This window comes from Candoia aspera, chromosome 1 (genome assembly GCF_035149785.1).
Source record: "Candoia aspera isolate rCanAsp1 chromosome 1, rCanAsp1.hap2, whole genome shotgun sequence".
Classification (NCBI taxonomy): domain Eukaryota; kingdom Metazoa; phylum Chordata; class Lepidosauria; order Squamata; family Boidae; genus Candoia; species Candoia aspera.
This window is the reverse complement of record NC_086153.1, coordinates 261,514,138-261,586,226: the sequence shown is the minus strand read 5'-3', so window position 1 is coordinate 261,586,226 and position 72,089 is coordinate 261,514,138. Positions and strand designations below refer to the sequence as shown.

The following is a 72,089-nucleotide window of genomic DNA, read 5'->3' as shown; positions in this document are numbered from 1 at the left end:
TCCTTAGCCTCCATTAGCAGGAGGAAGATGAGGAAAAGGAGGAACACATTTGGTTTCCATAATTTTTAAAAAAAATATCCAAAAAATTGATAGAAATTCTACAGACATAGCCACAGGTGGTGGTAATAATAATCACCACCACCACCACCACCTAGGTCCTTGGGAAGGACTTGATAGGTGGACAAAAATGCCAAATCCAGTCTAAACATCTGGCTGACTGTGCAATCAACCATAATAATTTAAACTTGCATGCCACCCAACTTTCATCAATTCATTCCACATAGATAGGAAAATAAGGAATTTGAAAAACTGGATAAAACCATGGGCTAATGGAATATGAAGGGATCATTTAGGCCAATGAGTCTACCCCTTTTCTCCAAATTAAAGCATTCCCAGTAACTGGCTAGCTTGAACACATCTGGGGAAGGGGAACACATCAACTCCCTTGGTAATCGATTCCCCTATCAAACTCCTGTTATTGTTCCAATGTTTTCCTAACATAGAATTGGAATCTGCTTCCCTGTAGCTTAAGATCATTTATTGCATCTCCAGAACTCATGGATGGACTGGCCTGTCAGCTGGCTTGGCCATTTATTGTTTTCCCTCTCAGTCCTTGATGTTTTTCTGTGAAGTTGAACTTTGGAAATCTTTATTGTATTACAGTCCATAAATAATATAATATACTGTAATGTTCACTAGCCCAGAATTCATGACGATACTGTGACTTCCTTTGAGAAAACATGGGATATAATCTTAGCAACAACAACAAACTCACAAAATCCAAAAGCAGTAGCACACAGAATCATCAACCCTGGGTGATAAAATACTTGTTCTCAGAGAGCTGCTGGACTTAACTATAAATAATTTATTTATTCAAATGTATGTCCTCTCTTTCTGAGTGCTTCTCCCTGCCATTTTATTCTTGTAGGTTAGGTTACAAGCATGTAACTCTCCCAAGATCACTCAAGGAACATTACAGCTTCATAGGGATTTGAATGGGGCTCCTCCCTACCCTTGCCTGATGATCTATCTAATACAGTACTCCTGTATGGAGTACTGTACTGTAATATGGTACAGTACAGTACTCCTACCTATTACAGATTCTCAATAAGGCAACCAAGTTAACAAAAAAACCCAATATGCAGTTTTGAAGGTACTGTACTTTAAAATAAAAAAGCAATGGTAGCGGGAAATTGGGAAGAGCGGTATTTGGAAGTGAGAAAGATCCCACCAGAATTAATGTAAATCCATCTGTGAGAAGTAGTTGAGATGATTACAGTAAAGTGTAAGGACAACAAAGAAGTCTGAAATTCAAAGCCATGGCCACCTTAATGGTGTGACATGCCTTTGGCAACTGCAAAGAAGAAAACTTATTAAATGTCTTTTACCTTTAATCCTGTAATAGGAGGCAATACAGATGAAAAAGGAGTACACTATTAAAATTAAATAAACTAGAGTGGTTTTCTCCAACCTGGTACTTTTCAGATGCATTTGGCTATGGCTTCCATATTTCCCAGCAATTGCCAAAGGCTTGAATAAGGAATTGCACTGAATCAGAAATTGAATTGACTCAAAATTGAAGTCAACCCCCCACTGAAGAATTAAGCTTATTGGGAGGGTTTGGGACAGTTGCTGTCTCTCATTCCAGCTTACCTGATAGGATTGTTAAGCTGGTAAAAGTGTAGCGGAAGAAGTAATGTACATGGCTCTACACTTTTAGGATGGAGAACATTTAATATAAAGGCTAAATATTCTTTCTCAAGCATACCTGGTCAGTTGAATGGCCAAGTAAGAAGACCTCTGATATTCAGATCCAGAATTATATTAATTGTAAACTTTTTAATAGAAAAAAGAGTGATTCAAAAGTGATTCAAAACTAGCATGTTCAACTTTTACGGTGTTTGCCAATTAACCCCTCCCTCTTTTTTTTTTCTTCTAATGAAAGGAGCCCTTTCAATAGCCCTTTTTTAAAAATAGTGCAAGCAACTATTAAACTATCCAAATGGTCTTCTTGTTATTTTGCATAATTTTTACATTTTCTGAAATGCCAATAGTTTCCACTGATTTAGCAGCTCTTGGGGGAAATTCTGCCTTTTTTTGTTTTTCAGCTCTGCCTTCAGTAGCCTACGTTTTGGGATATGCCTTACACATTTTGAAGAAAACATATTGACTAGGTGCAACATAACCATGTCAGAGAAGAGTGTTGTGCAACCATTGTTTCCAAAGGTAGAAAACTCTTTTCACATTTGCTTTTTCCTCCGAAGGGATCACATTTGTTTGCGATTTCATGTGGTGAAGAAATAATCCATAGCAGTGGTGGTCTCTGCCACAAGAATGGGCTGGGAGCACAAAGGTTAATATCCTTGTCAAGTCATTGGGGTCATCGTACCACACACCAGGGGTTAATATTACAGCCTGTACCAATAATGGTGTTGGGGGAAAATGATTGCATTTTCAAGTAAAAGTTGTCTAGATTGCATACTGAATGTAGGCTATGTGGTATAAAATTAATTCCCCAAATCCATTTTATTATGCCATTCATAAGTGTATGTTATATACCATCTTTTGTCAGTAATGGAAAGGGAAGTATTCTACCAACTGAACGAGGACACAGATTGGAAAGATCCTCATGGTGTTCAGCAAGGTATGTTTGCATTGGTTCCACTTCACAAATATATCCAAAATGAGCAGAAATTCTTCAGTAAAGTGACAATGGCATCAGCGGAAATGCATAGCTACAAAACATCCTCCAAGTAGGAAGAAAAAGAATCAATGAGTAAGCACATTCAACAATATCAGTGTCCAATTTAGTCCAAGGATGAGATAGTAGTGGAAGAGGTCAGAATGGCTGATCTTCATGCAGAAAAATGAAAATTCACATAAAGAGCACAGTTCTTGACAAAGTGTTCCACATTTGAATCCACATTAGGACAGTGAAATTTAACATGCAGAATTGGTTTGGCTTGTAAAACACCTTGGTGTGTCTCATGAGATAACTTTAATAATCTGATGCTTTAGTTTTAGCTGTTCATCCCGTAGTAAGATATTATCAGAGACAGAAAGTTCAGCAGCACCTTGCTTCAATGGTTGTAATGGAACAAGAATTATTTGTGACTATTTGTTTGATTGAGCCATACATCCAAGTTTGTCTTGTGAGCAGAGTGGCTTGCTGAGAAGTAAGTCAGAGTTCTTTTAATGATAATTCTGTAAGATCCAGCACACAAAAATCAACAGCCTGGTGAAGATAGTGTTCTACCAATGATTTTGATTCTGAATCAGATCATGATGTAAAAAGGAATCAACTACATTCATTTTCCCAGAAATGTGTTGAGCAACAAAAATATATGGTTGTAATCTCCTACCAAGATGCTGGATGTGAGGTGGTAAAATGGTGGTTTAACATAGCTGAAGCATAGATATAAATGGTGGGTCATCCTCTAACAATAAACATTGATTTTCCCCACAGATAAACATTAAAATGTTCTATAGCCTACCCACATCGCAAAGTTTCATGCTCAGTCTGTGAATACCTCCTGTCCAGAGAAGAAAATGAATGGCTGGCACATGCAATAAACTTCCTTAATCCATGTTCCTCAGTCTGCAGTAAGATGACATCACTTCCTATACGAGTGGCATCAATCACCACAAAAGTTGGTACATTCAGATTATAATAAACCAGAGATAGTTCTTGGTTAATGCATCTTTCAGTTGCTGAAATGCAGACTCACCTGCTACAGATCTGTGTCAACCAATTCCTTTTCTAGCCAGCAGGTGCAATAGTTCTGAATTATCTACATAATTAGGAATACATTTCATAGGATGGGGCACAGACAGCTAGAAAATAATGCACCAAATCCAGATTCTCAGGAGGTGGGGCTTGAAGAATAGCTTCAAACTTCTTTGAGAATTGGGTTTAACTCCATTGACTAAGACAATGTGTCCTAATATAGCAATCTCTTCAAGACCAGCGGCATTTGCTTTTGTTCAGTTTCAGCCCTGAAAAATCACCATCAGTCTATCACAGAGCTCTTCAACAGTCACTACATAGACAATGATATCATCTATATTTCAGACAAGACCAGAAAACCCTGCAGGATAAAGAGTCCATTGTCTTTTGATAAGCCTCAGCGGGACTTGAGAGTCCACATGAAACTTTACAAAGCCTATAAAACCACAGTGCAATGTACAGGCTGTAAAATTGTGAGAGTCTGGTATTAATTATATTTGCCAAAAATCTTTGGTGGCATCTGATTTAGCAAAAATCCACATACCTGTTGTTGGTAGAAGAACCAGAGCCTTGTTTATCACCTCAGATCAATAAAAATGGATTTTCTTAGTATCTTGTTTTTTTTGGGTACAGTCCACATGGTAGATACCCAACTTATACCTTCATGTACTTCTTCTTCTATTATTCTCCAATATTTTGTCTAATTCAGAATTCACAGCTTCTACCACAGCATATGGTATATGTTTCAAGTTCTATGCAATAATTAAAATAGACTCATCCCCTATGACTCTGTGAGAGTATTTAGTAATTTGTCCAAGCTTTTTAAACAAGAAGTTGTACTGCTGCATCAGATGATTTGGCTAACTCTGAGAATGAGCAGTGGTACTTGTAATATGGTTCACAGATTCTCCTTCCTGAAAAATAAGATCTCCCTTGATAAACGTACAAAAGCATCATCTGCATTACTGTGCAGATCTCTAGATCTCCCTTGATAAACACACAAAAGCATCATCTGCATTACTCTGCAGATCTCTAGATCTCCCTTGATAAACACACAAAAGCATCATCTGCATTACTGTGCAGATCTCTAGATTTCCAGATCTCCCTTGATAAACACACAAAAGCATCATCTGCATTACTCTGCAGATCTCTAGATCTCCCTTGATAAACGCACAAAAGCATCATCTGCATTACTCTGCAGATCTCTAGATCTCCAGATCTCCCTTGATAAACACACAAAAGCATCATCTGCATTACTGTGCAGATCTCTAGATCTCTAGATCTCCCTTGATAAACACACAAAAGCATCATCCGCATTACTGTGCAGATCTCTAGATCTCCCTTGATAAACACACAAAAGCATCATCTGCATTACTGTGCAGATCTCTAGATCTCCCTTGATAAACACACAAAAGCATCATCTGCATTATTGTGCAGATCTCTAGATCTCCCTTGATAAACACACAAAAGCATCATCTGCATTACTGTGCAGATCTTTAGATCTCCAGATCTCCCTTGATAAACACACAAAAGCATCATCTGCATTACTGTGCAGATCTCTAGATCTCCAGATCTCCCTTGATAAACACACAAAAGCAACATCTGCATTACTGTGCAGATCTCTAGATCTCCCTTGATAAACACACAAAAGCATCATCTGCATTACTGTGCCAAGCAAATTGTGATGTAACCCAAACACGTGAGTGAGTGAGTGGGGATGACTAGTCTCTTTCTCTCCTTTGGTATTGGCAACACATGTAACCCCTTGCTTGCAAATGCTGCATTAAGTCTGCTGCAAACAAAGTTCTAGGCCATCCCAGTATCAGTCACCATCTCTAATTGTTTCCTATTAGTTCACAACATTTTTATTCTACATAAAGTCTCCTCTTCTTCACTTTTTGTTGTTATGATAGCCCTTACAATCTTTCTCCTTGCAGGTGGTCATTTTCTGTCCTCATTATGAGATGTATCCATGAATTTTTTGTAGCAAACTGAAATGAAGTGTCCCTTTTTTTCACTATACTGTTCTCTGGAATGGTGCAATAATCCATAATGAGACATTTTCGCTTTTTGGTATAGAGTTGAAAAACTCAGAAAAAGAGAGACATTTTTCCAAACGCCCAAAGATACCTTGGCAATATCAACAGCTTTCCTTAATACAATCTAGTCAATTTTATCTTCCCATTGAATGTTCAGGTCTTTGGGCTCCATATAAGTATCACCAACTCTTAACAGTAAAAGAAGGAAAGGGAAGGGAGCAGGCAGAATATGCATCTCCCAGAAGAATGTTATTGGAGGGGGTAGGTCAGCAGAAGCAAATTTGCGCAAAGATGAACTGGTGCAAATCTGAAATGGCAACAGGGTAGACAGAGCAACCCTGATCTTCCATATTACACTATCCTGGTTTCAGCATGTTTTTCCAAAAATGGAAAATGGATGGCAAAAAGAAAGGGAGACAACATTAGAAGAGAGGAGAGGTGAAGTGAGGAGGGGTGTATTGGAACACCTGCCAGAGAAGACAGCAGAATTCAGCTCTACAAATGCTAAAAATCCAGGATGATCTGGTTATCCAAATTTATAGTGGGGAAGAAGGGATGGGCTGCAGTTTGAACCAACAGGGGGAATGCCATTAGGTAAATTCATTCTCAAGGCCACTTGTAAATTAATCCAGATCTATTCATCTTTGGCAATAGACTACCCTGTGGTTTTCCACTAATGTGGAGACTCTAACTCAGGGTTTCTCAACCAGGGTTCTGAGGAATTCTGGGATTCCATGAGAGGTCACTAGGGGTTCCCTGGGAGACCCAATTTATTTAAAAAATTATTTCAACTTCAGGCAACTTCACATTAAAGAGGTAAGTTTCATGCTTTATTTTTAGTCTAAGAACACTGTTAATGCATATATACAGGCCTACATGAGTATAATAATTTTGTAACTTCTGGCCTATTATTGAGCATGAATGTGCAGGGGTTCCATGAGGCCTGAAAAATATTTCAAGGGTTCCTCCAGGGTCAAAAGGCTTAGAAAAGCTGCTCTAACTAATGCTATGCCAGAATCTGTTACTTACTGAAGCCATTAGTGGATAGCTAGGATCACTGAATGGAGCAGAGTTTAACACAGTGGAGAAGCTGTGCACAGAAAAAGAATATTGTTTAAAATAGCTTTAATGAGCACATCAGAGAAACACAGGTTATTGATTGTACACGCTCAGCCCTCCCAAGCATAAAGAATCACACACTTAGACAGAGTAGGTTCAAAAGTAAGTAAAAGAATATCTTACTCATTTTATTCTTGGTCCAGTTACATTTCCGTTCAGAAAGGATGAAATCTTTGTTCTTTGGTGTTCTTTCCTAGACTTAATTCACCCATAGCCCTATAGCTGCTAAGAGTTGCATGTAGAAAGGGGGAAAGTCTAGGCCCACCTCATGGCACCCAGAGAGATGCAGCAGCACACAGCCGCATGCTTAGCTCCCAGTGGTGAAGAAGGAGGAAAAAGAGAAGAAAAGAAGAAGTGGGAATGGGAGTGGCAACAAACAGCTTCCTCAGAAGCATGAAGAGTTTGCATCCTAGAGCAACCATCCATATGCTAATGAGGCATGCTGGATTTGCCAGGATCTCCAACACTTACAAGGCTTGTTCCCCCATAAAACAGGGTTCTGCCTTTATTTATTTATTTGTTTTATTTGATTTATAGCCCACCTTTCATTCAGGAGCTCAAGGCAGCATCCTTAGCAATTCCTTTACCCTATTTTTCCATGCAACAATAACTCTCTGAAGTAGGTTGAGCTAAGACAAGGTGACTGATCCAAAATTATATTCTTCCTGATTATTCATTCACTTAGTTTGTTTAATTGCCATCCCACTTATCTCCAGGAGTTCATGGTAGCATAATAAGGATCTCTCTTCATTTTACCCCAAGAACCATCCTATGAGGTAGGTTGGACTGTCAGTGACAAGCTCTAAGTCACCCCATGTTGCCATGGTAAAGGTTATTTCCATTGCCATCTGTTGATGGAGGATATTGCTGCTTCTCTTATACATCTCTCCATCCTTCTGCAGTCTCCCTGGCTGCTTCTGCTTCTGCTTCCTGATCTGAGAAAAGGCCCATGAAAGACTTTCCTCATTTCAGTGGGTCTTATAGGAAGGAGAGCAGATATTCTATCAAATAAATAAAAGCTTATGTTCTCAGAAAAGTCAGACCAACTCTGCCAGCTGAGAAAATATCAAAGGTTGAAATGTGTAAGCTGCTACAGAAAACATCACCATCGTTCAGAGGCAGCCAACATGAGTTATTCCATACAAACTGCCTTTAGCTTTGAAGGAACATGCAGAGAACAAAGTTAGAGTCCCTTGGATAAAGTTCATTTTATCACAACAGCAAATACTTATGGACAAGTTCTAAAAATACCAGTGAGAAAAGTGAAAGAAGATAAAACAAAGCGTATTCACTAGCTTTAATGCAGGCAAACACATGGTCACTGAGAAGGGAGAATATTTCAGAAAGGTCATTTATTCCCTTTGACACTACATTCCTTTACCACATTGACACACCCGCTAACTGTATGCTTCAAAGGTCTTTATTATTCTTGTTTTGGCACACATGAAACAATCACTGTCACAGACAATAAGATAACCATTAAGAAGAAGAAAAAAAGAGGGAGAGCAGATAGATGAAAACCACAGACGATTTACCCATAAACTGAGAAAAGTCATTTGAGAAAAGAAGAGGGAGAATTTGGCATTGTGCCTGTGTGAAGCAAAGCCCCTTTCTGCAGAAGGTGCTTTAAACATTGTTAAGCTGATCTGAGGTCAGCCCACATTTTTGAGCCAAATGGTTTGCTTTTTAGCAATCATGTTTGTTTTAGAAGAAAATGTTACCATCATGCCAGCAGTATTCGTGGTAAAGGATTCACCATGACATTGCTTCCTAAGAATTGCACCTGAGCTGTACTATTTTAAAGACAGAGATCTTGGGAGTGTGTGAGATTAGTATTGGCAAAGGCAGTGGAGGATTTGGGACAGCCCTCTGCCCCTTTGGCCAAGGGAACAAATCTTCTGAGTTGAATCTGATTGAATAGGTTTTGGTAAGGAATGCAGAGCATCTTCCAAATAGCGTATTGGGAGACAGCAGAACTACAGGGGTAGCAGCAATTGGCCAACAGGGAATCGAAGGGAATCAAATCCCAGCAATTACCTGAACTAGTCCCTGCAGTTTTCTTGGCAAGATTTTCAGAAGTGGTTTGCTGTGGCCTGCTTCCTAGGGCTGAGCGAAAGTGACTACTGAAAGTCCCCCAGCTGGCTTCATGCCTAAGGTGGGACTAGAACTCATGGTCTTCTGGTTTGTATTGTGGCACCTTAAACACTATGCTAAACTGACTTTCAGATGAAAATACCTATCATCTATCTATCAGCTATCTATCTGAAAACTACCCCAGTGCCTAGAATCAGTAGAACCATGACTTGTTGGATAACATGCTTGCATAGTGGGCCATTGGACTAGTCTGTGCATCCCACCACTACATATACCACATAATGTAGGTTGTGTCTAACACCTAGGAATATGCCTTCTTTTAAAACAAACAAACCAAAGTAGAAAGATAGCCTGCATCTATGATATCCAGCTAGGGTATGGGCTTCAACTGCATGTCACAGCTACATTGCACACAATGGAAAGAGTGGGTGCACGGAACCCATGACTCCCCATATGGAGAGAATTATAACCAACAAGGATGTGCTTTCCGATGTATTGGGACTAAAACTCCCCAAACATCCAATTATACTGGGAATTATGGAAGGGGCAGTCTCAGCACAGCTGGAGAGCTTGTGTAGAAAGAATAAGAGAAACAAACAGATCTCCAAGCAATACTTATTTGAAAAACTCTAAAATATTCCTTGTGAATGATGATATAACGTGAAGTAACAGTCTTTAATTTCTTTTTATTTATTTGAATTTATTAGCTGCCCAACTCCAATGGACTCTAAGTCTTCTCTTATCTAGTGCCTTTCAGCTATACCAAGACTACAGCTTCACAGCATGGAAATAGCTGGATATTTGGGAAATTGTAGTTCCAATACATTGGGAAAGCACTAGGTTAGAGAAAGCTGTTTTAAGCCAACAATTCATCTAAAACCACAGGCTGAGAACAGAAAGAACATTAAACACCCACACCCATTTTTGCTCCTTATTAAATCACTGTCATATCAGTTAGTGAAGAAGTCTTTAGGAAACATCTCTGACTCTCTAGTGCAGTTTTTCTTAATAATATTCTTCCGTATCACTGACTCTAATAAGCAATGTATGATAGACTAAAGTTATTTTGCTACCTGAGGACTCATAGCACATGTTTTTAGCCACACAAGAATTAGGATTTCCAATTTAGTCTGTTCTTTTCCTGTCAACACATACTCCAGTTCGTTAATTAGGACAGTGGCTTGCTTTACAATGATGACCGCTATAGCCTTCTCAAACTTGGCACTCTCCAGATGTGTACTATAACACATTTCTAGGCAATTTCCAATTATTGGAGTTGTGGTACAACACACCTGGAGGGTATTTGATTAGGAATGCCTGGGTTTGAGGCTCTCTTCCTGAGACAGAAAAAGGAGAGCTTAGCCCCAGTACGTTCTCTTCTAAGCCTAACCATGAAATAACTATTTGACACCAGAAGATTTATTATCTCCCTAGAGGAATAAGACATTCCTTATGGATCTCCTGCAACTGGGCACTGCAAAGCCTTTCTTTGATGGAGGACTGTTTGGTATTGATGTTAATGAGCAACAAGTAACAGAGAAGCTCTGGATCCCCAGGTAGGAACTACCAAAGCGATAATCTAATTACTCTCCAAAACAAATTACTTCCAACCAAAACAAATTACTTTCAATCACTCTGCAGCAGATAAGATCAGTCCAAAGAGCTGAAAGCTATTGACAGCTGGAGACTGGGAAGGCTTCAAGAGTTCATGTGCTGATATTTTTTTTTCTCTTTAGTGCCACTGGGTGAATGACAATGGAGTGAAAGAAGAGTAGAATCATGAAGTGTGCTTCCCTTTCATTTCATTTCAGTAAATGCAAGAGATCTCCCCCATCCAGTGCTATTGGCAGCACATGCTATCATTGATGAAAAGGCAATACGGAAACTATACCAAAAAGCTTTGTATGGGCAACACACTACAAATTACGAAGAGGAGGATAATCTAGGTTATTTAAATTCTTTAAGAAGCATCTCCAGCTGAACTGAGAAACAGGGCAACTGTCATATTACTTAAAATTTGGCTTAAAAAGGAACAGAGACTCTTTCAAATATTTATGGGCCACCACTTGTTCTATACCATCACACCTTTGAATTTTAATAGGGTTCTCCTCCAAAAGCAAAGGGCAAGTATTATTTGATGAGTGCTCTCTGTAGATGTACTATTTTCATGGACCTATTTCAACTGCATTAATTAAAAGTGTCTAGATTCATTCCTATAATATGGTTGGTAAAGAAATAGAGCAGAGAAGCATAGAGGCTTGTCTCAGTAATATCAAACCTCTTTTTTACTAATTCAGTTCATTTAAAAACATTTTTAGACAACCATGAGACCCACTAGCCAGCCTGTAATGTAAAGAAACTACAAGTGTCTAAAAATGAGAGCTCATAAAGAACAGAAACACATGAGCATAATCATTAAACTTGTATGCCATGTAATGTGAAGATATATTAGCTCAACAGAATGTTCAGCCCTTGGATCCAAACACACTACTGCCTGTTTATTTAACCTGGTCTATTGAACAAAATCTGAATCTGCCTGGTTCATTTTCTTTCAAGGGTGCAATCTGAACAAACAGATTAACCTTTGAAGCATTGATTCATGAGTTGCTATGTCTTTTTGTTATTACTTCTGCTCATTTTATTTTCAAATAGTTTTCTAATTAACCATTTTAGTTAGAGAATTAAGGCTGATTAGGATCAATCCAAATGCAATGCTCAGATGCAGGGTTCAGATGGATACTATTGAATACTATTCTTTCAGATCCATGGTTAGTTCTGCTTTGTCAAATAAAGGTCAATTCTAGCTGCCATTGGCAGGATGCTTCAGATGACCTTTGGCCTTCAATTCTTGACCTCAACTGTCCCTAAGCCATGACTCATGGTGACAAATACTGCAACAAGATTAGTTAAGAAACTGTAAGGGGATGAGTGGGGGCAGAAGCCATCACAGCCAATTCCTTATAAAACCTATGGGGGAAAAAAGTTTCATTATTCAAGTGAAGATAAGGGATTCCCTTTTGGATAACAATTATTTCAAAAGTTCTGTAGTAGGTGTTTACAGAACCATCAGTTTATAAAACCATCATACTTAAGCCAAAAATCTAAGTGCTATGAATGTTAATAACAACAGTTAACATGCAGAGTCCAATACTTTTGTGGAATTAAAGGGTTGTTATCTGCCTTGTGTCCCCAACCAAGACAGTTTTCTTCAGATGCAATGAAAAATGCCATCCAATTTTCACTGTTGAGGAAAGACTCCTGGATCCAGTTAATTTTGTTAAGAATAGAATAGGAAAGAGTACCATTTGCATCTATCCTAGGTCAGATCTGATCCTTCAATTGTTAATTGTCAATTGTTTTTGAAGAATGGGGCCAAAAATTAGTAGTTACAATGTCAGCAATGTCAGCAGTGATGCCTGCTTCTATGGATAGACTACAGTATGTCCAAAAGATGTGAATAAAGGAATGACAGATGTGAAACAAATTTTGCCTGATGCAGAAATATTAGAACCAGAAATACTGGATAATAAAAAAAGTGTGGCTTATAAAACAGAGAAGGGAGCTAAAAGCAAAACACAAATGGCAAGCCAAAAGAATGACCCAGATTAGGACTTCCTACTGGATATACAAAAGAAGTTGGTTAAAGTTTTGAAAATCATAATGGAAATACAAATCATAAACCAACAGAATGACCTGGATAATGTATTTTTACTGGATTTGGAAAAGAGGTTTGTTAAAGCCTCAAAGAACCCTTTAGGATGGGAAAAAGAAAAATTGAAGAGAGATCAAATCCTACAACTGAATGAATCAAAGATCAAGATTGTGAGAAGGAATATAAAGTTGGCTTGTTTAGCCAAGGTTAAAATAAGACATGTTTCTATAATGCTCTGGGAACCCTTTACAGCAGGGGTCCCCAACCCCCCAGCCACAGACCAGTACCAGTCCATGGCCTGTTAGGAACTGGGCCTCACAGCAGGAGGTAAGCGGTGGGCAAGCAAGCGAATTTACAGCCTGAGTATTTACAGCTGCTCCCCATTGCTCGCATTACCGCCTGAGCTCTGCCTCCTGTCCGAGAAAGCAAGCCCATTGGCTGCTATCTCCAAACAGTGCGAAGAAAACAGAATAAAAGGTCAGGAAAAAGAAGAAGCGCTTGAATCATCCTGAAACCATCACCCCCCTGCCCAGTCCATGGAAAAATTGTCTTCCACAAAACCGGACCCTGGTGCCAAAAAGGTTGGGAACTGCTGCTTTACAGACTTTTTGCTGACACCAGGACTGAAAAGTTGATGATTTATGGATTTGCAGATAAGGGGTGAGTTATTGGAAGAAATGATATTTGTTTGTAACCTTATAGTGGGTGAAGAGTTATTAATAGGGCGAGGATTTCTATGACATGTCATATTTTTTCTGGAACCTTTATTTGAATTTATAAGTAAATTAAAACATGTTTTAGAGTAATCTGGTGAGAATTAGATGCTTTTTATTTTGCCTGAAAAGTCATATTTTGACTTTTTAAAGATGTCTTGTCATATTTCTACTTAATTTTGTAACAAATGTCATATTTTGGTCATATTTTGATCATTGGCAACCCACCTGATAAGTCAGCAAGTTCAAGCCTGCAAAGAAAGTAAGAATTTGCCTGTTTTTTTCCTTTTTCTTATTCACTTCCCAACTCAGGGAGGTGTGTGTGTGTGTGTGTGTGAGAGAGAGAGAGAGATGGGAACAAAGGCTTCTCCCCTGACGAGGCCTGAAAAAAAAGATGCAAATTTGCCTGTTTTGTTTTGTTTTTTCTTGTTTGCTCCTCAACTCAGGGGTGTGTGTGAGGGAGGGAGGGAAAGGGAAAAGGCTTCTCCCCTGACCAGGCGTGAAAAAAGGGTGAGAATTTGCCTGTTTTTTCTTTTTCTTATTTGCTCCCCAACTCAGCGCTCTGTGTGTGTGTGAGAGAGAGAGAGAGCAACCTTTTTAAAAATGACTTCAGCAGGCAGAGGCTTCTCCCCTGACCAGGCCTGAAAAAAAGAGTGAGAATTTGCCTTTTTTTCTTCTTTTTCTTATTTGCTCCCCAACTCCGGTGTGTGTGTGTTTGAGGTGGTGGAGTCACGTGAGAGCTGCAATCTGATTTCAACATGCCTAAAAGTAGATATTTAGCGAGTATAAAATTACAGCATCTTGTTCAAGAATTTGGGGAACAGATTTTCAGTAGCGATGGTGATATTTTGTTTTGTAAATTGTGTGAAGTTAACGTATTGGCCCAAAAGTGTTTTAATATTCAACAACATTGTGACACCATGAAAAACAAGAGTTGTTTAGCAAGATTTACCTTCACAGAGAACAGGCAACATCTCCTTTTCGAGAGAGCTTCTTCTTCAACTGCAGGTTCATCAAATACCCAGTCAGAATTTTGTAAGGATCTCTGTACAGTGATGGTTACTTCAAATATTCCCTTAAGGAAATTAGGTAGTGGTAGCTTCAGGCATTTTTTGAAGAAGTACACAAGTCACCCGATGTAATGATTGCCTATCCTAACAGACTCAGACTCACAAGAGCTCAAGAATATCTGGTTTATTAAAGAATAGTATGCAAATACAGAGAAAGCTGAGAATGAGCAAAAGCGTGCCAAATACAAACTAAAAACCCTCAGTACAAATGTAATCCCTCCCCTTGCCCAACCATTTCAAATTCCCCACCCCAGGTGCTGGTAACGAGTTCTGCTGATCTCCTGGGAAGAAAACCTTGAACACAGTAGATAACCCAAACACATTCCATTCCCCTGAAGACAGATAACAAACCCAGCAGAAGGAGTTCACAGACCCCTCCCAGACAGAACACGCATCAGCAACTTAACTTGACATGCGAAATGTTACGATGTACAATGCACATTGAAACGGTGAACATGACACCCGATTCCAAATGAATCAACTGTAAGGAAAAATTACATCTCTGCCTGCTATGAAGATGTGTTAGAAAAGATAAGATCTGCTGTTGACAACAATAAGATATGGGTTTCAATAGATGAAACACATGATGTACACGGAAGATACAGTATGTAGCCAATGTTATTATTGGCACTCTGAAATGTGACGAGCCTGGTGAAGTATTTCTTCTAATATGTGAAACTCTACAACAAGTAAACAGTTCCACTATTGCTATGCTCTTTGACAATTCTATGAAACTACTCTGGCCGGATGGTGTAAAAAGGGGAAATATCCTGCTCTTTGTAACAGATGCTGCTCCATGCATGACTAAAGCAGCCAAGGGACTTAAACTTCTTTATCCAAAAATGATCCATATCACATGCCTTGCACATGGTTTACACAGAGTGGCCGAAGAGATTCAAAGCAACTATCCTGATGTGGGTAAGATAATTTTGAATGGGAAAAAAATGTTCATTAAAGCTCCACTTTGAGTACAAAAGTTCAAAGAAATTGCTCCTACTTTGGCTCTCCCTCCCCAACCTGTCGTGACAGGTTGGGGCACTTGGCTGGATGCAGCTATGTATTATTTCACAAATTATGCTTCCTTGCAGCGGATAGTTAAAGAATTTGACTGTTGTGAATCTTCCTCCATCAAAATTGTGCAACATTCCTTTACTGAACCCTTGGCTGGAAACTTAGCATATATAGGATCTAACTTCAGTGGATTATCAAGAGCAACCACCTGTCTTGAAACTGTAGGAATGGAACTTAGTGATGCACTGAACATTGTAAAACAAACTGAGAGTGATTTAAAGCAAGCAAAGGGGAAAGTGGTTGAAAAAAAATAGTGATAAACTGTAAAGAGTGCTGCAATCTAATCTGGGTTATTCAACACTTTGCAAAATAAGTAATGTTCTAAATGGACTCAAAGCAAAATTTGAAGACTTTGAGCCAGAATTTTCTCCAGATGAGTTAGCTTTTTTTCAAATTTGTTCCTATAACCTCTAGTGATGTCAAACGGAGTTTCTCCAGGTACAAGAACATACTGGTGGACAACAGAAGGAGTTTTGAGTTTGATAACCTCAAGATGCACGTGGTCATCCAATGCAGTTCTGCTGTTAATGAAAACTAATCCAGGGATAACCATTTTACTCTCAAAATGTTCATTTGATTCCTTCAATACTAGCACTTCTGCACTGGAAGTGAAGAAGAATAAACCTTTTAATTTGTGTGTGTGTGTGTGTGTTTGTGTGTGTGTAAGCACAGATTTTTAAAAATTGGGTGCTAATTTCAGAAAAATTGTAAAGTCATATTTTTACTCTAAAAGTCATTATTTTGGTTTAATTGGTCATATTTAAATGGTTTTAAGGTCTTAAATGCTTACATATTTCTAACATTTTTAGGTCATAGAAATCCTCACCCTAGTTATTAAGTTTGTTTATACTTGTTGTGATGACGATCGGAAGTCACTTCTTTATATATTTTATTTCTTTTTCTTCTTTTTTCTTTATCTTTTTCTTTCTTTGCACTTTTTATTATTTTTATTTCTTCTTTCTTTGAGTTAAGTTTGTATTTGCTTTTAGTACTGTAATTAAAACCTTCAATAACAATTATAAAAGCAACAATAACAACAAATACAATGAGCTGGCCTTTGAAAAAGCAGTTAAAACCTGGCTTTTCCACCAGGTGTTTGCCACAAGTTGAGTGAAGTCCCCTTTTTGTTGTTTTAAATTAACCCATTCACTTTACCAGTTTATAAATTGAACTACTTTTTAATGATGTATGGTTTATTTCTCCTAAATTTGTTTATTTTATTGTACACAGCTCAGAGTCACATTGTCTGAGTCGGGCGGCCTTATCAATCCTCTAAATAAATAAATAAATATAACAAAAGTGGATATTTTACAATCTTTTCCAAATATTCAGTTGCGCCTGAATTCATGCCTTTTGTTCAATCAGACATTGAAACCAGTGTGAATGCCTTTGACCTAGAAAGTAATAACCGAGATTTACCTTTCAGGAAAGCTAAAATAAGTCACTTGCTCTTTTTTTTTCCTGACCAGAATCAGGTTGTGTAAACATAATCTGGGGCCACTAATCTCTAGTTCAACCTAAAAGAGCACATGTAAGCCTAAGCTTATAGCCAGGTAAATTTACAATCAGAAATTGGTTTTCAGACTTTTAGAGCAAACAGTCTGGGGATGAACAAAACACGGAAGAGAACAGAAGAGCTATTCCCTTTAGAACTAGAGGTCAAGTTCCATATGACATGGAGGTCATTCCTAATTACCAAGGCTTACCTACAGAATGCGTAGGATATATCCTAGAAAAAGGTGTAACAATTCAAAAAGAAGATACGTGAAACATCATGCACCCTTGATATGTACATGCTTGGATTTTGAATTAGGTTAGAGTAAGTTGAGAGCTTCAAAGCCAACCAATAAGAACCAGGCCCATCATTAGCAACTAACCACTGTTGTAGGCAACTGCTAGGAAGAGTAGTAGCATCTTGGCTCATTCAAGTTTTGTATTTGCTACTCCTTGCCAGGCAAGCTCACAGTGTAATCTCTCTGTGCGGCTTAGAACAGGGCGCATTGCTGTCCTTTCAAAGCTAAAATCAGCCAAATGCTGGGCAAAGACCATAATGATGTATGTGTGAGCAAAAGATGTATATATATATATATTTCAACTAGATCAATGAATACCAGTAAGAAAAAAACCAGGTTGAAATTCAAGGAGTTCTTTATATTCATGCAAGGGATTTTACTAATCCACTGAGCAGCAGAATTTATGGAAAAAATACATTTTTTAAAAAAGAAAAATGTTCCATTTCAAAAGTAATAAAGGGAAGGCAGGGCTATTTGTACAAGAGAAAGAAGTATAACAGTTTCTTTACGCTCATGGAAATATATTCACTGATATTTAAATCTGAGCCAGTCTTCGTATTGTTGCAAAGTAACTGCATAGAATGAATACAAGGTCATTTTTAAAAAAACACAGAGAAGCAACACAGAATATAACTATACTTGCTGTTGTGTTATTTACTTCAACATAAGAAATGGATTTTCATAGTAAAATTGTATGCTTAAAATATATGCATTGTATGAATTTATACCTTATTTATGGAAGTGGAACTTAAAATAATCAGAAAAAACTTTAAATTATTTTTAATTGTTCTTCTTGCAAACTTTATTTTTTGCATAGTATTTCAAAATTACATTTGCCTATCTAACATAATCCTCCCTTCAATATGTATTGTACTAATGGTAGTACCTACTTTATAACTGAAAAATCTTCACCCCAAAACCATACAAAAGAATGTGCTAAATAAAAGAAAACAGAAATAATCCCAATGATTATTGAAGTTTATGACTTGGGAAGAAAAGCTGTTACTGAATCAGAGAAATCTCTTGTCTGGTCCAAGAATGATACGTCCTTTGGGAATGTATGCGCTCCTCTCAGTAGTCAAGAGTTCATTATTTAAAAGATCTGTCAGTGTGGTTTTATCATCACTGGTGGTTTAAATTTATTTTCTGTCTTAATTTTTAAAGAGATCTGTAATTAGACACTGAAATTCAAACCCAATCTGTGGTCAGGGTGAAACTTTGTTTTTACCATTGCTAGGATTTAAAAGGACCTTCATTTAGAAGAGAGCTAGCATGGTAAAATGTTATGATTAGGAGTGAGGGGATGCATGTTTTAGCTCATCCACAGCCACCAACACTCAAGCAACTGGCCAGCCACCCCTCCCAACCCAACCCAACCCAACCCAACCCACAGTTATTGCTGTCAGGAAAAACAGAAGAAGAGAGGAAATGCTATGTACACAGCCTTGAGTTCTTGAAGGAAAGGCGGGAGAGAAACCTATTAGCTCAGTAAGTAAGTAAATAAATAAATATGTGACAGATTCATATTAAGTAAGGAATCAAGATTGATCAGTGGGACAAGATTGGCAGTGATGAGAGTAAAAAAGCCAACATTATTAAATAACAAAAGTTCTTGAATATGAGCTTCATATTCTGTTAAAACTGCTGTTGAAGCTTTTGTTTGCATAGCTTCACATCATTCAGCTAAAGCTGCCTTATTAGAGCATATGCAGAACTCTTCTTTAATGTCCCTTTCTCTCAATGGGACTCTAACTGAAACTCTCATTAATCACCAAGAAACTATATGAGCAGGCTATTCAACCAAGCAATCTTTTGTTCGGTGACTGCATTTTCTATCAGGGGTCAATTCCCATTATTGGGTTTTTGTTTGTCCAGGGGTGGTGATGGTTTCTTCTCTCCCTTTCAGTTTTAAAATGTTTCTCTTTCCAATGTGTTGTTTCATAAGATGAAAGAATTACTACAGTTTCCAGCTGGCATTTGGATAAAGCATTTCTACAGTGACAGAATCATAAACGCAATTAATCTAACATTATGTGTTTAAGTTATACACACTTAATATCAGGGAGAAAAAAAATATAAACCTTGCACTAGCTTTGTCTCAAGGTTAGTTGATCTACCTATTACATTATTATTATTATTATTATTATTATTATTATTATTATTATTATTATTATTATTTTTACCTGAAGAGATAAAGAATTGAATATAGGGTCTTCTGCACCCAGAGCATTGGCTTTCCTGTCTATCATTCTGTTATAATTCTTCCCAGGTCAACATGGCAAGAAAATATTCTCATTTGCATCATCACTGAAACTGTCTTAAGAATTTCTGGAAAAACATCTGCATAAACAGCTGTAGGGCTATTGACTAGACCCAGATGAAAGTTGAAAAACATCCTAGATCTATCTGGCTGTGACAAATCACCTCATAGTACTTTCACAGTACCATCACCTTCATAGTACTTTACAATCCAGGAACTCTGCTGGAGTAAAGCTTGATTCAAGGAGACTTAACAACAACAACATGCTCCATCCCAAATCATTTGTCCCACTGATTTTAAAAGATGCTGTTTGGCCATGTATTTAATTCTCCCACTATACACATTTAAAGGTATTTATGATGGCTGTCTGCAGTCCTATAAACAGTTTTCTCTGAATAAGTTTCATTGATCACAGAAGTACTTGCTTCAGTCTGTTTGTGACTATGATTGTCTGTCTGTCTGTCTGCCTACCTGTCTTGTCTATCCATCCATTCTGTTCTAGGGGAATGGGTGATTTTAGTGTCCCCCTTCTGTTGTGGGTAGTTTATAGTTGCTGTCCTGCTCTCCTGGTCAGTTGTGTGGTTTTTTTTACCATGTACTTTTTTTAAAAAATGTGTAAGCCACCCAAAGTTATTGTGGAGTTGGGCAGCCTCAAAATTCGATTGAACAAACAAATAAAATCCATCCATCCATCCCCCTAGCATGCTGGGCCTTGCTGTAGTTTTTCTTAATCTTTAAGTGAATACAGTTCATTTTGTCATCTTGCTTCTGAGGATTCACTATGTCTGTTTCTCCTCCTTGTTCTGTATGTTTTGTTAACCACAGTATTTATCAATTACTTTTTGGAGTGAAATAAATTCCTACAGCAGAAAGTTGTTTGTGAATGAATTAGCTGTATCATGATTAGCCAAGTAGAATTCATCTTGCTTCAATGATGAAGATACAATTAGAGGTATCTGGAAGTTTGAAGAGACCAGAACAGGTTCATCTAAAGGCAACTGAAACAACCTAGCAGCACTTTTGAACTGTCACTGCTTTCTGTAAAATCAGTGACTGTGGGAGAGATTTAAGGGTTAAAGCTCTATCTAGTGGTCAAACAAAGAATTAGCAAGCTGAAGAATTTGAGTATTATTCTGGATGAGTTCTTAAATATTATTCTTCATCACACAATGAGTTGTTTTTCCATAGACATTTCCATGTTGAAAGTATTTATCGCAAAGAATCTCTACATTGTTTTATTTGACCGATGTGTTAAGAATGTTATTTTGCCCAGGAAACGCCCAGCATATCTATGTAAAAACAGGGACACCCTCAGTTTTGAAGTTCAGTCTTTTATCTTGCAGCAAATTTGCTAATTTTACCATTTCAGTATTTATAACAGGAAATAAGCATTCTGTATATTGCATATGAGCACTCACAGGCACACTAATTTTCTTTGCATATAAGGAAAATGTACCTAAGAAAATCCTTTGAACACTCTATCAGTTGGGTATCTTTGATTTTAAAATAAGATGTATACATTTAAACCTATGCATATTTATTCATGAATAATCCCCACTAAATTCAATTGGATTTACTTTCAAGTAAATTTGATAGGACTGCAGCTTTGAAAATATATTGTTAGTTTTCAGATTTTGCTAACCACTTGCTGAAATGAGACTTATAGCTTTACCAAAACAAAAACGAAAACGAACGAAAACAAAACAATCCATATTCAAGCTGCCGTATTAGTATGTTAATTTTAATTAGTTTAATTAGTTAGTTTTCTATCAGTTAACACTGATAGAATTTTAGTCAATCAACTGATTTAACATTAGCTTTCTTCACATATAACACAGTGCCAGGATTTGTTTATATCAAAGTTTGCTGACCAAGCCTTAATGGCCATGTTTTCACATATAGTAATACTAAACCATAATGAAGATTTTCACACCTTGCTTCAAGTCAAAACGAAGCATCCACTTTATGTTTTAATGTGATGCATGAGCCCAGTCACTGAGCAAGGGGAAAGCATGAGAAATTTCTTTTACTACACAGTTCAAAGGAGTCCTCCTCTGTCCCATAAGGGTATAGCAGCCTTCTTCAGTCTGATAGGACAACTTTCAGCATTCTGAGTCAACACGGCTGCAGTTCTTCCTTCCAATCCATTTGGAATTTTGGGTTTGGAACGTTCCTCATCATACAACTTTGCTAATTAAACCAACCTTCAGCTTCCCACATTATTTTCCAAGCTAACCTCGGCTAATCTGAAGCCTTAAGAAGGATCTCCCTATTTACCCTGGAGTGCCACCCAGAGGTTCATGATGTAATTTCTGTCCTCGGAGTTTTACACTGATGTGTAAGCTTGTATTAGGAGGGTTTTACGTGCCTCTGTATATTTACATATACATATGCACCCGATTTGGAACTGATAATACAGATAAGCCCAGAGCTAGCTAATTCAATGTTAGGTATAGATTTTAAAAAATACACTTATATTGGCGGTTTCTTTAAACTCCTCTCAGAAGGAAAACACGCCCTTTCCCTCATCGGGGCTGCCTGCCGGTGAGGGTCCTTGGTTTGCAGCTTTCCTCGATTCAAGGCGCTGTTGCATCAGCCGACGTGCTTGGGCACCTTGGGGAACAAAGACGGGGTGGGGGAGGCGATTTTCCGGGTCATTAGCAATTGCATTCAGATTTAAACTTCCTTCAATCGTCCCGCAGTTCTTCCCCCCCCCTTCCCCCCAAATGTGTGGGCTGTAATGTGTAAGCGCCTTTTCCTTGCTGCTATAATTTCGACAGATGCTCACGTGGAAAGGAGGGTCTATTTTGTAGTGTTTGAATGCATCTCTGCATAGGTGTGCAAAAACCGAACACAATCCCTTCCCAACCAAACAGGCTTTCCTCTTTATTTTTGAGGAGGGAGTTATGCGTGAGATCTTGTGGGGAGGGATGCGACTCCGTAAAGAGTCCCCGTCTCGCGCGCTTTCTTTGCACTCTCCAGAGGTTCCCGCACTTCAGCTTTCCACGCGGAGCTCCCGGCTGTGGCTATTCTTTACACCTCAAGCCTTAAACGGATTGGGAGGGCAGCCGGGCAGGGGAAGGAAGAGACCCTGAAAGCCTCGGAACGATAATCCCACCGCCGACGGTAGTTTTCCTCTCTCGCGTCCGATCCGAGGCAGCCCAGGAAGGCAGGGCGAGTTAGGGGCTGCCGCTGGAGATCAGGAAAGCCATCCCGACTCCGCTGTAATGAAAGCCTCCTCATCCCAAAGCTGGTCAGAAGCCGAAGCCTGAAGGGTGTCCCCTGGGCAGTGATGTCATCCAGATCAATACGACGGGGCGGGAATTGGCTGGAGCACTTGCTCAGGAGCTGGGTCTATATTGGAATCGGTATTCGCCTTATCGATTGGGCTGACAACGGAGAGCTATAAAAGGAAGGGGCTCGCGCGGTGCTTCCGACATTAGCTCCCGAAGCCCCGCCATCCCCCGGCTTGGCTCTCTCCCCGACTCCAGCGCGGGAACATCGCGGCGCGGTGCTTACGGCCCCTCGGCTTGGAGAGAAGCCCGCCTGCCCGTTCTGCCAGGATGGGGCTGCAGCTCGGCAAAACGCGCGCCGCGCCTCTGGCTCTGGCTCTGCTGGGCCTTTGCTTCGCTATGGCGGTCAAGTCGGTGCCCCTCGCCGATGCTGGACCGCACGTCAACTACGGCTGGGGGGAACCTATCCGGTTCAGGCACCTTTACACGGCCAGCCGGCACGGGCTGTTCAGCTATTTCCTGAGGATCCACGACGACGGCCGAGTGGACGGCGCTGCTAGTCAGAGTCGACACAGTAAGTACCATCAGCGCCCCGACATGGGTCCTTCCTCCCGGGCTTGGCAAGTCTCAGCAGGTCAGCCTCCCCGACGTCCCTCCCCCACTTTCGGAAGCTGACGCTTTGGCTCGGGGAGCTCCCCTCACTCGCGGCGTCTTAAGCCAAGCCGTTTCGCCCTCTCCCCTTTTCGTTGCCCTTTGAATCAGCGGTCCCGCCGACCGGAGCGCCTGAGGAAAACCCAAGTCCTGAAAGATCTCCGGGCCTTGGGACTTTTCTGCTCCCCCGATTACGCCAGGGACTTTGGAGGGGGCACCCACCCGACTGCCCCCTCCTCTTTACAGAGGGCCCTCCTTTTGTTCATGGGCTCGCTCCATCCTTCCTGAGGAGGACGCGCGTGTGAGGAAAAAGAGATCCGTTCCCAAAGAGCAATTTTCCCGCCCACGGAGTATATTAATCCTGCGTCGGTTTGTTTGTCCCGCGGCGCAGGTTTGCTGGAGATCCGAGCAGTAGCGCTTCGCACTGTGGCTATCAAGGGCGTGCACAGCTCTCGCTACCTGTGTATGGAAGAAGAAGGCAGGCTGCACGGGCTGGTAAGTGACTAAGCCGGTACGTCGACGGGGACAGGCAAAGCCTTCCCTACGTATCCTTTCCTCCCAGTCAGAAATTGCTTTGTCTGCCTCTCCGCTAACAGCCAGGCCAGACGCGCCCCACCGGAGGACTCAGACAAGTCGCGCCACGGCGCTGAACGTGGCGGGAAAGGCGCTCTTTTTGGGCGATTTAAAGTAAAGGTTGTACTGTGAAAGGACGAGTTTAACTTGGTATGTAATCTGGGCTCGCCAGAGAAGAAAAGGAGGGAGCCTTCACACAGGATCGCCAAATACTGCAGGACAGGAGCGCATGGGTTAGTTTAAACTGAATTTTGGAGCGAATAGTGGGATGAAAGGGAACAGCGCCGGTGTTTGGCGCTACTTCTGCAGAGCTGTGGCAGCCGAGAGGCGGACTCAGCCACATTCCAGAATTTAGACTACAGACTTTTTGTTTGTTTACGTTTCTTTGGGGACCTGTTTTCAGGCTCCAGGCAGAAGAGTAGATCCTTATCGTGCTCTGTCCTTACAGCAACCTTTGAGGGAGGGGAGGCTGAGAAATAAGAGCATAAATCCGAGAGGCCACCCAGTAAGCTTGCTGGCTCACTGGCGATTTCTGTCTGGGTTCCCCGCATCCAAATACAACTCCCCCTCATTGCAACCACATTAAGAAAGGAATCTGGACATTGCTTTCTTTATTGAATAACGACTGCTCCCTGCCCTCCTGGTTTCCTACTATTTCAGTGGGCTTTGTAAAACATTAGAGTCATAGACATGAATTCACAAAGCTGTCTGTTGGTTATTCTCCTCTAGTACGGGAAAATGGGATTGATTCATTATAGAGCCTCCTCCAGGTGGAAAATAATAAAAGTTAGGTGCTATTCAGTAAGGCCCTTTACACATATTGCTTAAGTATCTCCCATGGATATCTATTAAGATGGAGTGTTGGTATCAAACATAATTGTACAGGAGCTAGAGTTGGTATTAGAGCAGAATCCTTGGAAAAAACTAACCATTGACTCCCATCTACTGGTCATTTGGATCTTTGCAGCACAGGCGTGGCATCCCTAAAACAGATTTTTAAAAAACCTGCAGAAAGGGAAGTGTTGCAGCCTAGGAAGCAGGATGAATAAGAATAAACAGAGAAAGAGACAGAAGCTGGAAGGCAGAGCAGGGTGTTTGTGAGTTTCCCAGAGTGCTGCTTGTCTCTGGCTACCTCCACCCTGGAGCACCAGTCATGGGGTTTGCTATACAGTAGCTGAGCTGCAAAACAGTAGACTAGATGTAAATGAGTCCAACCCTTATGATGTGCTGAAAATCCAGCAATTGCTTTACATGGTTTGTGAACCAAATCATCAAAGGTAGCAATAATATGATTTATGTGTCTAAGAAAGGGATTTCTGCTTATGTAGCTTGGTGAAGAGCTTGAATCGCTAAGGTCCACATTGTTCTCCTTTTCTTTAGATTTAAAAAGTCCAAATGACCAATGTTATAAATAAGAAATTCTTTTATAGGTGGTATAATGAATGAGGCATTAAATATTAACTTAAATGCTTTGGGTCTTTCTTACTCAGTTTACATCACACGAAATATGGGAGTCAGGCAGCATAGAAATGTAATAATAAAGAAATATAAATACATAAAGAAATTCCCTAAGAAATACTAATAGATAGCAATGGTCATCCCTCCATACCAGCTCAGTGTTATGTAGCTCCATCATCAGGGTCATACAAACAAGGTTATTCTGTCCTATTAAAATCAGTGTTCCTCATGCAAAGGTTTGTGTGTGCAAGCTCCATTACATTAAACTAGAGACCTCGTTCACCTACCCTGAATTGGACAAGCAGAACCCACATTTTTAATCATTGTTTTATTTTAATTAATTAATTTTTATTATCCCACCTTTATTATTTTTATAAATAACTCAAGGCGGTGAACATACCTAATACTCCTTCCTCCTCCTCTTTTCCCCACAACAACAACCCTGTGAGGTGAGTTGGGCTGAGAAAGAGTGACTGGCCCAAGGTCACCCAGCCGGCTTTCATCATTTTTATCCTGTTTGTTTTCATTGGCCTTACATAGTTGATGACACAGCAATATTTTTGGCTCACTTTTTTTGTGGGAAGGACATTCTTCATTGTTTTAAAGCAAAATTTTACCCCATTTCCACTCAATTCCCCTCTCTCCTAGGAAATCACATTGCTGAATGTTGTCAGGATTTTTTCTTGATCATCCCAGACCTGGGATCTTCCCATACAAATGGCTGCTTTACTTCTGCTGTTCATGTAGGTGCTCTTCCATAGGCAATATATTTTTTAAAATGTTTCTTACATGCTTTTCAAGATATAACTTTAGATAATTATGATCACTGCTTCCATTCATAATGCTCAGCCTGTTATACTAAAATTCAGCTCTATTCAAAAATAAAAATATATAGTATGCCTAAAGTTAACTTTTTAATAGTAAATAGAGATTGAACAGTGAGAATCAAATCCGATCTAATTTCTGCTTGTAAACAGCAGATAGTACAGTTAAAAGCTATCTCTTGATTAAAAGAAGGATTAGCGTTTCTCCTCCCAAAGTATAGCTTATCTATGTAATTTCCTTGCAATTATGTGTATTAGAACTAAACTTTGCTGGGCACACCAGGACTTAACTGTATTGCACTAAATAACTCAATTAAATTCTGAATTGTGAGCTTGTTTTTATTTTAATCTGTCCATTAATTAATAAAAGAAAAGAGGTTACAGCCCTATACACCACAGAGAGGTAATTGTTTGGTGGGCTGGGACCACAATATTATGTTTGAAGCTGGATAAAAGGCTGCAATAATTGGGACAATTTACTTATTGCTTAAGGCTTAGATTTACAGTATATTTCACCTTTCCCCTCAAGTGCTCAAAAGCAGTGTACATAGTACCCATTCCTCCAGTTTTCTCCACAAGACTGTGATGTAGTTTTGCCTGAAAGATAATGAGTGGCCCCAAATAATTCAGTGAACTTCCATGGCTGAGGGAGGATTTAAATAAGGGTTTTCACAGTCTTAGTCAAACACGTGATTGGAACAGGATTTTCTGTCTTTCCTTGGGTTTGTGGTGTTGGTGGGAGGAATTTTGGACTTCTTTCTTTCTCTCTTTTAAACTGTTGAGTCTATTGTAGGGCATGCACTACCATTTTTGCATATTCCCCACCTCAAAATGGTGGGAAACCATGGCATTGATTTTCAAAGTTGTGCTATTAAATGACTTTCATGACAGCAACTTCACATTTCAAGCCACTGCTAATCTGGGCAAAGAGTAAACCAAATGCCTGATGATCCAATCTATTTGTGAAGAACCTCTATTTTAAACCTATTTAGTCTCTCTGAAGGAATTCTACTATAAAATATTCAGCATGGTGATGGGATTTTCAGTCTGTTTTATGTAAGTCAGATAATGGTATATTTAGATGCCTGACTGAAAAAGAGCTTGTGCAAGAACACCATTTCTCTTATCATTGAAGCTTACGTAATCAATACTTTTTTTATTGACCAAGAGTTCAATTACCTCTAATGACTGAACGAGAGTAACACCAGAGTTTTAAAAAAAACAAAGGTGACACAAAGGGACTAAAGCTTTCTGAAATGATGGCCACGTTCTTCATGGTGTTAATATTTCTAAATTAAGAATGAACACTTTTGTTTCTGTTGCTCAGAATATACAGTATAACAAATATTCCATTATATTACAGAACAAATTTTTATTCCAGCTTTCCCCAGTTGGTGCTGTCCAGATGTCATGGATTTCAATTTCCAGCATTATGTCTAGGTCTTTGGGGAACTGAAGTTCAGTGAGGGCAATATGGGTTGGGAAAACCTGGATCAGCATGAGATGGCAGGAAAGAGTGTTTTCTGTAGATCTTTCCTGCGGTCTAATGATCATCCAGTTTTTTAAGCCCGCCAGAATAGAAAAGACTGTCTTACTTGGCAAAGTCTGTGGGAATTTCTCAGTGGGAAGGCATACGATGCTTATGGTTCCCACCAAATGAAAATAAATAAATAAAATTTATATTTCTTAAAAGGCAAAAAACCCACAAACCCTTATGTTTCTGTTAGGTTGTCCTGAAATAAGTATTGGGAACTAGGCGCATTACCAACTGGGAAAAATGGCTGGATGGCACTGCCCTTAAGCAGATATTGTGCAAAAGTTGTTTTGGCATCATGGAATAGACCTGAGATGTGCAATTTTTCTGGGCCAAGGTTTGCAGCTGATCTGAGTGGTATGCCAGGGGATATTTTGCTAAAAGTAGTTATTTTATTTCATTTGTAGTTAATACAAATTAAAAGTATTTGAGAGGACTAATTCTAATCATTGTATGTAATACTTTTCTCTTTCTGTCATATTACAAATTAAGATTTGGTAACTTTTTACCAATTTGGTAATTGTTGATCTTTGAGGGCTGCACCTAAGATTTCCAGGCTTGATTCTGTTCTAGAGCCTTAAGTTATGTATCTCTAGAATAGCCTTTATAATAGTCTTTACTACATGATTCTCATAATTCAATTCGAACCTTTTGCATTTGTGTTGCTATAGAATATAGAGATCCCCTTATAATCTAGGGCAAGGGTAGACAAACTGGTATGTACCAGATTGTTTTGGTTACAATTCTAACAATTGTTTACCATTAGCCATGCTGCTAACACTGTTGAGAAGTGAAGCTCAAAATATCTGGAAGTTACTTGATCTATGCAGATGCCAAACTGAGATACTGAAAGGACATAAGTAAGTCAGATTGAGCTTACTTATTGACACTGCTTATTTGTCCCATTTGGTCTTGAAAAAAAGAAACTCATTCAGTACTTTAACCCATAATTAAGTCTTGCATGACAGCATTTTAATCATGCCCCAGACTCTTTTACTATGAACTTTCTTTCTTGTTTTCCAAAGCAACTGTTCATACCCTCACAGAAGCATTCAGTTCAAGCTATCATAATCCCTCCCTCCCTCACTCCCCCCCCTCTCTCTATATATATTTGCATAGTGAAAACAAAGCTTCTGAAGTATGAGCCATGAATTACTCTGATGGGCAATCAGGAATTTAAAATGATTCTTTCCTTCCAATCAAGTAAAATTGGAGAAATCGAAATGAACCTTGTTATAAAATTGATCACCATTCCTTAGTATCTTGTCACTGAATATGTTAGTCTGTATTTAGTTATAAATGCTTCTCATAACCTGACATATAAATGCTTCCTCTGTTTCTTTCTGAGGTCCCCTAAGATTATCTTAGCTCTGTGAAAGGAGTCCAATTTAATCTCACTAGGGAATACAGTATTTAATTATCTTGTTGCCAAATAGATAATTCCACTGATTATTTGGATAAACAATGCTGTTTCATCTGCCATTTAAGAGAATTATAAAGCTCATATGTAACAATGTTCACTTTTTTTCTTTTCAGCTAATATATACTACAGAGGATTGCTCCTTTGAAGAGGAGATACGTCCAGATGGCTACAACATCTACAAGTCAAAGAAATATGGAATATTGGTGTCCTTAAGTAATGCCAGGCAAAGACAACAATACAAAGGAAAAGACTTTCTTCCACTGTCTCATTTCCTACCTATGATGAACACTGTACCATTGGAAACTACAGGTTTTGGAGAATATGGTAATTCCAGGCAGTATTTGGAATCTGGTATTTTCAATCAACCAGTTGAAACTGACAGCATGGATCCCTTTGGTATCACTTCTGAAGTATCATTAGTACAAAGTCCTAGTTTTGGTTAGTAACTTGGGTTCCTTTGATTAGACTTTATAGAGGTGGTATCAAGAGGTTAGGATTATATTTCTTGAAGTGGTACTTAAAACATGAAAAACATGTATAGATCTGGTACCACCTTAAGCAATACTAATTCCAAGAAAGCTACATTCACTCACTCTTTGTCTCTCACACGCAAAGTACTTAGAAAAGTTCTTACTAAAAGTTTTATTTAGGAATGACAAAAATTCAAAGCCTACAGAATTTCTTTTGCTTTGGAAGATCTTTGGAAAGAAAAACCCATGGAAATTTTACTTTACTGCTTCATTGCTTCCAATTACCTCTGTCTCAGTGACTGCTGTTCATTCAAAGAATGGATAATTCCTGTTCAGTGTAGTTAAACAGAACAGTGTTAGAAATAAATTGGCAACAACTAGGTAAACAAAAAGGGCTAACACATTTTGATGCATGCTAGATCTCACTATATTTTGTAGACTTCTGCTGTTGTTTTTAAGGAAATTAGCTATTGGAAGGTAATTATCTTTATTAAGCTGCCTGATACAGACTTGAGGTAATATAAACTCCAATTAATAGGAGAAATTAAATAATAGGACTGTAATGTTTTATTAGCAAGACAATGTTGTTGCTAAATGCTAATTTAGTTTGTTGCTAAATGCTAAGACTTTCCAGTGATGTGAGTTTCTTCATCAAAGAGAACAAATGCAACTGCCTGAAGAGCTAAATTTTTGAAAGAACAAAAGTGGTTAGGCTGCTATCTGGGAAAACAAGCAAAAAGAGATGCAGCTAAATACTTCTGATTTCTCTGTAGATTGACTAACTAAATGTTCGCTTACTGAACAATGCTGTAAAACTAAGACGTGTGCTTCTTTAGCCATGCCATATACAAAATCTATATTTAGTTTGAATCATTCATTTATAGATAGGGTAACTTTGTCCAGACTGTCTACCACAGAATACTATTTTTCTCAATGAAAGTAAAATTAATTCTCAACAAATACAGCCAACCACATTTCCCCCTAACCTGTTACTTTCCTGATGTGCTGTGATTAAAATTCCCAGAGTTCTCAGCCATTGACTAATCATCTCAACAGCTCTAGGCGGGGGAAGGCCGGCTGAATAGATGAAAGCTGCCATTTACTGTAGGAAATGTTTTGGATATAGCCCAGTTTGTTTTAAATTCCAATTGAATATGATACAATATCATCCACATTAAAGTTAGCAGTATTTAATACACATTTTCTGTATAACGACTTATAAGATTAACATTTCAATAATTACATGGTGGAAATTTGAAATAAACTTTGGAACATTATTCTTTTTAAAAAGTTCTTGTATATAGTACTAAGGCTGTACAGAAGTCAGAAGGAAACATTTTCTTGAACTAGCACTTCATAGCCAATGCTCTATTTATGATTAATTTATTAAACACATACATCTGTTTATTTTGTTACTGTATTTATACTTAAAGGTATATTTATGTATTCCACTTTTGTCTTTTTTAACACTGGATAAAATGTAGTGGATTTTTGTAATCTTAAAATGGTGAAAAAACAAATATTTAAGAGTTGTGTGGAAAATTGGTAGCTGTAGTATGTAACATTTTAATAGAAATAAAATATAATAAATCATTTGTCACCCTGGCTTTCTTTAACTGATAACACATGATTGAACCTTTTAAAAACATTTAGCCCAGTAAAAGTTGTGATCTGAATATATCAAACATGCATACAATTTTATTCAATCATGAATCAGTTTATTTTGATTCATGCATTTATGGGTCAGGTCTAAAGAACTATCCAGCACATTGAAATCTTGTCTGCAAATGCTATGATTGTACTCTGCCTCCCCTCTCTCCAGGGTCTCAGACCCTGGATAGTTTCAAGACAATTGTTGCAACCTTCAATACCCAGATACTTGCCTCTTTACAATAACTGGGTTTTTTAGAATTTGAAAGTCATTAGCAATATCCTTACCATAGCATCTTAACAAGTTGCACTGACTCCATTAAGTTTTCATTGTAGGCAAGTTTATGTGGAAGATAGCAACTATAGATTAACATGGCATTAGTTGAGGCTAGCCCTTCTAACCCGCCTTTGTATGACCTTATAGTTCAAAGGAAACCTGGAATATCCATAATGGATTAGTTAGTCATTGATGCAATTGAGTAACATGTGGGAAACTTCTTAAAAATTCTGTTCTAGAAGGAAGGTTTTCCTGTCCTGCAATACTGATGTAGTACTCAGCTTCCTTTGATGTACTCAGTAATGACTACAAGATAAGATAAAGTAGAAGGAATTGTTTGTTTCTGCACTGCAAGGTACACCCCTATCCCCATAAACTCAAATGTGTTCCAAGTCCTAGGTTATTCCTTCCCCTTTAGCAAGGAATGCATTGCTTTGAACTATAGATTAATTCTTTTTACCTGCCATTTTGTAAATTTTATGTTAAGAGAAAACTGAATGAAATTCAGTTGCTAATTTGCCTGGCGAAAGAATGCAATTTTTTCCTTTTGCATTGCAGATATGCTTGCAAAAAGAAAAGAGTAACCTAACTACTAAAATAAATATTATGCTTACTTGGCTCTACAGCAATGAATCAGATTTACAATTTAAGATAGTTTTTAGTAGAGTTTAAAAGTGAAACCTGCAATATAATGCTACATATATTCTCCTAACAAGATAAGCTAAGGATGCTAGCTATCTATGCCCTCACCTAACATTTTAGTTTTTCTAATAGCTTTTGCCCTTTCTGTGTGGCTCCCAAGCAATGGAATATATTTTCTTTGCCTTTCTGCTTAGTGGGATCCTTGGTGCTCTCTGAGCTTGGCTGCTTGCAGACGTTTCATTACTCAGCTAGGTAATTTTATCAGTGCAACGTCTGCAAGCAAAGGCACTGGCGATGTTACCTTGTCGGGTAATGAAATGTCCTCAAGCAAACAACCAAGCTCAGAGAGCCCCAAGGACTCCACAGTTCAGCCCTGAGCTACAGATGTTCTCTTTCTGCTTAGTCTCCATTTTTTTCACCATTATCAAAGGAGTTAAGACCTCCTTCAGCTAGGCCTTTTAAGTTAATTAATGCTTATTTTAATTATCGGTGCATTTTAAAATTAGCGTAATGCTTCATATTGTTTTGGTTTGTTTTTGTCAGTCTCAAACTACTCTAAGCAGTGTGTAAGAACACAGTAACATAACCAGTGCAAAACAACAAAGTACAACCCCCCCACAATACATATTATTATCATCATCATCATCATCATCATCATCATCATCTTGTATTTGGGACTAACAACTCTTGAACAAGCAGGTTTCTGAGCCAGGTTTTTACACCTTTCAGGAAGATTGTGAAAATTGGGGCCATTCCAGAACAGCTCCCACAGAGAATGCCTGCTTTTGGTCCCCTCCCATCATACCTCTCAGTAGGCAGGGATCCTTAACAGGCATTCTGTTTACTCAGAATGGGTGGGTTAAGCAGTCTTGTAGATACCAAATCTCTGAGCCATAAAGGGCTTTATAGGTGATAACCAGCACCTGGAATTTCATTCAGAAAGCCATTGGTAGCCCATGTAACTCCCACAGGAGTGCTGTTACATAGCAAGAATGAAGTTGTCCAGTAAGCACCAGGGCCATGGTATTTTACCCCAGCTGGAGTTTCTGGGTGGTCTTCAAGAGCAGCCTTATGTAAAGCAAATTGCAGTAATCCAAGCATGAGTGAACATCATCAGTACCTCTTCTATGTAAGGAAGGCCACAAATTGTGCATTAGCTGGAGATGTGCAAAGACCCTCCTGGCCATCTTTTTCTGAGAGAGCTGTGAGATTAGGAGGACTCCAAAAAATTATGGGCCTGCTCTTCATAGGGAATTGTAACCCCTTGAAGAACCAATTTTGGTACAACCCCAGTATTCATGGGCTTTTAAATAAATAGCTACTCTGTCTTGTTTGGATTGAATCTGAGTCTTCTTTTGCCTCCCCAGACCCTCTTTAGACCAGATCTCTAGACCTTGGGTCATGACTGCCCCTATTGGTAGTCATTGGTAGCCCCTATTCAAGCTAGGGTATAGATATACAACCGGGTACTATCAGTTTATTAATGATACCTTACCCCAAACTGGCAGATTACCTCCCCTAATGGCTTCATATAAATGTTAAACAGGATGCTGTAATTGCAATTCCCCACTATTATTTTCCTTTGCTTCTAAGTGGTCACAATTTGGCTTCAATTCTGTTGATAGCCATCACCTAACTTTACTGCTAGAATGAATGTTAAGTGCTTAAAGCATGTTTGTTCAACAGAAAGTTAAGTGTATGGTTTAAGTTCAGGTAAGTAAGAGTAAAGTCTAGGCTTCACATACAAACTGTAAAAGAAGGGGCAGGCAATACTTTTGCAGCTAAAATTCACTCTCCAAGAGCATGGTGATAACTTGATGAAAACCACAGTGCAGGTAAAAATAAATTTTCAGCTCATTTTTCTCATATTTTGGGGGTAGCATTAAGGAATTGTCAGGGCTTTTTAAATGAAAATTGTGCCACCAAGTCTTTTTCTTTTGTGTTGAGTTGGGGGGGGGGGGAGGGTGTCCACTGGTGGCCAAAAAAAAAAAGTTCCTGTACACTGCATATGAACTGTAGACTGCAGGTTGCCGACCTCTATTTTAAATTTAAATTGTACAGTACAACCTTTCAGTTATTTCAAGTTGCTCTCTATTTTTGAAAATTACCTAAGCAGCCCCTACAACCACAGTACAAAACTATTACAGCATACAGTGGTGCTTAAAAGTTTTGAACCCTTTTGAATGTTCAATATTTCTGCATAATATGACCTAAAACATGGTCTCTTCTCCAGGGTTGGAACTAGGGTCTGTGTCACCCGGGGCAAACATGGATTCCGCACCCATTTTGGTGCCCCTCCAGCGCTCATTTTGGCACCCCACCAGCGCGGCGCCCGGGGCACATGCCCTGGTTGCCCCCCCCCCCATTGCAGCCCTGCTCTTCCCCACACAGATGTTAAAACATCAGAACTGTACATCAGAAATTATCATAGATCACAAAAGATCAAGCATACATGGTGCTTCTGCTGATAAGCATGGTTCCCCCTCCCCTCAAAAAAATCAGTAGAACTGACAACTTTCAAATAAATGTTTATATTTTGTCTATTTTTTTAACTTTAATGTAGTTTGTAAATTCAGACATAAAAATATTAATGAAACTTTTTCCAATCTGAATAGCAAACAGTGTATCTTGTACTTGTCAATATAAGTTTCGTGAGCTGCAGTACACGCCAAACATCGGATGAAGTTTGCTGTAGCTCACAAAAGTTTATGCCTTTTAGCAATAGTTGTTAGTCTGAAAATGTGCTACCAGACTCCTTCTGATTTTTGGCTACTATAGACTAACAGAGCTCTCTTCGTACAATGTTTTCAACATTAGTGTTTGTATTCAGGGAGCAAAAGTAATATAGTAGTACACACCTTATTTAGCTTTCCAGGTGAAAGTTACACATTCTTTCAATTTTCCTATAAACAATTACAAATAGCTGAAGTAGGTGTTTACAGAAGGAAGGCCTGACTGATAACTTTAAAAAGATTACTCTTTCTTGTTTCAACAGATGAGATTATACATGTGTCTGACCATGGCACTTCAATGGCCATGTCTGGGACATTTAGCACTTGATAAACAACTGAAATAGCCATAGAGAATCTTTGCAAAAAAAGAGAAAGAAACCTGAATCCAGGATGATGTGATAATGAGGGAGTTGGGTTCAGACTGTGAGACTCAGGTTCAAGTCCCAGTTTAGCCATGGAATTCACTAGGTGATCTGAGGAAAACCATACTTCTTCCTTTAACTTATAGGTTTTGTCATGAGCACTGATGGTGAGCAGGAGGGGGCCCCTATCCAGGGAGGAAAACGCATGCATAGTTTAGAGGCTTTGAACTGTCCTTCAAAGAAACTCAGAGCAGACCCTCCTTGAGTTTTGGGTTTATCTTTGTGGGTTTCCCACGGTCTTTCAGTTTGGCAGGATTCTTACCTTCTGAGCCTTCAATAAACACTAGAGACCTACTCATTGTTTCAGCATGGTACTTCGCTCTAAGTTAGGTTTGTTGTGTCGTTGGACTATGGATGTATTAATTGTTATTTGTAAACCAATGGAAGTCCTTGGGGAACAAGTATCAGCCTCAGAGTCTTTTGTGAGATTGAAGACTTCTGGAAGTTGGAGGATTGTAAAAATGGCTATGGCACAGATCCGGCCATCCCTGTTTATTTGGCTTATATCCCACCTTTTGTTCAAGGGCTCTTGATGGTATACAGAGCTTTCCCCCCTGCCATTTCCTTCACAACAGCTGTAAAGTAGGTTGCAGTGGGGAAAATGACAGGAAGTACTAGATCAGTGTTTTTCAACCTTGGCAGCTTGAAGATGGGTGGACTTCAGCTCCTAGAATTCCACAGCCAGCACGGGGAATTGCCAAGTTGTCAAGGTTGAGAAACACTGTACTAATGAGTTTACTTCCTGGGAGACTGGCTGACCAGGTTGTGTTTGGAAATAGTTGCTCTTTTCTGAGCACGGGCTGTAAAAGCCATTTGCTTCCCTCTGAAGCAAACCTGAGAGTTCCAAAAAGCTGGAATATTGATTGGGAATAGGAAAAATCTTCCCCCACCCTTTGGAAAAAATTGAGAAAGATAACCTCAGGTGCTGATGTGAGTTCCATTTTAATGCGGACAGAGAAAGCCTAAGAGAGGCTTCAGAAAGTCAAGGTGGTGATAGCAGTAATAACACATTCCAACCAAGCTACGATGATAATGTATCTACTTCTCTGGCTCTGATGCTGGGAAAGGTGGAAGGAAAGAGGAGGACTAGCAGCAAGATGAATGGACTCAGTTGCAGCAGACATGGCTGTGCCCTTGGAAGTCCTAAACGGCCAATTTGGGGCACAGGCCATCATGGAGAAAAGCTATGTGACTTGATGGCACATAATCAAGCGATCACTTTAATGTTTATTGTAACCTTACGTTTTTCTAAGTTGCATTGCAATCCCGTTGAAAGAAAGGAAAAGAAAAAAAAATAAACTGGTTTATCTATCTGAACTACTCTACAACAGTAAATTTGCCCAACCAGTAAGGAATGATAAAAGGGAGAAGTCATGAAAGAAAATTCTTCTGTTATTAAACCAATGTAGTAGATCACCGATCCTTAGATATGGGCACAGTGAGAACAATTTAAGGATAAAAGCGTTCACAACGGAGTCAGCTATGATAGTGGCGATACTGTATCATCTCTGCCAAGCAGAATTCGGAAAATGCATCCAGCAATAAAACTCGCACCACAGTAAGCGCCACTTGGGAAAGCGCTCGAGAAGTGTGCAGGACACACGTTGCGCTGCCCCAGCAAACGGAACCGCACTCGCGCGGCCCTCGCGAGCCGAGGCCGTCTGTTTTCCGAAGGAGACTTGCTCCCTCTAGCCGCTAACCCGGGAAACAACGAGGCACGCCGAGAGACCAGCCCAATCCCCGAAACCGAAACGTGCTAGCGCCTTTGGCTATGACGTCAAGACGGCGCCCTTTCGGAGCGTGCGCAACGAGGCCGCGCTCCTTTGGTCCCTTCGGCTTGCCATCGGTCGAGGGGACGAGCGCCGCAGCCTTTGGGGAGTCGGCGAAGTCATGGCGGCCGTTGAAGGGGAACCGGACGCTTTCGATGCTATAGTGATGGCAGAAACGAGGTAGGGCCTGTTCGTGGTATTGGCGCCGCCGCTCCCCGACGAGGAGCTTTCCCTCTTTCGCTTTGGCACCGAACGGAATGGGAGAGGCGTGCCTCTAGCCTTGGGAATGCCGAACGGGGCCAAGTAGCTGCATTCTGCCTTCGGCTCCTTCCTCGACTTTAGCGTATCTCCCGCGGAAAGCAGGAGAAACTCGTTGCTGAGGCTACGCGGGATGAAGGCTTTTCCGCGAAGTGGCTCCCCCAGCACCATTCGGTTTCGTGAATGGTCACTCTGACCAACGGTCACTTTCCTTTGGACCTCTCGCTTTAAAATGTCCGCTGCTCCCTAAAAGTTGCTAAATTCCAGTTTCCGGCAGCACTAACCGGCAAGGCCGTAGACCCTCCATTCTCGGTAGACAACGCAACCAGACTGATAATTCTGTAGAAGTTTGGGACCAACTCTCAGAGTCCCCAGCTAGCATGACTGGGCGAGAGAAGACTTGTGCACCGCAGAACCTTAGTTTTTGCTGCAACTATCTTGGGTCTCTGGAATCTCTAGGCAAAATGTTCTGTTTCTGCCCTGGAAATCTGTGGTTAGTGTTCTCCTTTTAAAAAGGGTTCTATGACTGGATTTACCTCTGTGTGATAGGAATTCCAATTTCTTTCTCTTCACCTGGTCTTGGAAGAGATGCAAGGATAGGGAAAAGTTTTATATGCTGAAGTTCTTCATACTCAATATAAGATTCGAAGGAAAAAAGCTTGGGTGAGAATTTGGGTCAGCAATTCAAGCTCCTATTTAGGAGGGAAACCATGTTGCAGGTGGTCTAGAAAGTTGGTACCCTTCCTGGGTTCCTCAAACTGTAAAATGAGTTGGCTCACAAGGATAGTGCTGTGTGGTGTAACTGATGATTTCTCATAGCTTTTCTCAAGATGGTGGCCTCCAGCTGTGTTGGATTGCATACCCCCTTCACCCCTCTCCTTAGCCATGCTGGTCAGTTAGGGCAGAAGTTGAGGTTCAGCAATGGAGTAGGCTTCATATTTTATTCCTTGTACAGTAATCTCTTTATTCCTCAGGGCTCATAATAACAACAGCTTGTTTTGATGCATCCTTATATTAATGTTTGAATTTAAAGGAGATAAAACTGTGTTTCAGTAATATTAGAAATACTATATTTCCTAAACATTGTTTTGCAACTTTAACATAGTTTTTTTTTAAGGCAGATAGTTTTAACAGATTGCCTAGTTTTTTTTAAGTTAGGCATAAAATAGTCTGAAGTGACAGAATTATTGCAAGGTATATTAGTATACAGTACAGGTTCAGTTACATTGTACGTGCTGTACTAATCAGTTAAGTTTTTTGGGATGGCAAAAGCCATAATTGTGTTACATATTTAGGAAAAGGAAAATAAATATTCATCAAGATGACGATGCAGGCCTACATTAGCTCTACAATTTGTTACCCTTGTAGCGTAACAAATTTAGTTTTAATCTGATTACATTTCATTCTGTTACAGAAACCAATCAAATTCTTGCTGAGGTTTTCATAGACAGCTGCATTAGAAATATAGTGCCATAGAACGTCAGTTACAATGTTGCTGTGCATTTTTTAGAGTATGGGAAATTATTAGAGTGATCCTGTTTTACTGTGGATTACAAATGGAATGAGTTAAATATTTTACATTAATGGAATTCAGTTCTTGTACAATTTGTTGAAAGAAGAACCTCAAGAGAAGCCCCTAAAACATTATTTACTACTGTAATCTATGAAAGTCCAATTTTAAATTCTTATGAAAATATGTAATTGCATTTTTAATAGAACACAATAGTATCAAGAGTACAATTCTTAGCATGTCAATCAGAAGTAAGCCTTATAGAATTCAGTATGAGTATCTAATTCTCAGTATGCCATACCTTGCAATCTAAATGAACTTATGTTTAACCAATGTTTTGTATAACTATTGCTTAAATCCTTTTGAAATTGATTGGAATGTACTGGATTATTTGAAATAAACATGCATAACAACTGAATGCAAGGATACATTTATTGCTGCTTCAGGCTTATATGGCTTGCTCTTTCAAAATCGTTCCACAGATTTCATGGTGAAGGCTATCGGGAGGGTTATGCTGAAGGAATCCATGCTGGTGTTATGGAAGGAAGGCAATACGGAGTGCAACAGGGTGCCAGCATTGGCTCAGAAGTATGTTTTAAAATAAAATCAGTATTTTGATTAAAAGGAGTAGTATTCTCTTCAATGCGTACAGGCTGAAATGTACATTAATCCTTAAAGTGAATTTTGTAGTTTCGATAGCTCTGTAACTAGACTTTAAACGTATAAGAAATAATGTTAGTGATTTTAAAACAAAATAAAATAATCAATTCTCAAATTTATAGGTAGGGTCATACCTTGGTTTTGCAGTGATGTGGCAACAGTTGCTTTGGAAAACATCAGATGAAAAATACAGGTAAATTTGGGGGTGGGGGGAATCATTGTTTCCTTGTGGGTTGGATCAAAATTCTGCATCCTGAATATGGAACAACTTCTTTTTGTCAAGGAAGTTATCTGATCCAGTGGGAATATCTCATTGGAAGAATGCTGATTTTGGAGAGAGACTTTTGTCATTTCTCCTGCTTTGCTGGAAATTTGCTCTGGAGGATTGAAATAATGTAGAACTGGTGGCTCTGCCATTGTGAAATAACGTAGAACTGGTGGCTGCAGAAAAAAGAGAAAATCAGTACCCCCCCCTTTTTTTTCTCCCTTTTTGTCAGTGGCAACATTCTCAACAGATCTCTGTTCAATATCTTATTGCTGATAGAAGGACATTCTATATTCAAATGCTTTCCTCATTTCTCATGGATTTAGTTAATTTCCAAAAAAAGAACTGCTTTTCCTTTGACTAAAAAATCAGAGCAGGCTAGAATAGTAAGGCAGACAATATTGCAAGAGGAGATGAAGAAGAAAATGGTGGCAGCCTAAAATGTACATTAAAGTACCTGATGGAATTAGACTGTGTATGTGTCGTGATGGAATTACATAACACTGTTGAAAGATCATATCAAACTACCAGCATGATAATCATTAGATATCACTTTGATGGTGTTTCAGCAACCTATGCATGTATCAGAAACATTATATTTTTAGTTCAAATTTTGCGGGGAACCTTATTACAGAGGGCATGCACTGCTACAGATAAGGTGTGCTCCAGATAGGTGGCATTGTTTAATCAATGGAAATTGGAGCACACCAACCCTGCCAGATTGAATTGATCAGACAAATACTATGGGAGGCAGGCAGTCCCTTAACCAGGCCCTATGCCATTAGTGATCAGCACCTTGAATCACACCCAGAAGCAAATTGGCAATCAGTGCAGCTTGCGAAGCAGAGGTATTACATGGGCATACCAAGGCACACCCATCATTGCCTACGCTTCTGCATTCTGGACCAGCTGAAGCTTCCAGGTGGTCTTCATGGGCAGCCCATGTAGAGGATGTTGCTGTAGTCATGCCATGAGGTGACCAGGTCATGAGTAACTGCTCTAGGAAAAGGTGCAACTGGTGCACCAGATGTAGCTAGGCAAAAACCCATCTTGCTGAGCATCGCTGTAAGTCCAGGAGGACCCCCGAATTGTACACCATCCTTGATTGGGGAAGTGCAACCCACCCAAGATCAAAGCTGGAATATCCCCAGATCTGGGTGATCCAAACACCCACTGCCTCCAGGCACTGGAACAGAACCTTAACAGCCTCACTTGGCTGGCCCGGAGTCAAAATATATAATATATAATCAGCATACTGATGATACCAAACCCCAAACTGGTGGATGACCTCACCCAGCAGTTTCATGCAGATGTTGAAAAGGAGGGAAAGACAATAGAACCCTGAATCACTTCCTCAGGATTCACCAGCTCAAATAATCTCAAATCACACCACCTCAGCCTGCTCTGTATTATTGTAGCACATCGGGAGTTTCTTGGAACTGGTGAACTATTCAGATAATGTGAATTCAGTTTCCATTTCTTCTTTCTTTTATAGAGATTATTTTTAATTGGCAAGAATCCACTAAAGATCTGAGAGAGGAGATCATGTGTAGAAGAATATCTTTGTTTTATTATTTGGAATTTGCCATTTTCAATAGTTTGCGGGGGCAGTTGGCCTGGATTAAGTCCTGTCCCATCTCTCAAAATAAAAGTCTATCACTCTTAATAGAAGAGAATGAAACGCCATTCATGGGTAGGTTATTCCAAAATATTCCATATATGATGAAATACTACAAGACACAAATATAGGCACGCTTGCAGGTGTTTCTGGAGTGACTTCCCATTACTGGTGGCAGTGCTGCCTAGAAGAAGATGTGAATTTGGAGAAGGATTGAAATGAGAGATTTGATATAATATTGATAGGGAACAGATATTCTGAGTTATCACTGGTAGATTGGTGTGGTTGCATCTGCTGCTGCTCTATTAATGGGTGTAAAGAAGAAAACTCTGTGAGTTGAAATTGATCCATAGTTCTAAATGGTCTGAGTGTCTTTATTCCAAGCTATATAATTTGTCTTTAGAGAGACCACTGATTCTAAGTGCTGTAGTAACAGATCATGTGGAATGGTTTCCTACATTCTAATGTCAGGGTATTATTTGAGCCACTGTTACAGCAATGACTACTTTTATTAGTGATAGTGAACAATAGTCTTGGTTTCTGAGTTGCCCATCTTGTCAGGGTAATGTTCGAATATGCATGGGTAGTAAAATACATTAAAACATAGGCCTGTACGTAGATGGACCTTGAAAAATCAGTGTGTGACATTATTGTTAAATCAATTTTGTTTCAGCAAAAAGATAAAAGTCCTGGAGCTGCTAATAGAGATGATTCAAAATTTTCCTTTGGACGATCCAGTCTATGGCAAACTTCAAGATGACTTGGAGAAAATTAGGGGACGGTTTAAACAAGTATGTGCCCAATTTCATTGTTGGAATACAAACTCTATTCATCATAGAACAATATCATTGTAATAGAGCATAACTGAGGAACAGAGGGTGATAGTTATCTTAATTAAAACATTAACATCTCCATATTTCTTTTCTTTTTTTTTTTAGGTTTGCTCATTACTGCATATTCCATCTGATTTAAGACTTGGTTCTGAGAGAATTCCATTTTCATTTTGAAAGCAACATGAAAAGAAAATTTCTGCTGGATATAAAAAAGTGGTTAAATCTCACACAGAGGTGAACATCTTTTATTTTCTGCCCACTGAGCAGAAAACTAACCTTTTAAAAGGATAAAGCTAATAATTTCATTTTATGCTACTTGAGTTGTATCATTGGTTCAGTTTGTACACTCAGGCTCAGCTTGAGGACTTCATGGCTAGGCCTGTCGGTTAACATGCTGTTTCAGAAATTCATGTTACACATTATTAGAGAAGATAATTGGGCTACAAAACTTCAGTTACATAGTCTATGACCACCATTTATATTGAAAAGGTGACTAAAGTGTTTTAAGGATTCTTTAAGTAGAGTTTGTAAACACTCTGAAGAGTGCCTTCCTAAAATATTCTGTTGGAGGTGGGTAAAATACATATTTCACTATAGTAGTGCAAAAAACACAAATCTAAAACATGTTATCAGTATATCTGTATTTTCAGAAGTATAGCTGTCATCTCTGGATGTGTGCTTTATTTGTAAATTAATTTTGGATGCAGGCCTGAAGGCTCACAGATAAACTGATTTTTCTGTCAGTAGCTTTCTTTTTAGGAACAATGGTAATCATCATCATTATCATGAAGGCTCTAAGATATTTGCTGAAAATAAAACTGTATTTGGAAGAAACAGGTGAGGACCTGTAGAGATTTTTGTAGCTTGCAGAAAGTGCCTTCAGTGGCCAATCTGGCACCCTCCTCCTCCACATTTACAAATAATTTAAATGGAAAATTAAGGTGAAATTCATTTGGCTTGGAGGCTTTGGGGCATGTCCTTTGTGTCCTGTTTCCCTCTTATTCTTTTCCTGCCCTTTGGCAATTGAGAGGAAATAAGTGGCAGACTTAACTCTGCCAGTCCAAATACAGACTGTTGTTTTGAGTACTGTTCTTTGTTGTTATCACTTGAAGTTGCACAAGGAACAGCACATTTATGTATTTATTTATTTATTAATTCATTTTTAAAGCATGCTTGCCATCTCTCAGGCCCAGGTCTTCCTGGGATGGTTTACAATGTGTATAGACAGTGTATTAGAATAATAATTAAAATTCAATAAAATAATCAATGCAATAGTTAAAGTAGTAAGAATTCCAGTGTAGCCTGTATTGATCAATGGAGCCCTGAAAGCATAAAAACTCCTTTGCTTGGCACCAAAAACACAATAAAAGGCAGCTCAGGGGGAGCATGGCTGAAATTTTGTTTTGAAGTTCCAGTGTTTTCCTCCATGCTTTGAAGTCCAAAGATCTACTGAGTTCTTGTCTTCAACATTCTCACTTTTTAAATAAAAAGAGTAAAATGTTTTTATCTTTGCTTCATTGGCTTGTGAACAACACTATAGTAACTACATCATGGGGATACAAGATAGGTTCAGCAGTTTCCCATTTCTTAAAACTGCACTGCTGTGCCAATTGTATTCGCTGCTTTGGGCTGGGAAGGATCAGGAGAAAACTGGATTGTGTTAAAATGCTGCTAGATTTCTTTGTGCTGTACTTGCACAAGTAAGATTGTATTAAAATTTAAACTGTTGAGATCTTAGAAACTAGCTGGTTAGGGCCACCTAGTGGGAACAATAATTACATCAGCTTTAACATTTAAAATTCCAATGTTCTCTTTGGAAATTCCAGTTTAAAAAAAAAAAAAAAAAAAAAAATTGGCTTTAGGATGAAAGTTTTTGTTTTGTTTTTAAAAGATGGAATTACAGTGACTGAGACAGTGTTTGCTGAAATAGCTGAATGTTCTTCATTCACATATTCAAAGTTCTATTATGAAGCTTTATCTGTAACTGAAGTTACACCCATAATTGTACTCTGTTAGTTTTATCTGTTGTGTTGATCATAAGGTGGCCAAATTCACTGCCTGCTTTGTGTTATATCCTGATATTTGTACTAAAATATTTTATTCAGATTGATTCTTGTGGTATTTCAGTCTGTTATTTAAACTGGAAATCTGTGGAACATCTGTTTAAACCCATTTATTGATACAGTTTTTACTTTGGGGAAAAAGAAAACTAATTAAAAGAGTAATATGGAAGCACAAAAGAAAATGAATCCTGTGAAGAGAACCCTTAATCATACACCTGTGTAAGTGGTGTCTGGAAAAGCAGTTTACAAATAATATGGCTGATTCGCAGTCAAAATGGGTGCCTTTCAAGAGTTCTTTCTAATCCTCCGGAAACACTTCTGGGTAATGCAGGAGGGAGAAAGAAACAGAGTGCTCTGTGTGAATAGTTCTTTGTTCAAATAATATGATAAGAAAAAGTTTGTGACACCTAGAACAGTTGTTCATTTTGAGGATGTCATTTTGTTTGCATATGACTTTTTCCACATCAGATTATATATTATTAAATACCAAAACATGATTATTTATTTATTTACTTACTTACTTACTTACTTACTTACTTACTTATTTTTTAAAAAGCCCGCCACTCCAAAATTTCTGTATTCAATGCAGTACCTCATTTTGGTGGAATGGAGAAAAATTAGTAACAAATCCACCTGCAAAAATTGCTTAGAAAAGGAACTGTTGATTGCTTTATATGGACTTGATTTACACGACAGAGATTAATCTGTTTGAAAGGTTTCTGAAACCTAAGATCCATAAATGCTTTCATGTCTACACCATTGTTCTTCATGCTACCAAATTAAATGTACACCATGCCAAGTGCAGAATGTCTTTTTCCAGGCGGCAGCTTTTAAGGTAAAGATTTAATTATATCAAAGACTGTACTTGGGAGTAACACAACCCAGATGATTAACATGTATAAGAAATTACTCCCTCGTCTAAGAATTTGCACTGATGTTTGACACAGACAAAAATGACCCTTCTGCTTTGATCTTGGGTAGTGTACTGCCTTTTGTTTTCCCCTCTACTATACAGTACATTCAACCAGATAGTGATTTGAATAATTAGGGGAAAATGTTTGAGTAGTATTAATCAAGATTTAGAATATTTGGGCTTTTTAAAACATAAATGTGATGCTTTGCTTGACTTGGTATATATAGCACATCTCATTTTGTACTGAATTTATTATGTTTCTCCTCTGTCTGATAACTGAACTCTTTTGAATAGATACTGAAACATTTACAAAAAATGGTGAAAACAATAAAATGCAATGAATACACAAATAGTACATGAAAAATATGAAACATTTCATTGAACAGCAGGCACTCAGACTTTGAATACAAACTATAGAAAAGCCATTCAAAAAGTAAGGTTTTCATTTAGCCTATGTTCTCCTGAAGAAAGCATTCCATAAATGGCTTGTAAGAACATGGGTAGGTAGATAAGGGAGAAGGCTTTGCTCCAGATTTTCTTGCCCCAAACTACCAAAGGCTTTCATGTCAGCACCAATATCTCAAAGTGGACTGGAAGTTGACTGCTTGCTGGCAAAGGATTGACAGTGTGGTCATATTAGTTAATAACCTTGAATTAACTGAAGTTTCCAAACTATCTTCTGCAATAGCCTCTCATATATCCCGTGGCTGTAATCCAAAGAAGAGATTACTGGTACAAGTGATGCCAGGCTATCCTGCCCCAAAAGAGGTACTGGTAGATGCTGGCTGGGGAACTCTGGGAGTTGAAGTCCACATTCAAGCTGCCACGGTTGAGAAACACTGGTCTATTGGTATAGGTCACTTTTTCCAATCTATGTCCTTGTGATCTATTGGACTACAGTTCCCATAGTTGTTGGAGCAGAACTTCCATTATCAGCATGGCTGTTGACATGAATGTTCAGAGTACAAGATATGCAGAGAACATCGTGGTGGGATTCAAGCAGATTAGCTACATCATTCTTTCTAGTATTTTCAGTCTTTTCTTTCTGCACAAAGTGTCACATCTTTTCTGTCCCCACCCCACCCAACAAGGTGAAAGAAATTAATTATATCTATGCAATTTTGATTGTATCCAGCAGATAAAGCTTTGCACTTCTCCCTCAGCAGCTTTTCTTTTTAACAATGAACACTGCCTGGAGATGCATGGCATAAAAGGTGGTAAATAAAATAAATACATAAATAAGAGGCTATACATTCATTACTTACAGTATTAAAGTTGATATCTGACCTTATAGATTGGTGCACAATTTATAATTTCTTTGACTTTCCTGAGATTGGAATAGTATAAAAATGTTAGCACTTCAAAATGAAGCATCCAGAACATTGGCATTTACTATAGTTTTTTTTTTTTTTGCGCAGCACCATCTGATAAAATGCTTGAAGCCTGAATTGTTCTGTAGACAGGACTCCTGTAATAATTATGATATGCCATAACCATCTATTATTCTCAGAGCATTTTATGTTTGTTAAATACTATAATAAGTAAATGTTGTATAACTGGTAGAGAATTCTTACTATATTCAAGAATTGCTCTACTAGAAATTGTTAGATGGGTACTGTGGAGCACAGATTACTTAAGCCTAGTGCTTTCAGATCTGTTGGGCTTCAAGTCCCATAAGCATTTGTGAAGTCCAACATACCTGGAGAAGATCAGGTTAGAGAACACTTTGATAACTCTTTGCTTACTAGCAAGAACAAGGTTTTAATTTAGACTGTGTTTCTCACATGAGAACTGCAAAAAGTCTATATACAGTTATGAAATTAGCTATCCATGTGGTGTATGAGGAGTATAGTGGAGGGCATTCTGTAGTTCAAAGGAAATTATAATATGAAATAGCTTCCAGACTTTTGTTACCCCAAAACTCAGTGGTTTAATTGACTTTCTTTGAAGTAGAACAAACATTTTTTCTTCCTGATGCCCAACATAAGCATGTTATGGGGGCGACAGCACCCTTCTATTTGAGTTCTCCAGCAACTTCAGATGACTATTATTTTCTTTATGACTAGTAGCTACTGATATACTTAATCTCCCTGAATTTGTTTAATCTATTTTTAAAGTTGTCCAAGTTGGTGGCCATTACATTTTGTGCTGTCAATTTCCAGATGTTATGCACTATCTAAAAAAGTTACTTCTGCCCTGAATCATCTTCCATTTAGCTTAACTGATGATTCTGGGTTTATAATAAGAGGAGGAGATAAAACTTCTTACCCATTTTCACTCCTACATGAATCATCTTGTCCTTTTCTGCACCTTCTCTGTTGTTTTAACTGGGGGTCTTAACTATACATAACATTTCAGCAGTGGTCAGATTCAGATCTTACATCTGTATATAGGCATGATGCTCCTGGCAATGTTCTTTATTACTTTCCTAATGAATTTGCATTTTTCTCAGCAATTACAATCTGAATAGTTTTAATGGAGCCATAATGATTTGCAACTTATTCATGACCCAAAATTGCCTGCATCTTTTAATAGTGGCCAATGGAGGAGGGGATATAATCCAGATAACATCTTTGTTAGTAAGAAGTTCGCAGCACAGTGCACAAAAATTGTTGATGATCTGATCCCATACACCCAACATAGACCCATTATATGTGTAGTAAATGCTGTAGTGGTACTCCAGGAGGTACCTTTTTGCAGACATTTTAATTTTAAGAAGGCTAAGTGGATGAATTTTCAAGAATAACTGGAAAAAGAGGGGGGAAAGATTTCCCCGCACCCCGATAAATATGACGAATTTGTGCATCTTGTGAAAGTAATATCAAGGAAAAATATCCTTGATATTACTTATAAGAGGATGCTGTACTCAATACATCCAGGGTCTGACTGATGATGCCAAACCCCTGCTGGATAGGTATCAGGTGCTTTACAACCAGGACCCATTTCGGGAGGATACAGTTGAATCAGGGGAAAAGCTGATGCAAGCACTAGCTGAAAGTCGAAACTCATGCTGGTGTGTGTTAGTCGAGAAACTTGACATGAAGCAGAACAGCAGACGAGCCTGGAAACTACTTAAAACAGGTGGTGATCCAACTCAACTACAGAATAAGTATATTGGTGTAACAGCAGACCAAGTAGCCAGCCAGCTGCTGAAGAATGGGAAAACACAAAAAAGGGAACAAGTCATTCAAGCAGGGGAGCAAAAGGAGGGATTGTTAAATACCCCCTTTGTGATATCTGGAGCAAGCCATAAGGAATATGAAACTAAATAAAGCAGCAGGTATAGATGAAATAAGAACAGAGCAGATAAAACAGTTTGGCCCTCATACACTGTAGTGGCTTTTACAATTGATGAATAATTGTATTGATGAGTTTTAAGATCCCCAAACAGTGGAGGCGGGCTAGAGTTGCCACTTTACTGAAACCTGGTAAAGACCTGGATGACCTGAAAAATTATCAACTGGTGTCACTCCTTTGCCATCTCTACAAGGTGTTGGAATGGATGATCCTTAACTGAATTGTGGATATTATTGATAGAAAAATCATGAAGGAGCAAGCAGGTTTCAGACCAGGGAGGTCATGCTGTGGCCAAGTACTTAATCTTATGCAATAGATTGAAGATGGCTATGAACGAAAGGCAATTACTGGCTTTTATTGACTTAACTGCAGCGTATGATACTGTTAATCATAGGATATTGCTGCACAAGATAAATAGTCTCACTGAGGACAGTAAGCTCACTAGGGTTATTGGCAGTCTATTACAGATTTGTAGGTTTTACGTGACTTTGGAAAGAACAGTAGATGGAGGTTACAGAAGAATGGACTGCCACAAGGGAGCGTACTGTTCCCGATATTATATAATGTATATGCAAATGATCAACCAGTTCCCAACAACCCACAACTGTTTATCTACACAGATGATACAGCAGTGGCTACACAAGGATCAAGTTTTGATGAGATAGCTGGAAGACTCACTGTAGCACTTGAAAAATTAGGACAATATTACACTCATTTGAAGCCTAATTCAAGTAAGACCCAAGTGTGCGCTTTCCATCTTTGAAATCGAGACGCTGGGGCTAAACTGAAAGTTCTATGGCAAGGGAACCAATTACAGAATTGTCCTACACCGAAGTATCTCGGTGTGACACTTGATAGAACACTTTCCTTTAAACAGCACTGCCTGAATATTAAGGCCAAGGTTAGTGTGAGGAATGACATTATTAGGAAATTGACAAATTATACATGGGGAGCCCTGCCATCCATGTTATGAACCTCAGCTTTGGCCTTGAGTGTCGCAGCAGAGTACGCTGCTCCAGGATGGACTGTGTCTACACACGTGAAACAAGTTGACATTGCCGTAAATGAAGCAGTACGAATAGTGACAGGATGTCTTAAACCTACACCAATTGAGAAAATGTCCCCCCTTGTTGGAATTGCACCACCCAAGATCAGGAGAGAAGTAGCAGCAGATGTTGAGAGAACAAAACAAGAGAATGATCCCCGGCACCCTCTGTATGGGTACGAGCCTCAAACTCATCAACTAAAATCTAGGAAGAGTTTCATGGCAAGAACAAATACTCTTGAAGGCACGCAAGAGCAAAACCAAATTGGAAGATGGAGGAGAGAAGTCACTGACCAAGGAAGAGTCCCAGAGGAGAACATGGCTGAGGGATTTGACCTCCCTTATGTTATTTGGAGGACTCTGAATAGGTTGAGGGTTGGAGTGCCTACGTGTAAGACTAATATGCTCAAATGGGGATTGCTGACTGATAATAACATGCTGTGTGAATGTGGAGAGATACAGAATTCAGCCCACCTGCTGAACTGCCAATTATTACCAATAGTGTGCACTGAAAATGACTTGTTTTGGCCAATGACAAAGCCAAGAAGGTGGCATCATATTGGTAGCTTAAGATTTGATCTGGGCACGAAAGAAGAAGATGGAGCTATCAATTATAATCCCAAGCTCTCTTTCTTGGTCAGTCACTGTCATCTTTTGCGACTCAGGAAGCGCACCTGAGTTCAAACAGCTCCCATCCTGATGGCATTCCAGAAGGTCTTAAAGAATGTCCTCCCACCCTTTGCGATAGGGTGGATGGAACTCCTTGTTAGATGTGTTTGTCAGATGTTTTGATGTTAGTGTTCCAGATTTGCCATTTTGTTCATTTCTCTTTCTGTGTTTTGTATTTATCTTAAATGTATTTGTGTGTGTGTGTGTGTTTTATATTGTGAACTGCCCAGAGTCGGTCCAGAGTTGGCCAGTGCCAAAGTTGAATTGATTGATTGATTGATTAAATTGCTATCTTCATTAAACCTGGCCACCTCATTATCTCAACTGCAAATAATTTATGAATACTGTTAAGTTTAAAAATCATTAATCCCAGCCATACCCTGATCCTTCAATTTCCAAAAATTGAATATTCCCCAGCCCTGTCTTTGTTGTTAAATTAGTTTAATAACTAATTTTCTTTTCTTACCCCATGACTTCTAAGTCTACTCATGAATCTGGTGAGCAGCTTGGTTGAAAGCCTTTTGTAAATCCAATACAGATGATCTTGGTAGATAATAATCTGTATCCATGTTTGGTGACATTCTCATGAAGAGTTAGTGAGACTGAACATACCTATGAAAGATACCATTTCTTACTGATTCTGTTCTTTTTCAGCAATTATTTTGGGTGAACAGCATTTTTTTCCTTCCCCTAAATTTGTTTCATTATGTTCCATGTGCCTCAGATACAAGCCTGCTTTAATGCATTTGGCAAACAGTAACTAGCACTTTTGTCTTGACAAAGCCGAATACTGATTTTCTTCCCTCCAGCTAAACAGAACTTAATAATGATTCTCAATGAATGTAATAGCAAATGCAGCAATGATAGTTGCAAATGAGTCTTCCTGTTTTTAAGAACAATATTAAGGAATGCAATGTACAATGCTTAGACAATTTCTCTTTTAACAGTTCTATGAAATGGGAAAATTAACTGTGGCTTTTCATTGCATTTGAAGCACAGATGCTTTGTAGAAATACATGGAAGGTGTAAATGAAGTTTATAATTCAGGACCCTTAGAATCTAGGGACTGATCAATATTGCATGGAATCTTTTTTGAATGTGAATCAGCAGGTCTTTAATTTTTTTAGTTGGTGCTATTGTTCCAACAGCAAGCTTTACTGCTATTGTCCAGTGTTTGTCCAGCTCACGTTTACTGGACTGTGGGAACGGATTAGGGTTTCATGGTTTCTTCCCCCTTCTTGCATAAATGCTTGATCAAAGACATTCCTTGGATGACAAAACACTGTATACTGTGTCACACAGTCCTGACCAGACTGCATGAACAGTAGCTTAAAAACACATGCCCACATTGTTCTCTAACAAGCTTTTTCTTTTTTCTTTTTTCAAAAAGAACAACAAATTTAGGTTTAGGCACACTTAAAAAAATAAAGACCTAATGTACTATTTTATATCTATATATCCATCTCTCTCTATATATATCTGTCTGCTTATCTATCTGATTGTTTCTATAAATGCAATTCCATGCAGTAAAATCAAGATAGAAATAGTGAATGATTCTTAATATATGCCGTCCTGTATTAATTTTGACAATATCATCTTTTTACCCTGTTTTCATTTCAATGATTCCAAAGTACCTTGCAATAGAATGTAGTATTTAAATGCAAAATATTTACTTATGTCTGGTTGGGAAAGGAGCAAAGAAAAATGCTGTGATAGGAATTGGGAGTAATGTTAAAACCCCTCTCTGGTGTTTTGGTGTTGCTGCTGTTCTCATAGCCTATAGGAAATGTGGAGAAAATTGCCTGTCTGATGCCTAGGATGATTTCTGCTGGCCATCATTGGATGTAATTTTTACTAAAGCACTTTCCCCCCGTTTTCTGCCCTCTGGTTGTTAGACTTGTTCATTCAGTTGCTTCCAACTTCCTGACTTGAGGAACTTCATTTTACCAGGATTGTTTGTCAGTAACTGTTTGAGTTCCAAGCTCATGCTTGTGTCACTGATTGTAGTATCTGTCCACCTTATCTTCTGTTGACCTCTTTGATTATTTTCCAGACATCAGTATCTTCTTTAATGACTATAGCCTTTGCATTGTGTCCAAAATAGGTAAGTTTTCTTATTAATGACTGTTGGACTATAACTCTCATAATTCTTAGACTGACCATTCATGTACTGGCTGGGAATTTTGATGCTATAGTCTAACCCATCTGGACAGACCCATGATAGATCTAGGAAAATGAGCTTTTTCCTTGGGCAGGCTACTTGGAATGCAGTTCCTGTGACATGGAATAGACAAGTCTTCCATGTAATTCTATTGTGTGTTGTTTCACAGGATTTTCCTAGGTATAAAAACTGTTAAGGAAAAGAATTTAGGAAATGACCCAATTTTGTAGAATAGCTGGATAAGGAGGTTGCTTAAGCATCTCTAATGCTCGTAAGAAAGCCAGTTTGGTGTAGTGGTTAAGGCATAAGGCTAGAAACCGGGAGACCGTGAGTTCTAGTCCTGCCTTAGGCACAAAGCCAATTGGGTGTCTTTGGGCCAGTCACTTTCTCTCAGCCCTAAGGAGGAGGCAATGGCAAACCACTTCTGAAATCTTGCCAAGAAAACTGCAGGGACTAGTTCAGGCAATTGCCGAATCGGACACAATTGAACGGCAGGGGAAAAAAATGACATTAATTATATATTAATGATGCTGTTTTGCTGATAGTAAGTAGGGATGTGTAATTTGAAGCAGCAGTTTCAAGTTTGAATGTGTTCTTCTGACCTTACTAAAAGTGTTTTGATGCTGTTCCAATCATTCTCCATGTGTTTCAATTTAAATTCAAAACAGGCATTTTGAACTTGAAGCTGAGCTGTTCCAAGCTTGGAGTAGATTGCACCAATGCTCCAGTCACTGCCATCCATGTGTCAGTTATGCAGTGAGCATTCAGCCTACGCATGTAAGGAATTGAGCCACCAGTAAGATTAGACATGTAGAAAGTCTTCACTTCTTCTGAGTAAGTGGAAGATTTTTGAACTGAATGCAATGCTTTGAAGAAGCCTAAGGAAAGACTGAACAGTTGTGTTAATACAAACAGTTGTGTTAATTCTTTATGTTCAATTTAAGTACAAATAATTTGGTTTCAGATTGGTCAGACATAAAATTTTGGTAGTGAAATATAGAGATCAAATACTGATCACAAGTACTGAGTATCATTTGGTTTCCATTATTTTAGTCACAACAGAGAGCCAGTTTTGTGTATCAAAACTGAGGCATCAGGCTAGAAACTGGGAGACTGTGAGTTCTAGTCCCGTCTTGGGCACAAAGCCAGCTGGGTGACCCTCAGCCAGTGACTCTCAGACCTAGGAAGGAGGCAATGGCAAACCACTTCTGAAATCTTGCCAAGAAAACTGTGGGGACTAGACCAGGCAGTCATACAATGGGATGCGACTGAACGGCAGGAAAAAAAAAAGTCACAACTTAAAACTGGATTTCCAGGGGGAGATATGGATAGCTAGATAGCTGGTTGGATGGACAGACAAGCCAAATTTTAAAAATTTGCTAGGCTGTGAACTACTACCCTAGTCCAGTGACATGATGGTCTAGAAAAATCTCTGGTCCATTTTTAGTCAGTGGCAGTGCTGCTTCTGTTCCTCCATATGTGGTTCCTCCTGCGATTCTCTACAAATATTAGGCTGAGTGAGTGACTAGGTTAGAATAAACTCCCTGGCACTGGTATCAGGTCTGTGGCTGGTAGAGACAGGGGAAGTGTGGTACAAATATTTCCATACAGCAATCCCATGTTGTAGTTGGTTCCAAAACTGAACAAATCTCATTATCCCTGAACAGAGAAGGTACTGCATCCAAGTGCTACTGGCATTCCATCTGATTCAGGTTCAGCCCTGTTCACTGTTAAGTTTTTCTTTCATAAACTTTTCTGAAAAAAGTGGCTCAGGACCTTTTTAGTAAATTTAAGACAGTAGGAACAAGAGTCTAGGTTAGGTTAGTCTAGGTTAGCTAGGTTCACGTATCAGACTGATTTAAGGTTTGTTTTAACCAGTTTGTTTAATAAATCACAATTGCCTGGGTTAGTATAGTCAAGCCATAATCTATGGTTTACAAATCAAAACGGCTTAATCTGCAGAGCCAAAAGCAAATGAACCTCATGTCATCTTTGCCCAGCAGACAGACATTGATGTGGCTTGGTAATACAAATGAGGATTCAATATGACCACCTGTATCAGTGTTCTTGCTTTTATTGGAAATTCTGACCTAAAGGTCTAGAGCCAGCTTCAATAACCAATTAACCTCCAAACAGCATGTCCAACAAAGCTGGACTAGATAATTATGAACGAAGTGCACCCTCAACTTTAAAGGCTCCATAGATATGCAAAGTATACTGTTCCTCGATTTCTAATGACTTCTCATCTATCATTGCAGCTTACCAAGATGCTTCTTAATCTGCTGTCTGCCACATATCACCTATTCATAACACAATCATAGTTTATAGCCAAAGATAAATCCATTTGAATGTGTTTCATGCTTGGAACATACTCTTGGAATCAGAATTTTTAAAGGGATTATCTAGCTTCATTAAGCTGGAAGGAAGTTTCTGTCTGCAACCCCCATGTAAAAATGTGTTCAGTTCTGTATCAGAATGCAGGCCAATTATAATCTGTATGGACAGGTAGATCTACACTTAGATCTTTGCGCATTGGTGGCCTTGGTCAAAACACTGTTTTGTGGAAGTTAGAACACATGCAGTGTTAAGTTCCCCAAGAATGCCTTCAGCCCACCTCATCTCTTGGGTACTCCTCATTGCTGTCAGCTCACCTGTCCTTTTTGACCATCACAACAGCATGCTTATGGAGATATAGAATGTCAGACTTGTTTTTTCTTCTTTTGGGAAGCTATACAGATTGGGTCCCAAAGGGCAAACAAAAAACCAAGAAAATGTGGGTCTGCTCAGAAAGGAAGCTCTGCTTGGGGCACAAGGAGAAGAAACAGCATTTCTTCCCTGTATTGTTACTGCATTTTAACTCAAATTCAGTTCCATTACTTTGAACTCCATTTTAGTATGTACTTTGCTGTTGTAATGTTAGCAACGTGCAGGGTTTTTTTTCCCTAAATGACATTGAGAATGGTAAAATTGATCCAGTAGTAACATCTGCTACTACACGAAATACTAATTATTTATGTAGTTTTGCACTAGTTGGGAAGCAGTCCTCCAGTATTCTCAACAGATCTGTATTTTAGTCAACTTTGAGTTCTGTAACTTTTATTCAATACCCCAAATGTCATTATCCCAAAGGAACTCCAGATTGTATACAATCTATGTCTGAACACAAGATATAAATAATACTTTAATCTATTGAGCACAGCAGATCATTGACGACACTGTTAATTCTGAACAACAACAAAGCAGAAAACCAGCAGTGGGTTTTACAAATTTATTTCTAGTCTTTTAGGGGAGGTCTTTTTTTCTTTTGCTGGAAACTTACGTTACAGGTCTGTTGGTGACTGTGCATTTCAGACCAGTGGTGACAATAAGTACAATATACATATATATATAGATATATATATATAAAAAGTACAATTCTGAATTGCTTGGCTTTCTATAGATTGTTATATCAATGTGACAAATAAAGCATCTCTGTTGGCACGTGAACCTGCTTGTCAGCATTTGCTATGTACAGTATTTTAAAAATCTGCAGTACACGCTGCTGCTTCTCAGTGAAACACATCATATAACTAATAACCATTAACTCATCAATCATCTTGGTTGGTTCAGAGACACAGAGATGCCACAAACAGAAGTGTCTATGAGGTAAGCAGTAAGAAATGTTCCTGAAATTTGGACAGAATGTATCCAGTCCTCCTGGGTCCTGCGACTGCTAGTAGCATTACACGGCTGTTGTCTTTAGGTAGGATCTTAACTGCAATTGCCCTCAAAATGAAGTTCTAATTCTGTTTTGGTTTAGCAGCATACAGGCAACTAGATTATTCTTCAACGTACAACTTGGTTAGCTGGCTGGCTTAAAGAGATTTAGAGGTTGTTGCTTTCTGTTTTTGTTTTAAATTAGCATTATGCTATAATTAACATCAACAAAAAACCCTAATATATAACAGATTAAACACACAAAATACTTAATTCCAGAAGATAACCTATCATACCGCATGATGAATCCTCGCTGGTGGAAAACATCAAAAGGTAGTTATATTATAATGCACCTTTCATAAGGCAAATGTGGCTAATAACACAGCTTAAAACTACTATGATAATAAACCCCAGATTGGAAAAAGAATCCACTTTATAAAAACACGTAACAAAAGAACCTGACGTTACTCAACCTTCTGAAATGTTTGCTGTTTTAAAATTAGCACAAATTAGCTGCAAATCGCCGAGACCCATTCAGAATGTCCAATGCATTTCTGCAGTAACTAATGAGGCATTGTGAACAAACATTAAAACCTGATCTAAACACGGTTAACTGAAGTATGAGGTATTGTGAAACAGGAACCTTTTTTGGAATAGAGCAGTAATCACATTAAGTAAAATTGATCACATAAAAAAATCTACCAAAAAAAAAAAGATGTCAATAATATAATTTTCTATGAGAAAATTTAAAACCTCTAACATGGCAGTATATGACATTGTATAAACAAAAAATGACCACAAAATAGCAGCAAAACACAGTGACAAAGATACAGAAAAGCAATGTTAATTCTTTTTTTTTTTTTCTTTCAATTCATGCTGGGAATTTATCCATAGCAGCTCAACAGAAAATGTGGGAGCATTCACTCCTTTTTTTCTCCTTTTTAAAAACTTTTCTTTTTTTTTTCCTTTTTTCTTTTTTTTACAATCAACACCTTAGCGGCAGTTTCTCACATACATTTTGCCATCACATTCTCCTCAAGCATCAACTTCAACAGCTATGTCCACGTCCCTTCAGCTACCTTCTACAATAATAAAAGATACATAGCCAAGATGTGCAAATTTTCTATTTGTAGCTAAATAAAAAAAAAAAAAAGGAAGGGGAAATACACTGGATTAAGATCTTTTTTTTCAAGTACACCAATTGTACAGTTTTAACTATGGTCCTTTCTCATGGTTAATGCTATTTTGAAAATATCTGGGCCAAATGTGTTACTATCTTAAAATTTCCTAAATTCTTAGGAAGATGAACTTAAACTGCAATATTGAGGGTAAAAAGAAATTTCTTATTTTGTTAGAATCAAGGGGGCGATTTATTTTACAAATTATACTGGCCTTTCTGAACATCCTCTGCAATAAATATTCTTTTTAGCCTCAACTATAAATTATACATTTTAGTGTTTAAAAGCCTTCAGTTGTACAACATCTAGAGATCACTCTCAAAATATGCGTTCTACAGGTAAACCTTTTAGGCCCCTAAATTTATATTAACAAAATGAATTGGCACCAAAAAAAATTCATCTAAATATCTTTTCTATCAAAAAGGTTAGGAAGATATTGCGGCAATTTTGTGAATGCATTTCTCTGACTGGAACACAACCTTCAGGTGGGAAAAAAAAAGACCAAAAAAACACACCTTTCCTCAACACCATAGTTAAATGCACTTGCTTTGCAATTCCAAGTTTGCACACAAGCACTTTATATATATATATATATTTATATATATATTTATATATATAATTTCCAAACCATTCCATTTGAAGAAAAAAAAAATCCCACACACACAAAAAAAGGAAGTATTTCCTATACCTAATGAACTGAAAGTGCTTTGAAATGGAATGGTTCTACAACTCTTTTTTTTTTTTAAGAGATAAGCTGTGGATTCAACCTGGACATAAGTAGGCTGTGTATCTTTTGGGTTAAAACTAGTATGTTTTATGTATACACAGGTAACTATAAAAAATAGGAAGGTTACAAAAATATATTATGTCACTATTGCAATTTCTCTTTATTGTTGGAACATATGTTAACGCCTTTCTCCGGCCATGCTAAGGTGGAACTCTAGAAGGCTTATGCACAGGCAATCCACAGGCAGAGAAGATTAACATATAATAATGATGTATGCTAACATATACTAATGTAAAGATTACATTAACCATTTATAAGGTGAAGAGGCTAAACCTAAGAGAATAAAATAAACATTTACAGATGACTTATAAAGTGACTAAATGCATAAGCAAGCAAGATAGAGAAAAGCCTATTAAAGCTATGCTTTTTAAAAGGGAAAACGCACACAGAAACCCAAAACACATATAATCTATCTAAAAACACCCTCTTCTACTTTAAAAATGGTTGGCTTTTTAATATGCAGGAGACAAATCTAATACTCCCCTGGAGACTTTGTGTGTTGCTTTAATGCCTAGTCTGTAACATACATGCATGCATACATACATATATACATGTATGTATGCAGCACAAGTCTCTAGAGAGATCATGCAGATACTACTTTATTTTTCTTTTTAAGACAGTTGGGGAATTAGGGAGGGTGGGTTGCCCGCTAAACTGATAAATGTAAGGAAGGAATAGCAAGGAAAAAAGAATGAATAACATTTTCCCTTCTGGTATAAAAAGTTCTGGAGAAAAGGTTTCTGGGGAGAAGATCTTGATAACAATTCCTTCTCAGATGCCCTTTTGTCATTTGCTGGAACAGCCAAGTAAATCCAATGAGTGAAGTCCTCCTTAAATATTCACATCTCTAACATCAGTGGGTGTGCAGGAAAGATCAGCTTCCTCTTCAACAGTCTTTGTTTCTGAAGATATGTTGTGTTGTTGTGCCTGGCGAAGACTAGATTCAAGGAGAGATTCAATCTGTTCTTGGCAGGCTCGTAAACAATCCTGTAGATGTTTAAGAGAAAGGGGCAGGGGAGGGACAATAAAATTTTCTTTAGAAAAAGAAGGGAACTATCATATTCTTTCAAACAAAGGGCTAAATACCATGGCTTCCAACCACACAATGGGATTTTTCCTTGCTCTCTTCTGTTAGCGAGGCAAGAGGAATTCATTCCACTGGCAAATGCCATCCTGGCACCAAATAATCCCAACCTCTATTCTCACTCAAAAACCCAGCTTACATGATAGACTTCCAATTTCACTGGAGGCAGTTTTCAATATTTATTGATATTATCTTTCTTCAAAAACTGTCTTTGGACCTATTGGTTGAAGGTGGTACATAAAAGTACATGCATAGTATCTATACATACCTACACCTACCTACCTACCAGTGCAGGATATTTGACCAAATATATAATTTGGAGACACTGACTCATTAGGCTGAAGACAGAAATGTCAAGCAATTTGTTTAATCAGCAGACCTCACAAGCAACTCCAGACAATTTCTTATGTCCATTCTAAATAAAGAAACAATGGCTGCCTTCATTGCAAAATTGTAACTTCCTATCTTTGAATAAAGAAGTCTACTTGGAGTGTTTTTCCTGTGTAAATTAAAAATATCAGAAAGCAGAATAGGCAGGTTTCATGGTTCCAGGAGATTTATCATTAAAAAAACAAACTAAAACAACAAACTAACTAACTAAAACACAGGCCTGAAACCAAGACCCCCCACCCAAAAAATATGGGGGGTGGGGTGGGGCTGGGACACAGAAGGAACCAATATAAAATGTTGAGATCATTACCTTTATGGATCTAAGCCATTCTGAGATGGTTTCTATCCCAAAGTAAAAATTTACAGGAGTATTTTACATCAGACATACTAATAACTTAATTTAGAAAAAAAAAAAAAAAGGCCTCTTCCTTCAATTGGTAAAAATAAAAAAATTAAAGACTCAGAAGCTTTCAGAAATCTATTCCAAATCATTCTCTGCAGCTTCCTGCAGATCCAAATTCATCCTGCTACCCTTTCTAATAGAGCAGAACTGCCAAGCAGTAAGAAAATTACTTCAAGTGTGAGTGAATGCTGACTCAATCCTGAATGAAAATTAATGTGACAACAACCATCCTGAAGATACCTGCAGGTACCCCAAAACCTTCTTTAGTTTCCAGTTCAGCAGTAATACTCAAGTTCATCTGAACAACTGTGGCTAGGAATGTATATATATAATATGTTAGAAATTAAATGGCAACTTTTTTTTTCTAATCCCTGTTGCTCTACAGAATACAGCTGATTTCCAACTGTAGGAAAACATAAAGAGCATAAGAACCTGAAACTCCAAAGCTAACAGATCAAGCGAGTATAGGCATTAGTAACAGGGGTCCAAATTGTAATTTCATTCTAACTGTAAATTTCTTAATAGACAAGATATTGTCTAGTGCCCAGTGCATTTTATACAGAGAACAAGGTACTGCAGGCAGTCCTTGTTTAATGACTACCTTGTTTAGCAACTATTCAGTTACAAAAGTGATGGAAAAATAACTCTGCAACTAATCCTCACATTTATGACCTTTGCAGATCTGTAAAGCAAAGAAAAGCTGAAGTAAAATTTTAAGTACAGTCATGGTTTCACTTAGTGACCACTTTGCTTAAGGTGCCATTGTGGTCACTAAATGAGGACTACCTGTATTGTGACTTCCAAGCCATTTCCCAATTCAATATACTTCAGATACGTTGAATTACGATGCCTGATATCCTCCAAAAGCATGGGGTAGAATCATGATTGTTGAAGATGATGGATGCAATAGACCTGGGGAGCCAAACTCAGATTCAGGGGCACCAATGGGCCTACAGAACATCTCCACTTGTGTCCATCACCCCATTTGATTCTCAGTATTTAAAAATCCCTTCACTAAAAAACCCAGGACACTTGAATTCTCCAGAACACAACTACAGCCTTCAGGTTCACTTTTTCTTCCAAAAATGCTTCAAGTGGAGACCAAAGCCTTGATAGGTGCCTACAGCCCAATGGTTTTTTTTTTTTGTAAGCATGCCCAACTGTCTAGAAAAAAGAAGAAAAGTAAACAGGAGTGGTAGAGAAGCAGCAGCAAATGGCACTCAGTCATGTCCCTCGTGGCAATCTGTCACAGGGGGCAATGCCCCCACTCCAGCAGCCATTTGGTGAGACTGCCTACAACCTATCCTCAGGATTTCAAATGTGTTCACCGTGACAAGTTGACTGGAGATGCCCATTACAAAAAAATTGGAGGGCGTCAGGCAGGCTTTTTATAAGATATATTAAGATCCTTAGAAATCTTGAAAAGATAAAACAATAAGCAAGAAGACCAAGTGTCTTCCTGAAAGGATCATCAGTGTATTTCAGTGCGTACATTTGATGGCATTAGTTGCTCCCTTGTTTCTGCAGCAGATCTGGAACTTTTCTGATAGAAATAGGCATTATTGATTAGAAATTAAGCATAGAAAGAAGCCACCAACATGTACATTTGTGTGTACCGGTGCAACACCTTTCTCAGTACACAGCCACTATGGTAATAGCTACCTTAAATGCACAAAACAAACAATCCCACAGCAGTTTGCTGAAGTTTCCTGGCTCCCTGTTTACTCCTGTCTCTAACAAACATTGTAAAAGCTTTTCTCAATATGTTTAACTCTGTGCATTAAGAACTTTGAAGTTTTCTTTTGGGATTGCCTTTTCTGATTTAACCTATGACACGCACTAGCCCTCATGGCGAACCCAGTCTTCCATGATAAATTGCCGTCAAAAGTGTTAGGATGTGCATGACTGAAAATGAATGTTGCTTTCCTGAGATGGTGACCTGCCTGCTGTTTTCTTTCTTTTCTGTTTCAGTTCTGCCTTCAGAGGCTTCTTGGGTGATCTACCAGCTTTTCACTGATTCCACTGCCACAAGAACTTTCTCTACCACATAGCACTGGGATAAAATAAGATTAAAAATCCAAGCTTACAATTCCCTGCAAGGCTCTTCTGAGAGAGAGGGAGGTTAATCCTACCTCTAAGCAGATCAGACCATCAGTTACAGCTCACTGAAAACAAATAACCCTTGACCTTTACTGATTTAAACTCTAGTGTAATATTTCCTCTTGACAGAGACTCAGTATTTTAACTAGCAAAAAGGAACACCCATGTCTTAAAGTCATTATGCCATAGATGGTTTCTCTGCTCTTGGCTTTCCCCAATAAAGACATGAGGAAGGGATATCCATTATTTGAAATAAGTTTTTTTGATCATAAATACTCCCTCTTTAAATATCCAGGAGTTTTCTCTCAAAAAGAAATGTAAAGAACAGATTTCCACCATCTTTTTCCTCTCCCCCTCCCCACACTTCTTTCACTTTCAGAAAGTCTGGGAAAGTTCTGAGGTTGCCTCAACCGTAACTATACAGCATATTCAGCAATTCCATACGGGGAAAACGGGATACATATTTCTCTCATGGCTCTGTTCCTGACTAATCAAGTGTGAAATGTTATCTTCCTATGTTCTGTTAGAATTCAGTAGATTATCTAAGATGAATACATATCCATATGATTGACAATAAGAAAAAATTCTCAAACCTAAAGACCAGCTGCCATCTATAAGTAAAATAACAGGATGTCCAAGGCCTGTAACTTTCATGGTGTGTTTTACAGCTCAATACACTATCAGGGACCAAACTGTCCCTTTTTGGTTCTTAGTGATAGAACTGGAATTCTTTTCTATCCCATTGCACTTCCAGGAAGCATTCCTACCTGTGCTTGAGCGTGGAAAGTAGCAGCAGTCTATACAGGTGGTCCTTGTTTAATGACCCCTTGTTCAGCAACCATTCAAATGCCCCCGCAGTTACGTGATTATGATCTAGTGCTTGGCACCTGGCTCCTGATTATAATGTTGCAGCATCCTGCAGTCACACGATTACCATTTGTGACATTCCCTGCTGGCTTCCCACAAGCAAAGTCAACGGGAAGCCGGCAGGAAGTCCGAAGTCGTGATCATGAGAGGTTCTCACTTACTGACCCACACAGCCCTCACTTAATGATGGTAACCAGGAACTGCTGGAACTACCGTTGCTAAGTGGCACAGTCACGTGATGTGGTTTATGATCACATCACTTAGCCATGGAAATTCTGGTCCCAATTACCATTGTTAAGAGAGGACTACCTGTACTGTACAGCTGCCTAGGATATAAATAAATCCCAATCTTCCTTCAAAGTTTGACTTAGGGATGAAAGGAAGATCATGATTAGTTTAAACCCTATTCCTTTTGCTAATGGCTAAATCTGGATTTAACCCAATGAAGAATTTTAGAAGCAACAAACAAAATTGTACCTTATTTCCTCCCAAGCCTTCATGAAGTAGAACGCAAGAAGCCCTCTGAATTTTTCTGCATATGAGAAAACATGGAGGACAAGGGTGGCAGAAGGCCATATCTGGAGTAGAACACCCTACACATTTTCTGTAATGCCAGAGCTATATTAAGACAATAATTATACTGTCAATCACTGCTTCTGTTAATGAAGAAGCAATATACTATTCTAACTGGAAACATTTTTTTTTAGAAGACTCTAATATTTTAATGAATTTCTAACTGCTAAGTATTTTACATGGTAAATTGTATAAATGCTGTAGTGCGACAACAATCTTCTTTCCCTAGGCTTTGGGGTCATAATTTATTAGGGGACTGCTACTGCTGCATTATCAGCTCTGCTGATAATTTTTTACGTGACTTTATTGTTTTGTGTCTTGAGTTATCAATTGGTTTTGTTTTTATCTTTCTAAGCTGCCCAGGGTCTCATGATTGTGGCACCGAAATCCTGTAAAACAACTATAAAAATAAGGAAGTATCATGCAGTTTAAATCATATTTAAAACAAGATCACTTCATTCTGCTACTGGACCTAAGACATGTGTACTTTGGATATAATGTCTGTATACGGCCTACATGAATATCTAGCCAACCTGAATAGCAATAATTAAAATGACACGTAGATTAAACTACATGGCTTCTAATTATATCCTGGATTTTGTGTACACCGACCCATATGCAAATATATGCTTAAATACAGAGCATATCAAACTGGCTGTCGTATAGCTACCATGATGTTCTATTGCATATAGGCTCAAAATGATCGGTTGATAAACCTCCTACAACTGGTTCTCATGTAATTCTTTGAAAGCTGCTTGAGGAGGAAGAACATACCTCTATCAATATGGTGTCTGTCTCAGAATTACATGAAAAAGAGATCTCAACTTCTCTCTCCAACCCCCGTGATCATGATATAAAGAATGTTGTTTTCCACTGTTCATAACCATGGGATTCTGATAAAGAGCATGATGAGGATGGGGCACAAGGAGAGTAGCTGTTCTCTCATGCTTCTTCCTCAGAACAAATGCAGTACTGTGGTGGGGAGGAAGAGGTTTCAAGGAGGCATAGGCAGCAGCATCATACAGTAACTTGTTTAAGCTAGTCCTGAGTTGGCAGCAAATTAGTTTGCTACTTTCACTAGTTTAAAAAGTGATTGGGCTTAGGTTAGAACAGAAAACATCAAGAAGAGAAGCTTGAGCATTTATTGCCTACTTGGAATACAAACAAGATATTCTATGGTTTGAGGAGGCCTGACAGAGAAACTCCAATTTATTAATAAATAACACAGAAACCTGATCAAACTGACTTTTGCCTGACATTTGTCTGAAGGTGGGAAAATGGTCTAATGATGAAGCCAGAAGCCAAACTGATGGAAGACAGTTCAAGAGGCCTTACTATAGTTATTTGACTTCTAATTACCACAGATAAAGGCAAAACGGGAAACTGGAGTTCTAACAATATAAATACGAACCATAAAGGAATTCCAATCAGATGCTATTAAACTGTGCAATTGTTTTCTCATAGTAAAGGGAGATGTTTAATTACAAAACCCTCAAATCCTTGGCCATCTATTCTAGATAAGAGTTGAAAATGTGTTTCAAATTGTTCAAATGAAATTAATTGAGGAATGCAGTGTGTTCTACATTCTGAAGTTCTTACACAGGTTTTTAATGGCACAACTATATGATAATCTTTGTATTTTATTGGTCAAATACCAAAATAAAGATTGACTGAATGTTATGGCAGAAAAAAATACGTATATACATCAAGTTCTAGAAGCTGTAACAAGTCAATTCTACCATTCATAACTCATCCTATATTAACCTAAAAAAAGAAATCCAAAAAAATCAAGCAAAAAATGATATCACCCCATCATCATCACCTGTTATTTACATTTCAAGGGATCCATTTTTGAAAAACTCTTCAAGATTTTGCTTACATCTCTCCTGCACGCTCTCAAAGTCTGTATCACCGATCTGCCTCTCTATGCTGCTTTTGTTCTCTAAAATTTGAAGAAAACTTTTTAAAATGGCTTCCAGCGCAGCTTTGGGGAAAAGGCTGTAGGTCAGAGTAAGATCACATATTGTTTAGGTGCAGTATAATTCAGCTGCAAACCCTAATGATGTCTGTGCATAGGAAAGATCCTGACTGAAACTCTGGAAAACTACTGCTACTTAGTGGGCAGACAAAATTAAACAGCTTGATGGATAAATGTCTTGTTCAGCTATATGGTGGTTCTACAACTGAGAAACTGCTTTTGGGAAAATACAAAACAGGTAAAAAGGAAAATGACACTACCCTTTATCGAAGCAAACTTAATTCATCTAAACTGAACATTTACGTTCTTTTGTTTCATGTATTTTTCAGAGGCAATACAAAGTATGGTTCAATCAAAATTCTTTTTTTAGTCAAAGAACCTCACGCTAACTGCCTTAATCATACTTGTGCATGATTGCTCTGCGAACTGAATCTGTACAAAATTCTTTGTAAGGCTCCAAAGCATGTGCTAAATATTATGACATATCCAACCATTATTTTAAATAATCTTGCATTTGACAAAGTATGAATGAATGGAATGGAATGGAACAAATAAGCAAGACATGGGGGCAGAAACATTTTGGGCTTCCCTGTTTTGGTTAAAAAAAGAAAAAATAAAATTACTGTGAATACAGAACAGGGTGCTATGGATCACAGCTCCTTCAAACGAAGTCCTGTCAGATGACTTCTAAATTATCATGAGCTGGGTCCAAAGAGACTTGAATGTTGAGAAAACTAGTGCTGCTTTTTATAAAGGTTTGTGTGAGGGTTAGCAGATTTGCACACTACTGTGATAATCAGGGATCTGGTGCTTGAAATCCAACACATCTGGGTGTACCAGGTTGGGGAAGGCTGTTCAAAAGCAGTTCTCATGTGTCTATGCAAGAGTTTAGACAAGAAATAGAGCATCATTGAATTTAGTTTTATCTTTCTATAACAATAAAATTAAAACAGCTCTTTGGTGAGTAGCACACCTTTCCAGGTGAAGTGGAAAACACCTTCCTCAGGTAGAGTGAAACCCACAGACTGAGGCCCTTTGTTCTCAGCGATAAAGCTCCTTTGAAAAGGAAGCTTTGCCCTTGATCAGGTCATATGGAAAGGCACTGTTACATCTGGTTAGAAGTATGTCATGTGACAGGGTCTAACACAAATGCAGGAATCAAGAATGCTTAAATATGATTTTTTTTTTAAGTCAGCTAACAGGCCGGAGGCACATTTGGAATTTTGAGAACACGTGTTGGCGCAAAATGGCTTCTATTGAAGACAAGGCTGTACACAAAATGGCTGCCATATGGTGGGCATGGCCAAGCCCAAAACAGTCACAGTCACTGCTCAGAAAGTAAGAACCCCTACAAGATGTTCTCTACCATCCCACTGGAACTTTGTATGACTCCCAGTATGCCAGCTTCTCATTAGATTTTACTAGAAGAACATCTTTAAAAAGTTACCTTGGAAAGGATTTTAGTAGGCACTATTTCAGACCCCAGGATGAACACTGATCCCTGCAGGCACCATATTCCCTACCCTGGTATTACCAATATATTACATCACTTCATTCCTAATTCTCCAGGAAAGGAAAGAACTGAACTAAATTACTCGCAGGTTGCTGAAACAACTCTTATTTGAACATTTCAAACAGCCCAAGATTTCCACGGTGAATTCAGACAGTTGAAAATTGACCATTTTAAGATACATCCTTCCAAAAAAAAAAAAAAGCTCATTCCATTTAAACAAATGGGACTACAGTTGAAATAAGAATTTTGAGAATAGCTGATGAGCTGTTTGTAAAGTTGCAGAGGAAAACTTCCATGTATTAAGCACTATCTCTGCAGATCATCAAAAATACTGTGCTTAATTCAGCAGTCCTGCAAAGATTTTGTTAAAAGTGACTAAAGGAGCACTCAACGGTGCTGACTGAATGGCACCCTAATATCTTGAACCCACAAAGGCTTTCAGACAGAACATTCTTAACTGAGCTGCCGCAATCCAGTGTGTAAATTGTGCATTGCACAAGGTTGCCACGTGGGGTGGGAGTTGCAAGGGGGGGGGGAGGGAGGGGAGAGAAGCAATATCAGTAACACAGGCTTGCTGACATTGTGCATGCGCATGTGGCCATTGAGACTGAGACAGAACCTATACTGATGACCCAGTAAGCCATTGTATGATTATTACATTTAACACATTTTGAGTATTAAAAAAATTGTTGGGGGCACTAAGTGGAATTCTGCATAAGGATGCCTTGTATGCCAGCAGCGACCCTGATTCTTAGCCCTGCCATCTTACTAGTACTATAGTAGTACTAAAATTTGTAGTACTGTTTTTCCCTGTTCGACTATTTTTCATTGTTGTAATGAAAAACAGATGATAGAGGCAATGGGAAGATGGGGAGACTTCGAATAGAAAATTACGAGAATATCAGGTTTCTCCACAAAACAATGTGAATCACATACAGGGTGACTATTAACGGTCTGAAGGACCCTAAACATATGACCCCAAAATACGTCTTCTTGCTGTCATGGGAATGCAATTTCCATTAAACTGAACACATCTTTATGGGTCTCATTTGGTCCCAATTTGGCAGCAAGTTGAGAGCCTGTCAGGTAGCAGAACCTTGTCCCCAAAATGGCATTCTGAATTGTATAAACTGTTAAGCCGCCCTTTCGCTGCCCACTTAGGTGATGAATTCAGGACAGACAAAATGGGATTCATAATAAATCTATCCATAATCTAGAGATGAAACAAAGTCCGCAATCAAAATGCCTCAATAAATTATTCCTCATGACCTCTTAATATGTTCGGGGGCCTATGTGATTGTTCTCTGTCCACAGTTCTCAGGGAAAGACCATGGAAAGAGAGGGGGTGGGGGAAAGCACACAACAGGCACCTCAGAACCTGCTCAGAGTCGAAAGATCCTGGAAAAGAGAGGGAGGGAAGCGTCGCTTAGTTGGTCTCCTCCTCCCCACACAATGCCATTACTAGCTGCTCTGTAAGAAGGATCCTCAAAGCCTGGTCTTCCATAACATGCATCGTATTTTTATTTAAAATTGCTCTTACTGCTTGTAAGAAAGACACTTTGGGAGGACTGTTATCCAGAATAGCTGGACAGTAGTAACATTTTAGGGATGTATGATAGATTTTGGCCATGCCTCAAGATACGGATGCAAAACCATAGGGCTGATTTTGTTTGATAGGTTGTTGGCATTTGGAGACCTCACAAGAACCTTTTTCAAGCATCTATTTACTGGGTTTTCACATTGTTCCAAAACAAAGCTAAACTCTGTCTTAAGTTCACACACCATTATAGCATGGATCATTGACTTTAGGTCTCCCTTGTAGGCGCCTTTCCTGCCCATTCATTCATGAAAGGTTTATGGCTCACCAGTTACTGATGAGCATCTCCAGGAAGCTTTGGGGTGGGGGAAGCAGGAAAAGGACCATCCAAGGTTTCACAAAATTACAGGACATATTTTTTGGTGTGTTTTTTAACAGGGAGGCTGAGGGAGAAGGAATTCAGCATTATTTCTGGTAGAGGCTTCCAAGTAATAAACCAATTATGTAATTAGAATGCTGTTAGGAATGGGGTCTTCTCCCTTTTAATCATTGAGCAATAGATAGAATTTTCAGAGCAGTTAAATAAAATTAAAGATACTATTAAGTTTGCTCATTGCAATAACTATTTTCTCCCCTTATTTTAAGTGTTGCTTTCTTCTGCAGTGCAATTACCTTTAAACCAAATCAATACAGCCTTGATTTAAAAGTTCCCTTTCCTCTTTCTTGTGCTTAAGTTTAGAATGAGTGGTGGCCTTCAGCCCAAACAATACAGTACATCTGGTTATTAACGCACGGGAAAACCACTGGAGAAGACAAGGTGACTTACTGCAAAGCATCCTCTTGACTGCTGTGTATTTTAATTTTTGTATTTATGATGGAAATTTGTTTTTAATTTTAAGACTGTTTGCCACCCAAAGTCACTTACTGAGATGGGCAGCCATACAAACTGAATGAATAAATGAACGAATGACTTGACTAAATAAATAAATAAAGCAGCCTTTCAGCCTTTGCATGACTGGAAACCACAAACAGAACAAACACCATGTGGAGGCACACAGATATATTGCATCAATTTAAACACAAATCAGCATTCAGTGACAGCAAAATAGGTTCGCTTGAGGATCAAGAATCACTTACCGGATCACATTTGATAACTTTTGATAGGAAAGGTGTGAGGCATTGATAAGAGAGAAAAGAATTAGTGTTTCCAAGGTGAAGACCTTGCACAGCTGCTACCACACTACCGGCTGCGATCATGGAAGGTGGGTTTGAAATAAACTTAACATCTGCCAGAAAACAAAAAAACAGATGTTATGTACAAACCATTTTTGTGAATGCAAGTAAAATTATCACTAAAGTGGTAGACACCTGACAATTTTAAAGTGCACCCTAAGCTATCTTAAAACAAATACGACCATATTCCAACACTCATAGGCAGATATTGTTATTCCTAGAACACCTCCCTGCATTATTTCTGGTCTCCTGTAATAATCCCAAGTCAACCTACTAGAGTTAAGGTAAACTTACCCACATAATTTGCTTCCATCAATGATAAAGCATCTGGTAACTATGTTAGGACTGAGATCTAGGCTGCAAAAAATCTAGAAGAGCACTAGATGGCGGTAAATAGATAGACTGTTGCTGCCATCTAGTGGTTGTGTGGAATTCTGCAGCCTATATTTGACAGTCTCCACCAAGATAGAATGGGGATTTGTGGTTAGGCCTTGTTGCACCAAACCTTAGTTGGGTTAAAACTTGACCATAACTTTTTCTTTCTATTGAAATTCCTTCTCTGACAGTTGAGTATCAATTGTTTTCAGATGATGAGTTTCCTGGTAAATCCAGGACAGTGTGCAGATCTCAACATTGTTCCCTCTGTACATTTCTAAAAGTTTTCCCCATTTTCTTTTCTATTCAAGCATATTTTTCTTTAACTTGTGAGTTCTATGCAAAACAGCATCTTCCAGACCAATTATGTATTTACTCAGAAGAAAAGAAACTCCGTCAAACTTATTCTGGAGTAAGAGCAGTCTTGCAGTCATGTTTGAACCAGGTATCCTCATCACATAATCTTACAGTCATCTCTACGTAAAAGGCAGACTAACCCCACCAACTGCCAATATCCCCCAACCTGCAAGTACAGAAACTAGTTTTAAACGAACCCTTCCTTTTGCAAAGGCTTTGCTTCACCCTTTTCTCTTAACAGCAACTGCCTGCAAGCGTGGCAACAGGGATGTAATGTAAATGTGGTATAGCTAAGTGAAGAGGGTCCCACGAATTGGCAGATAATCAGTTACATTCTGATGTGACCCCTGCTGACAAGAGCCTGGGCCAATTTCCAAGCTGCATTGCTGTAGGTCTTGGTATAAAACCACTCCTGTGATTGATTGGCCTGTAACTGCCATCAAAAATGTTATTCCTTCTTACAACAACAAAAGTAATCATTTGTATTTTTAGGCTGAAATTCCTTCTTCTAAGGAGGATTTGATTCATGCTTACATCTGATCATGGCTAAGAGTTAAAAGAAGCAGTGCATGGCTTAGTATCTAATTAATAAATGCTATCCTATCAGTATCAGCTTAAGAAAACGTTCTTAGTGCCTGTATAACCAATGAATCTTTTTACCTCTGATCCCAATGCCATTAAAACTAGATCACATTGGACAATTCCTTAATTATTTCAATGCTTCAACTATAATTCTATGCTGCCAGGAACACTCTATATATTTGATATATAAGTTTCTATCACTTTTGAGATAACATATGTAACCTAAGGACACATGTAAGCGTTTTATCCACCACACTGCATCACGGTAATATAAAACTTCTTTCCTTTTCAAAGTGGGCAGATCCAACATTGTAAGCCTATAATGGGACTTCCTTTCCAACATTCCACCTCTAATTTATCTATTAATTAAACATATTTCATCTAGTGAATCCTCCAACTTCTGGAATAGATGAATTTAAGAATGAAAAACACTCTCCCCATTTCTTTTATAGATCTATTCCATCAGTGGCAGGAATTAATTTTATGCCACTCAGCAAAGGTAACAATTCCAAGTTAACACTTTGACTGAGGGACAATCTACTTTTAATATCTGTCCTTTTTCAGAAGAGAGAAGGCAATTCATAATGCAGTAATATTTACAAATGCAACACGTAATTGTACATGCTGAAGGTGTCAAATAATTACATCTTCAATCAATCAATCAATCCATCAAATCATATACATCAATCAAATGTATATGGCTGCCCAACTCACAATTGCTACTCTGGGCAACTAACATCAGTTTAAATTCAAGTAAACAAAAAAATCACAAAAAAGAAAAAAGAAAGATGTAATACATCAGAGACCAACTATATTCTCTGAACCTTTACAAAATAGGCTCATTTAATATCCTGGCCCTCGGCCCAGGAAGAGAGCCAGATTTTCAGCAGGGCTGGGGCTGTCCAAATTGGGGGGGCAGGGGGGGAGAGAGAAGGGGATGTTGTTCCA

At 38.5% G+C, this 72,089-nt stretch overlaps 3 protein-coding genes across 3 annotated transcripts in view; 2 read left to right on the top strand and 1 right to left on the bottom strand.

The window, feature by feature from the left end:
• Positions 1–22,963: 22,963 nt before the first annotated feature.
• Positions 22,964–31,208, top strand: FGF19 (fibroblast growth factor 19). The gene is made up of 3 exons (XM_063293177.1): positions 22,964–23,345; positions 23,814–23,917; positions 29,348–31,208. Exons 1-3 carry the CDS (start codon positions 23,102–23,104, stop codon positions 29,675–29,677), a joined length of 678 nt encoding a protein of 225 aa, XP_063149247.1. The 5' UTR covers positions 22,964–23,101; the 3' UTR covers positions 29,678–31,208.
• Positions 31,209–37,219: 6,011 nt separating this feature from the next.
• On the top strand, positions 37,220–42,645 carry LTO1 (LTO1 maturation factor of ABCE1). Its single transcript, XM_063289597.1, has 5 exons — positions 37,220–37,376; positions 39,447–39,552; positions 39,747–39,817; positions 42,181–42,298; positions 42,446–42,645. Exons 1-5 carry the CDS (start codon positions 37,318–37,320, stop codon positions 42,512–42,514), a joined length of 423 nt encoding a protein of 140 aa, XP_063145667.1. The 5' UTR covers positions 37,220–37,317; the 3' UTR covers positions 42,515–42,645.
• A 13,097-nt stretch (positions 42,646–55,742) lies between these two features.
• Positions 55,743–72,089, bottom strand: part of CCND1 (cyclin D1) — a 23,937-nt gene continuing 7,590 nt past the window's right edge. Inside the window, exons 4-5 of the mRNA XM_063289582.1 lie at positions 69,732–69,880; positions 55,743–59,136 (exon numbers count right to left, since the gene is read on the bottom strand). Coding sequence (XP_063145652.1) covers positions 58,981–59,136; positions 69,732–69,880 — 305 coding nt within the window. The 3' untranslated portion in view covers positions 55,743–58,980. The remainder of the gene's footprint in view (positions 59,137–69,731; positions 69,881–72,089) is intronic.

Bases quoted from the DNA above. Each gene is read 5' to 3' on its own strand.
- FGF19 (XM_063293177.1), top strand. From the start codon at position 23,102: ATGGGGCTGCAGCTCGGCAAAACGCGCGCCGCGCCTCTGGCTCTGGCT. The intron at 23,346-23,813 runs GTAAGTACCATC...CCCGCGGCGCAG, and splicing joins TGCTAGTCAGAGTCGACACA to GTTTGCTGGAGATCCGAGCA. The intron at 23,918-29,347 runs GTAAGTGACTAA...TTTTCTTTTCAG, and splicing joins AAGGCAGGCTGCACGGGCTG to CTAATATATACTACAGAGGA.
- LTO1 (XM_063289597.1), top strand. From the start codon at position 37,318: ATGGCGGCCGTTGAAGGGGAACCGGACGCTTTCGATGCTATAGTGATG. The intron at 37,377-39,446 runs GTAGGGCCTGTT...ATCGTTCCACAG, and splicing joins ATAGTGATGGCAGAAACGAG to ATTTCATGGTGAAGGCTATC. The intron at 39,553-39,746 runs GTATGTTTTAAA...TCAAATTTATAG, and splicing joins GTGCCAGCATTGGCTCAGAA to GTAGGGTCATACCTTGGTTT.